Source organism: Papaver somniferum, chromosome 4 (assembly GCF_003573695.1).
Source record: "Papaver somniferum cultivar HN1 chromosome 4, ASM357369v1, whole genome shotgun sequence".
Lineage (NCBI taxonomy): Eukaryota > Viridiplantae > Streptophyta > Magnoliopsida > Ranunculales > Papaveraceae > Papaver > Papaver somniferum.
This window is the reverse complement of record NC_039361.1, coordinates 39,601,567-39,673,655: the sequence shown is the minus strand read 5'-3', so window position 1 is coordinate 39,673,655 and position 72,089 is coordinate 39,601,567. Positions and strand designations below refer to the sequence as shown.

The window sequence follows — 72,089 nt, the reverse complement described above, 5'->3', positions numbered from 1 at the left end:
TACTAGATTTGATATGAGTTCGGTTGAGCGTCGATGAGTGTGATGTTGGACTTGTTCAGCTAATGGTGGTGGTAAAGTTATAGACAGTTGATCTGTTATAAGTTCAAGTTGGGTCTGGAGAGGAAATGAATGGAATTGTCAGTGGCAGGGAAGAGTTGAGCTGTAGTGAAGTCATAATGGTTATGATTGATCCAGTTGAATGAGATGTTTTGTGTCTGGATGTTGAAGTGATAATGGTGTTGCTGTTGGGATTCAAGTTGAATGCGCAGAGGGTAGAGAATGAATGTGTTGGTTGAGTTGGCAGTATTAGTTGTATTAGCCGGTACAAATGGAATTGGTTGGCAGATCAGTTAAGGTTTAGATGAATGGAATGAACTGGATTTGAGATTGATGTTCCTTAGAGCTGGTAATGCTGAAATCAGGTTATGTGAAGTTGAGTTGGTAGTTGTAAAAAGAGAGAAAGCTTGGAACTGCAATTTGCAGGTAATCTGTACTAGTGTTTGTAATTAATTTTGAAGTTGTTTGAATAAATGAAATGTCTAGTGATTGTTAGACTTCTGTTCTTTAGCATTAAACCTATTAGTTATCCCACTCAGTTTGTCTGACTCACTTTGTTAGCTGACTTAGTCAATCTGACTGAGTCGACCAGTTATTTTATTGAATAGGTTTGACCCAGTACTGACTCAGTAAACCTTGTTTGAGTTGGTTCTTTCGACCATTTGACCAGGACCTTGACTTGACTATGGACGTTGACTGTTAGTTGAACCATTTGACCATCATTGACCGTTACTTGGGTCAGCACTTGTGTAATGGGCCTAGTCTAGTGGACTTGGGCTTAGTATTATGTATTCTTAGGTTGATGTTATGGACTCTTATAGTCTAAATTAGCCTATGATTCAATTAGATTAGATCTAATAGACTATAGATCTAATCTAATTGAATTAGTAAGCCATTAGATATGCAAGAGATGGGTAATGAAGATGTGTAGAACCTTAAATGGGCTTAGAACAATTAAAGTAGTTCACTTAGCCTATAACTAGAGAATTGTCTGAGATTATGTTATGAGTCTTGTGTGAGCCTTTTGGCTAGATTCTTAGACTTCTTGTGTGATTAACAGTTAGTCTATATTAACGACGATCGATTCAAAGGATGAACCAATGGATCGTGGATCTCGAGGTAGGCGTGGCCTGTCATCAAAAGAGGTGGGAATACATTTAACTCTTTTGAAACCATTGTTGTTCTTTTACAAAAGTTTATGTTTAGCAAACTCATGCATTGTCTGTTTGTGCATTTCATATTTTGTTTAGTTTGTATTATGTTTGTTCTGTTGATTCATTGAATCTTTCCACGATTTGGAAATGACTTGTAATGTTTGTTGTCATTATAAATTGTTATGGGAAATGAGAATTTCCACATGTGGTATATAGGATACCCTCCTTCACATTTGTATCTACATGAATTCAGCTTTTATGCATATTAGGTGTGGAACAACCCGGCATCAATATATTATTAGGTGTGGAACAACCCGACATCACTATTACACATTGCTTGACGAAGAAGTTTATCCATATACATGTTTGTGTATTTCCAGTGACTTTGTCACTTTGATGTTTGGGAAAACATGTATTGTTTTCCAAATCTTGCTCATGATTTCTTTAAAGTTAAATGTTATTCCTGCTGGGCACCCCTTCTAGGGATGATGTGCTCACCCTTTCCCACTTTCAGTTTCAGAGACAGATCAGAGTTGCGCAGCGAATGCTTCGAGGAGTTGAGTCTGTTTGTTAGATTACTTCCGCTATGTTTATTATGTTGTATATCTTATTGCAAATCAAATGACTATTGTATATGTATTATTTGAAAGGAGTTCTTGTACATATATTTCTGAGCGGGGTTAGTTTTGGGTTAAATTTTTGTAGCAGATTTCTAAATTGAATGTTTAAGTAAATGTTTTAGATTCTTAGTGCCTCTTTATTTAGCTAATCTCTTGGATTAGTCAGCTTCTAGCTTAGGGGGCGTTACATAAACTTTCTGTTGTTCTCATCCATACTATTCTGATCCCAACCATAACTCTCATATGGTAGAAAAAGTGGATATTGGAAAGGATCATAATAACATGTTTGTTTGATTAATAACAGTTGTCCCGTCTTTGTTCGGACTACAATGTCTCACTCTCCAGGACTGCCAGACCCATCTCCTTCAACTACAACTGTGGCGACTTGTGAAGTAGTTGGAAGCGTGTACTGCTTCTCGGTCACATGTTGTTTCTTTAATCACCAAACTACATATTTAGATGTCTTCTCGTTGTGCAAGTGGCCTGATTATATGCCGAACCTATTATGTGTGTCCATAATTATCCTCAACTTCTCCATCACCTCTCTGTTTAGATCGTCACCACCTTCTTCCATTCTCCAACTAATATCATTATCTATATCATAAATATACAGTTGTATATATCTTGGACGAACTGTTCTTGGAGGATCTGTTTCACTTTCAACCACATGAGGTAGAAGACTGCATATTCTATGGTAGACACATGAGGTATTTTATGAACCGATATGACAAGCCCCTTTCTTTATCTTTGTGCAATTTTTGGTTTGTTGGTAAGAAGTTGTTTTTCACCTTCCACAAGGTCCGCAACAGGTTTCAATTGTTGTGCAAGTCTATCTAGTCCTCATATTTTTTTAGGGTTTATTTTGTCCGCAGTTATTTGTAAGTCTGTCTTGTCTTTATAATATTCTTTTCTTAGTGAGGTGGGGGTGGTCTTTTTGGTTATCTTTTTTTTTTGGATCGACTGAGCCATGACTCATACTCATACTTTATTTTTTATACTTCATGTACTATGATTCTCAATTATCTATATAAAGTGTTTTTATTATTGATCAAAGAAAAATAGAAAAAATATAAGGTCTACAATATAATAAAAAAACTCGTCGGATTGGAGTATTACCAAACTAATTGGAGATTATAATATTTAAACTCAACCAAGATACTGTGTTAAGGGGTGTCCAAAATATGTAAAGTTACTTTACTAGCCTTCTCCTATTACTAACTAAAACTTGTCCCCTTTAGTTTTAGATCTAAACCTTTTCATTTCCTTCTCCCTCTTCGTCAACTCTAACGAGAAATTTTCCCCTTAATTTCCCTCTCTTTCAAATGAAAAAATCGTCAATTATTTGGTCGTCATGATATTTTTTCAATTACCATGACGACTTTACATGTATATCTTTGGTCGTCATGGTCGTAGGATGAGTATCATGACGACTTTTTATTTCTGTAAATAACGTTCATAGTGTTGTCACGGTTACAATATTACATCCACGACTATGATATAAAACTATTACCGTGACGACTAAGGTGTTTAAATTTAACAGATTCCGAGGTGAAAATATCCTTCTATTCGTAATGGTCGTAATATTTAGATGATGACGATTGCTGGATAGTATCATTTTGTAAAACTGTAGCTGTTACGACCGAGGGTGCTCAAATTTCACACCTTACTAGATGAAACCATCATACTAGCCGTTATAGAATAATTTTCCTTAATACGACGACTGTTTAAAATTGTTTGTTTGCATGGTTGCAATAAATAAAGCATCACGATATTTTATGCCAACATAAAAAGTCGTCATTTTGTTCTAATATTGACCCGTCGACTATTCGTCGCCGACATGCTATTTTTTTTTTAATATCGACATGTCGCCTAGCCGTTGCCGGCATGCTATTTCTGAGTCGCTTTTCATTCCTGAAAAAAATCTGAAAATGTTAATTCTTTCTGTTAATTTAAAGAATTAAACCAACAAACCCTGTGTAAGTCCATCTTGAAAGTATTTGATAGCGTAATTTATTTTCGTTACAAATTCTCAAAAACCAGTTTTTTCTCAAAAAAAGAAAAAAAAAGATCTTCCAATCAAATTCATAAGCTAATCCAATAAAAAACTAGATTTCATAACTTATAACTCAAGTGATTAATCTAACTATATTAACTAATGTAAGTGGATTAGTTGGTGCTAATTAAACAATTTTTTTTAACCATTACTAAAAATATATGGTTAAGGGGTTTAAATTTTACTGATCCTATTTATTTTTATGTGGTAATTGAATTTCCATCCCTACTTTTGATGGTCTATACAAATATCCTTATCACACAATAAATATATCTCCCTTCATCCCTAAGTCCATCAGGGGTCCAATAAGGTTTTTATTTCTTCCAAATTTGTCATCATATCTATCATCCTACTTACTTCATCTTCTTCTTTTTTAATTAGCAGCGTCATCCATTTCCATCGCTCCACCACCACCAGCAGCATCTCCATCGCTCCACCACCACCAGCAGCATCTCCATCGTAACCATCTTAGTTTCATTCTTCTTCGTTTCTAGTCCGTCGCTTCACCACCTTCACCATCTTCTCCGCGGCTAAATCGTAACCTAAAATCAGATCGCTCCACCACCACCTCTGCAACTACGACCACCTTCTCCGCCGCTAATGGATTCAGGATTTAATCGAACTATCATCAATAGATGACACCTTCTTCTTCTTCTTTTTCTTCTAAAAACTGAATTTGAAATCGGATTCAAATATATCGAGATCTGATATTAGGTTGCAATTATAGATTGAGATCTGGTTTAGGTTACGATTTATGGTGGTGGTGTAGCAGCGTCGGTGGATGAGGTATGTATTTGAATCTAATTTTCTTTCGGTACTGGTGGTATTGTAAGTGATTGTGACGTAGATGAGAATAGTTTAGAACTAAGAAATTAATGATTGGTTGGAATGATGAAGTTGGTGTTGGATTTTGGTTCTGGTTGTTTTGGTGGTGGTGGTGGTGGTGGTGCTGGAGATGTGTGATTTGTTGGTGGCGGTAATGGTGGAGAGGTACGAATGAGAAATTAGTCATGGAAATAGTACTAGAATGGTGGTTCTGGTTGTTGTAGTTGTCGAGATTGTTTTGAAGCTGGTCTTGAAGCTGTTGGTGTTTATGAAGCTACAGGTAATGATCAATTTGTTATTGTTTATATGTTTTTATGGGATCAATTATTGTTGTTGATCCATTTTGTGGGATCAACTCCTGTTGTTGACCCAATTTTTTATTGGATCAACTATGGTTGTTGATCCATCTATGGGATCAACTCCTATTGTTGACCCAATTTTTTATTGGATCAACTATGGTTGTTGATCCATCTATATGGATCAACTCCTGTTGTTGACCCAATTTTTTATGGGATCAACTACTGTTGTTGATCCTTTGAACTCCTATTGTTGACGAAATTTCCTTGGATAAGTATAATCATGCTTGTAGTTTAAATCATGCTTTGTAGTTTAAATCATGTAAATTTCTTCCAATGTTGAACTTGTGGTGCAATGGTAGCATGACTGACTCCATGTCAGATGACGCGTATTCCACTCACGCCAAGTTCACTCCATTTTACATGGATCAACTTCCATTGTTGACCCAATTTTACATGGATCAACTTTCATTGTTGATCCAATTTTAGTGGATCAACAATGGAAGTTAATCCACTAAATTGGATCAACTTCTACTGTTGATCATTTTTTTTGGATCAACTACCGTTGTTGATCCCCTAAACTAGATCAACTTCTACTGTTGGTTCTATTTTTATTTGGATCAACTACTGTTGTTGATACAAAAATATCTGAACCAGTGGTGGCGGTGGTGGCGGCGGGGGTGGTGACGGTGGTAGTGGTGGCGGCGACAACGAACTAGTGGTGGTGGCGGCAACAGACTAGTGGTGGTGGAGGACTGGTAGTGGTGCTTAAGGAGTGGTGGTGAAATATTAGTGGTGGTGGCGGTTGGTAGGTGGTGGTTGTTGAACGGTGGTGGTGGAATGGTAGTTGAATGTTGGCGGTGGCGGTGCTAGTGGTGGTGGTGAAGTGGTAGAGGAAGAAATTTGTTCCATTTTGAAATAAAGAAAAATATTATATGGATGAGGGCATTAAGGTAATCTAATTTTATATGGATAAGGTTATAACAAAGTAGGGACTATTGGAGTAATACGAGAGAGAGAGAAAAAATGGAAGAGAAAATAATTTTTCATTAACCAGAAAAGGAAAGGAACCCCATTACATAGTTAAGTATTCTATTTATACAAGAGTAAAGGATTAAAACCTAGTATACTAATGGAGGTCACATCCATGGCCCATGGGCCCTATAACACTCCCCCTTGTGCGGTTCAAAAGCGGAACTTCAGATGCGTTGCTTCATTAAAACCTTAACAAAGAAAATCCAGTGGGACAAAACTTTGACGAAGGGAAAAGAGTACAACGTGTTGATAAATCTGGCCACCTCTTTTCAGGTACTTTGTTGACTTGAATGTTTAAGAGACACTGTTGTTGCTGATTGTAAAAGAACTTTGGTGAGATATGTTTCGTATTATCACCCTTGATATATCCTTGCTTCATCTGTTCGATACAAGCTGCATTATCTTCATAAATTCATGTTGGCTCTTCAGTGGTGGAATTCAAACCATTCGTCCCTCGAATATGTGTAATGATAGACCTTAACCATATACACTCACGAACCGCTTCATGTAGGGCAATGATTTCCGAGTGGTTCGTGGAGGTAGCTACAAGAGTTTGCTTGGTCGATCTCCAGGATATTGATGTGTTCTCTATGGTGAATACATAACCAGTTTGGGATCGAGCTTTATGTGGGTCAGAGAGGTACCCAGCATCAGCAAAACCAACCAAAACATTATTTGGGGTTTCAGTGTAGGGGGTTGCTTTAGAAATCCTCCTTTCGTCCTCATAGGGATAAAATATACCCATGTCAATGGTTCCTTTAAGGTATCTGAATACATTCTTTATACCATTCCAATGATGTTGCGTTGGCGCTGAGCTATATTATGCTGACAAGTTCACTGAGAATGATATATCAGGTCGAGTACATTGCGCTAAGTATAATAATGCGCCTATTGCACTTAGATAGAGAATTTCAGCTCTGAATACCTCTTCGCCATCTTCCTTTGGACTAAATGGATCTTTTTGTACATCTAAACTTCGACCAATCATAGGAGTGCTAGCAGGATGCACCTTGTCCATATTGAATTGCCTGAGTATCTTGTGGACATATGCAGACTGGTGGATTAGTATTCCACAGGCTCGGTGTTCTAGCTCAAGTCCTAGACAAAACCTAGTTTTCCCAAGATCTTTCATCTCAAATTCAGATTTCAAGTAGCTTGCGGTTTCTCCTATTTCATCAAGAGTACCTATTATGTTCATATCATCAACACAAACAGCTATAATTGCAAATCCAGAACTCGTTTTCTTTATAAATACGCAGGGCATAACTCATTATTTGTATATCCCTTCCCAATCAAATAGTCACTTATACGGGTATACCACATCCGCCCGGATTGCTTTAATCCGTAAAGTGAGCGTTTTAATTTAATTGAAAACGCACTCCGTGGTTTAGAGTTACTTGATTCGGGCAATGGAAGGCTATCAGGCACTTTCATGTATATCTTTGAATCTAGATCCCCATAGAGATATGCTATAACCACATCCATAAGCTGCATTTCAAGTCCTTCTGAAACTACCAAGCTAACTAAGTAGCGGAACATTATGACGTCCATTATGGGAGAGTATGTTTCCTCATAATCAATTCCATGGCGTTGTGAGAAACCTTGCGCCACAAGGCGAGCCTTATACCTCAAGACTTCATTCTTCTCGTTACGCTTTCTGACAAATCCCCATTTATGTCATGCGGGCTTTACGCCTAGTGGGGTTAGCACTACCACACCAAATACCCGTCTCTTTGCCAGTGAATTTAATTCTTCCTGGATTGCAACTTCCCATTTAGGCCAGTATGCTCTTTTTTGACATTCTGTAATAGAGCGTGGTTCGATGTCATCGTGCTCAATGACCTCTTGAGCAACGGTGTATGAAAATGCATCATCAATCTGCGTGGAGGATATTTCCATCAACACGTATGCAATCTCATAATCCATAGAGATTTCTTTGTTCTCTGGAATCATTTCAAACATCGGAGCGTCCTCCAGTATTGATTCATGGACATAACTATAATCAGAGACAATTTCATGAGAAGGATTATCTGTATTGATGATGAATGGATCGGATTGTGCCTTACTCACTCTTTTCTTCCTTGGGTGATTATCCATCGAACCAGGTGGTCTTCCCCTCTTCATTTGGGGGGCCACGGCCTCAGCTACACTTCCACCAAGTGTAGGTTTGACACCTCTATATAAGGTGCCTTTTCCCGTATTAGGGATTTCTAACCTTGCAGGCACGTTTGTAGCTGGTATGTGTGATCTCGTCACTTTAGCAATATCAGTGAATGCATCAGGCATTGAGTTTGCCACATTCTGAAGATCAATAATTCTTTGCACTTCACTTTCACATTGTGAGGTGCGAGGATCAAGATGAGACAAGGTGGGGACACACCATGACAATTCCCGTCGTTCCCTTAGGAAATCCTTTTCCATACCTCCCCCTAACGATGGGAAGGTTGTCTCATCAAAGTGACAATCCGCAAATCTAGCGGTAAAGAGATCGCCTGTCAAAGGTTCCAAATAGCGGATAATTGTTTGGGATTCATATCCAACATAAATACTTAAGCGTCTTTGGGGACCCATCTTAGTACGTTGTGGGGGCGTAATAGGCACATGTACAGCACAACCAAAAATGCGTAAATGTGAAATATCAGGCTCATATTCAGTTACCAACTGGTACGCAGAAAATGGTTGGCTAGCAGTGGGTCTAAAGCGAATAAGTAATGTTGCATGCAATATGGCGTACCCCCAGGCAGTAATAGGCAAGTTGGATCACATAACCAATGCCCTAGCTATCATTTGTAAACTTTTGATGGTAGCTTCTGCGAGACCATTTTGAGTGTGTACGTGGGGTACAGGATGCTCTACGTCAATTCCGATAGACATACAGAAATCATCAAATCCTTTAGATGTAAATTCTCCAGCATTATCAAGTCTGATAGACTTGATTGGATAATCGGGGTGGTGAACCCTCAAACGTATAATTTTTGCTAGGAGCTTTGCAAAGGCAGCATTTCTTGTGGACAGTAATGCAACGTGTGACCAACGGGTCGAAGCATCTACCAGAACCATAAAATATCCGAATGGTCCGCACTCTGGATGTATAGGTCCACAAATATCACCTTGTATTCTTTGTAAGAATGAAATGTTTTGTTTTGTATCTTTAGCATAGGATGGTCTCGCTCCCGTCTTTGCTAAAGAAAAAGCTTTGCAAAATGAGTGGTGTGCTTTTGACAAAGTCCATGAAGTAGAATGAGAGAGAGGTTGCACATCATTTGTTGTAGATATCCGTGGTTGGCAGACATTGTTACTTTGCATTGTAACTGTATTTTGTCTCATTTTACTTTTCACTTGAAAGAAAAGATGTTCGTGCGAGTTCTTTAAAACACTGATCATCATATCACGACCCGGGTGCCCCAAGCGGTCATGCCAAAGCTTGTATAAGTCACTGTTCAACAGTTCATCGTTGGTAACAACATGTGATTCGATAATCCTAATAGTAGTAGTGTACAAACCACTAGAGTGACTCATTAATTCTCTGAAATGCGTTTTCTTCCACATGTATTAGAGATAATATTTATGTATTCAATTCCATTTTCACAGTGAGTTTCCAAGTGATAACCATTTGCACGGGTATCTTTGAACCTCAACAAGGTACGGTTAGCTCTTGGTGCATATAGAGCTTCTGTGACTTTAATCATTGTGCCATTTGGCAACAAAAATTGAGCATTACCTTGCCCAATTATCACTTGTGATGATCCAATCATCGTAGTCACAGAGGATTTATAAGGAATTAAGTCAACAAATAATTGCATATTTCTTAAAATAGTGTGTGTGGTGCCACTATCAGCTAGGCACTCAATATCTTATGAGGATGACATTCCTACAAGTAAATGGTACTTCAGAGAATTCAGTCACATAATTCAATCATGCAATAGATTATCACAGTTAAAAAATAAATACAAAGCATAATAAGTACCCATAAAAATAAAAGAAAAACTATTGATCCATCAATAAAAAAAATAATAATTTAAGACTACCTGACATAGTTTAAGTCATCAAAACAAATATTCAAATCAAAGTCTGCTAAACCACAAAGTAAGAAAATAAACAAGTTTTTAGGTTCAAAGGATAACTAAAACTAAAAAAAAACATAACAATCAATCAAAGTCAGGTGTTTCCATAATGCCATGGTTCTTTTTGCCCTGGAAGTCTGAAATGGTCAAGTTGACATCTGGGGTATGATCATGTTCTTCCACACAGTGAGCTTCTTGATCTATAGATTCCCAACACTTTTTGTAGTTGGCTGCTACTTTGGCACTAGCTTTGCATTGCTGGTACCAATGTTCGGAGATTCCACACCTGTAACAAGGTGCATTGTCATTCTCGACCTTCTTAGGCATGGAGTTCTTATGTGATTTTTCAACAATGTTGCCCCTACCACTAGGTCCAGAAGTAACATCTCTAGACCATGTATTTGAATGGCCTCCACGCCCATGACCTTTTCCACGATGACCCCTTTGTCCTCTTCCACGCGGGTTATTATCCCCTCGTGAGTATGGAGCATGAGAATATGAATCAACATTTTTAACCCTCTTTTCTTTGGGGTGTTTTTCTTTGTTATCCTTACCATAGTTAGCCTCGGGAATTTTCTTCTTCCCGGGGCTCTAGCATTGTTGTTTGCTAGAACTTCATTGTGCCTTTCGGCCACCCGCAATAAGTTGATCAACTTGCTGAAAGTTGTTATTCTTTTATTATCAACCTCTATGCAGTATTGGTTAGCTAGAATAACAGATGACAAAGGGAAAGTAGACAATGTCTTTTGAGTCAAATCTTTATCTGTGAGTTTTATCCCACAGAAATTGAGTTGTGCTTGTAGCTTAAGCATATCTCTTTGGAAATCACCTACCTTCACATAATCAAGAAAACGAATGTCATTCCACTGTTCAATCAACTGTAGGAGAAGACAATCCTCAATGCTCGCAAAACGGCTTGCTAATGCATCCCACAGTTCTTTAGGACACATCATGTGTTAGTATCCCCAAAGGAGATTAGGGTCAATGTGTACCTTCAAATATCGAAGGGCTTCAGCCTTTTCTTGTTCAGTTGCTGGGACAACATCTTTGTCAGTAGAGGGTATGATGGTGTGGGTACATTCTTTTGCCACAAAAGTGATCTTCACATCAGCCATCCAACGGTGATACTCAAGTCCATCTATGCCCAATTGTGCGAATTCTTGTCGGATATATTCCTTCTTGCTCATCTACATAAGGCAAGGTTAAAAGACATTAGTATGACTAATGTATTCCTAAAGACCAAGTTTCTTGATGACCAATGGAGTGAGAATCATATTTCTTTGTGATTCTTAAAGTATCCCGGTTGAGTCAAAAACTAACAGATGACAGTACCCCATTAACGGTTTAGATAAATACAATTTTTAAGGATAAAATATAGGTCATATTATAATAATATAATAACAATAAAAAGAATCAATACAAACACATACATATAACACACACAATACAAGAAACATACATTGACCGTAAATATATATATTAATAATTATTATAATTAAAGAAATACATTACAATCATCCATTAAAGAGTATACGTTATAGGGGCTGCGCACATACATTAAAATAAATAAATAAATTAAACAAAAAACGGTACATATATTTTAATTGAAAGAGATTAATTACAGGCAGGGCGTTGGGGTGAGATCCGTAATAGAGACAGACAACACACATACACAATCACAAATGGACATAATATTATCATCGTAGTATATAAAAAAGAAAAAAAAACTAATATACAATTACAACATTACATTTAGTCATTTGTCTAGGATCAATAATGATAAGATATATATATATAATAGTATCATGATATCCAACAAAGTACATGGTAGACAGACACTGCAAGGGACAGAAGGAGACAAAATGTAGACCAACAGGATGTAGAGAAACAGGCATATGTGCATAGACTTGCATGGAAAAACAAGAAAGTATTGAGCACATATCATTACACCCATAGCAGACAATTTAAAAACAAAGCATAAATTATCTCTTAGACACATAGCAAATGATACACAGACATAAAAAAAAAATGTAGGGATGGTTGATATTTTTATTTCTTAAAAAAAATGAAACAGATCTGACAAAATCATACCTAAACAGAAACAAGCCTACCCGTGCACAGATTAAACAGACAAGGACTAGAAACAAAAAATTATTTTAGTATTATCATATATATATATATATATATATATATATATATATGTATATTGATTCATTCCTATATATTACGAATCATCAAAACTACGAACAGCGGGTAGGACAGGAGACCAATCAATCATCGATAAACGCATAAATCAATTAAAAAAAATATATATCTATATATTTTGATTCATACACAACACCCATAGATTAGATTAAAGATAGGAATCATATTATACCAAAAATATAAATATTAGCAAACAATCAATCAATAGGTTAAATATTTCTTTTTTCTGTTACAGACAAAAAGGAGAATAGAAAAAAAATAGGAAAGATTTAGGTATACCTTGATCGTAGCGCAGTAAAAAAAAAATGATAAGGAAACCAAAAAAAAATTCCACCTTCCCGAGACCTTACTTTTGAACGCAATGTTGAAAACAGAAACAGGGAGAAGTACCAGATCCAGACGGTAGCATTGTTTTCTTCCGTTTTTTTTAAGCGGCTTTGATTTGATTGATTGAGAAGTATGAGTCCAGTCTAAAAAAAAATTCTTAGCAGCAGGGTTAGAGCTCGTTGTTGATGACGTATTGGAGTAATATGAGAGAGAGAGAAAATGGAAGAGAGAATAATTTTTCATTAACCAGAAAAGGGAAGGAACCCCATTACATAGGTAAGTATTCTATTTATACAAGAGTAAAGGATTAAACCCTAGTATACTTATGGACCGCACATCCATGGCCCATGGGCCCTATAACAGGGACATATTTATTGTTGAATAAGGATATATTTATTGGGTGTCAAAAGTAGAGACATATAAATAATGTACCCTAGCCCTAACTAGTTTGGGTATTCCAATCTGGCGAGCATTAAAAAACTGTATTAGTAAGCGTGTATGGATATCAGAAGTAGAAGTCAGAAATAAAGATATTTTGCTTCACAAAAAGTCACTTTTTACTTCTAAAAGTTGTTCTGAAATTTTACACGCAAACTAACTTCTTGCTTAGAAACTTCTACAGGTAAAAAAGTTGCTTCTAAATGAATATTCAAACGCTTGTAAACATGGGAATTTGACCAAGCCCAACGATAGTGATGGAAACCCCGAGTGTGACACGGTGTTACCATTAGCAAAGCCGGGGTCACTATTGCCGAGGTCACTACAGGCGAGGATGCAACACAAGTGGGCTGCCCCTAAAGATGGGTTGCTCTGAGGAAGATAACCAACGGGTGCTTATATAACCCCAGCTGTAATAGTACATGTGTACGGCTAATAATGGAAGACTTGCTAAGAAAGGTATCAAAATACACGTGTACGGTACTTACATGTCAGGCTTTGCCTATAAAAGGAGGAATTCCTCCCAGAAAGAGTCAAAGTTCTCTAGATAATTGTATTGTGTATTGGGATTAGTCTCCTGTTAACCCTATAATAATATTTGGGTATTTACATTTGGCGACTTCACCGGGGACTAATCTTCAATACCAATATTGTCTCATACCCTACCTCGGAAAATGCTATCAATATCTATCTGAAGTCTTCAACCTCAATAGTAGCCTCGGCTTCATCTTCATCCCATTTATACCCGGGGTCATCATCGACTAAATAGTACCACCATCACCCATGTCGACATATATATTCCAACATTTCCTCATGTCTACTCGATAACGTCATACATACAAGGGACTTAATAACGCAGTATCTTCACTTTTCCATCCGAGGTCTCCATTTCTTCAACTTTCCCATCGACAGCTATCCCAAAAGACTTTCACGGCCCTGCCACTCATACATCTAACAAATGATAACTCCCAACACCAAAACTCGCGCCCGCCATCAAAACCATCACTCTACCATCACCCAAGGACACCATGACCTTAAATCATCAACTGCCAGCGTTAATACGAGGTGTCGCCAAAATTAAATACGAAGATTTAAATATCAACGGAAATAAGAAAGTTCATGTCTTGTTTTAGTAGAGAATATATATGGAGCAATGAAGAATAGCTGACTACACCTCAACTAGAATTTCCGCAACAGCGACGAGTTGGTTTTAGATATCAGCTATCTACAAATTTACACGGGACTTGATGACAACAAGCAGTATCTTCACTTTTTCACCTGAAGTCTCCATTTTCTCCAACCCTTCATCGGCAACCATCTCCAGTAATATTCACAGCTCTATCCGAAGTCTCTACTATCCTTAACTTCTCACCAACTTCATGTTAGTTATTGAAGACTAATTAATTATTTCCTAAAGTTAGCTGTGGTTATTTAGGGAAGGGGTTTCCTAAACCGGTTAGAATTCTTGGTGGCCAAGTTTGTAACCTATATAAATAAGTAGTTAGGCCTTGTAGAATTTGTGTATTGTGTAGAAAACGATTAAGAGATCGGTGAGAGATTTCTTGTATAGCTTTTAGGTCTAAAGCTAGGGTTTCGTTGTGAGAGCATATTGGTGAGGAACAAGAGATAAGGTTATCGTCTCGGGTAATTGTTGCGGTGTAACCAAGGGTTTGTTGGGATTCACACGACGATGTAATCGTTTTTCTTCATAGTGGATTTGAGTTGGTGCGGCTCAAAGTGAACGTAGACAATATATACAAGTTGTATGTATTGGTCGAACCACTATAAATCTTGTGTCTTGTGAGTTGATTTATCTTTATCGTATTATTATGGTTGCTTGTGCTTGGTTTACTTATTATTCATCATAATATCTCAAGATCCGTTATTCCGCGGTTGTCAGTGATTATTCCCTAAGTAAATCCTGACAACTGGTATCAGAGCTCGGGTTAGAGCTTTAGGGTTTATCGTAGTACGATTGGAATGAGAGTTATGGGTGATAATAACGAAAGTACGGTATCTAGGGTTAAAGTTTTTAATGGGAAGAACTTTGCGTTTTGGAAGTCTCAGATGGAAGACTACCTATATGAGAAAGACATTGCTGATCCATTGGGCGGAGTTGCGAAAAAGGGAACACGCAAAGACGATGAATGGACAACTCTTGATCGCAAGTGTGTAGCCGTGATCCGTAGATGTCTAAGGGAGGAAGTCTGCAATAACGTACAAGAGGAAACTAGTACGAAGGATCTTATGGATAAACTTGAAAAGTTATATCAAAAGTCATCAGCCTCGGGGAAGATTATGTTGTGTGAACAATTATTTAATCTGAAGATGCAAGAAGGCGAAGCGATTTCAGCACATCTTGGGAAGTTTAAATCGATTATTTCTCAGCTTTCAAAAGTTAGTATTAATTTTGATGATGAAGTTCAAGCTTTACGGTTGTTGTCGTCATTACCAAAGAGTTGGGAGACTGCAAGGACAACCATTAGTAATTCTGCAGGGAGCGAGAAGTTGAAGCTTGATGATGTGCAACAAAGGTTGATCGCTGAAGAGGAGATAACAATAGAACAAGGTTATGTTTCTAGTTCTTCAAGCTCGGCCTTAAGTATTCAAGAAGAAGATAGAGGCAGGAGTTCAAATAGGAACAACAACAACAAATCCAGATGGAAGTCTAGAGGGAAGTCTAGGGGAAGATATCAATCTCGACCTAGAGGTGTTGTTGAGTGTTGGGCGTGTAAGAAAGTAGGACACTTCAAGCGTGATTGTCCGGAAAACAAAGGTGCTAATAATGGTGGAAACAAAGGTAATCAAGAAGAGGTTAACGTAGTTGCAGCTGCGGAACCGGTGAAGGTCCTTGTTGATAACAAGAAGGTGATTACGAAGGTTTTCTACTACTCTATGAGGACAAACAAGATGAGTCTTGGATTATAGACTCGGGAGCTTCTTTCCATGCAACGGGTGATAAGAGTATTATGATCTCTTATAAAGAAGGATACTATGGCCAAGTATTCTTGGGTGACGGTGAAGCATGCGACATCATCGGTTTGGGTAATGTGGTCTTGAAAGTCAATGGTTCGACATGGAAATTGAAGGATGTACGACACGTTCCAAGTTTGTGATGATAACTGTGAAGTTGTGTTAACGAAACACAATTGGAAAGTGAAGAAAGGAGCTATGGTATTAGCTCGTGGAGTTAGAGTCGGTACTCTATACCGCACTTCAGATGGAACTACTTTAGCAGTGGCTAGTAGTGGTGAAGACAGTAACTTATGGCATAGAAGATTAGGGCACATGAGTGAGAAGAACATGAATATTCTATGTTCGGGAGGATATCTACCTAAGGTGAAATCTGTTGATATGAGTTTTTGTGAAGACTGTATTCTTGGAAAACAAAGACGGGTTAGTTTCAGCAGAGGAGGAAGAGACTTGAGAAGTGCAAAACTTGATTTGGTTCACAAGGATGTATGGGGACCAATTGGTGTTGCATATCACAGCGGGTTCCAGTATTATGTCACCTTTATTGATGATCACTCAAGGAAGGTGTGGCTTTACTTCATGAAGAATAAGTTCGAGGTGTATGAAGTGTTTAAGAAGTGGAAAGATTTGGTTGAAACAGAAACTGGTCTGAAGTTGAAGTGTCTAAAGTCAGACAACGGTGGTGAGTATGACAAAACAGAATTTTACAGTTATGTGCTACAAATGGAATTCGTTTGGAGAGGACAGTTCCAAGGACACCACAGGAGAACGGAGTAGCAGAACGTATGAATTGGACGTTGAATGCACGTGCAAGGTGCATGAGGTTGCAGTCTGGTTTGCCCGAGACCTTCTGGGAACATGCAACAGAGACGGCTGCTTATCTAATTAACTGGACACCTAGTAGTCCATTAGATATGAAGATACCATAGGAGGTTTGGACTGGAAAAAAGGTAAATCTTTCCTATTTGAAAGTTTTTGGTTGTGTTGGTTATGTTCATCTTAGTCCTGGTGAGATGTCTAAGATAGGTGCTCAAGCAAAGAAGTGTATATTCCTTGGTTATGGAATTGATGCTTTTGGGTATAAACTTTGGGACTATGAGGGTCACAAAGTTATTAGAAGTAGAGATGTCACTTTTAATGAGAATGAGCTGTACAAGAACCGGAATACAGCACAACTTGAAAATGTCAGGTCAAGCAACGTCAATAAGGAGTTGTATATCGATATTGATGATGTTTCTGGAAGAAGTGTGGAACAAGAAGAGCATGATGTTGTTGATGGCATAGAAGTACAAGTTGAAGAGACTTCTACTGCAGTGGGAGTTATTCCTACAGTTTCACAAGAAGTACGAAGATCGTCAAGAACTCCTAAACCAAACCCAAGGTATGCTTTGAATTATCTATTACTTACGGATGGAGGCGAACCTGAAGATATTAAGGAAGAACTAGCGACTGATGATTCAGGCAAGTGGAAACTTGTTATGGAGGATGAGATAAATTCACTTGATGAGAATGGCACTTGGGTGTTAGTAAAATTACCAAGAGGTAAGAAGGCATTCATAACAAGTGGATTTATCGGATGAAATCTGAAGCAAATGGAGAAATTCGCTACAAGGCGGGGTTGGTTGTGAAAGATTTCCAGCAAAAACCTGGTGTTGATTACAACGAGATATTTTCTCCAGTTGTGAAGATGACTACTATTCGAGTAGTGTTAAGTCTAGTGGCTTTTGAAGATTTCTACCTTGAACAGTTGGATGTAAAGACAGCTTTTCTTCATGGTGACCTAGATGAAGAAATTTACATGAAGCAGCCAGAAGGATTCATAGTAAAAGGCAAGTAAGAGATGGTGTGCAAGCTAAAGAAGAGTTTGTATGGTTTAAAACAAGCCCCGAGACAGTGGTACAAGAAGTTTGATAACTTCATGCATAGAAGTGGTTACTCACGGTGTAATGCAGATCATTGTTGTTACTTCAAAATGAATGGTTCTGACTACATCATATTACTACTGTATGTGGATGATATGTTGGTTGCCGGAACATCTCTACAAGAAGTTGAGAATTTGAAGAAACAATTAGCAAGTGAGTTTGCTATGAAAGATCTTGGTGAAGCAAAGCAGATTCTTGGTATGAGGATCATAAGAGACAGAGCTAAGGGTGTACTTATGCTTAGTCAGGTTGAATATATTGAACGAGTGTTGAAAAGGTTCAATATGGAGAATGTTAAACCAGTTAGTTCTCCACTTGGAAGTCAAATTCGTCTTTCAAGTATGCAGAGTGCAAAGACAGATGAAGAAAAGGAGTACATGTCTTACGTACAATATTCTTCAGCTATTGGAAGTCTAATGTATGCTATGGTGTGCACGAGACCGGATATTGCACATGCAGTGGGAGTAGTGAGTAGATATGCAAGCAACCCAGGAGAACAACATTGGGAAGCTGTGAAGTGGATTCTCAGGTATTTGAGAGGTAACACAAACGTACCATTGTGTTATGGAAAATGTGGTTCTATCTTGAGGGGTTATGTGGATGCAGACTTCGCAGGTGATGTAGATAAAAGGCGAAGTACGACTGGTTATGTTTATACTATGGGGTCAGCTGCAGTGAGTTGGAACTCACGTTTACAGAAGTTGGTGACATTGTCTACTACGGAAGCGGAGTACGTAGCGGTGACGGAAGCGAGCAGGGAGATGATTTGGTTACAAGGATTATTAGCTGAGTTGGGCAAGGAACAAGGAGATAATGTTCTGTTTAGCGACAGTCAAAGTGCTATACATTTATCCAAGAACTCAGCCTATCATCTTAGGACGAAGCATATAGATATCCATTATCATTTCATTCGGGATCTCTTAGAAGAAGGAGAGTTGAAGTTCGAGAAGATTCTTGGTTCGAAGTATCCGGCGGATATGTTTACCAAGGGAGTTACATCAGACAAGCTAAAGCTCTGCAAGGCTTTAGTTGGTCTCTCAGAATGAGGATCTGGGAAGGGAGCCACACTAACAAGAAAGTGGTTTTAGCACCGTCAATCCAAAGTTGAAGAAAAGAAGAATTGAAGACAATCAGTGAGTCTTCCAAGTGGGAGATTGTTAGTTATTGAAGACTAATTAATTATTTCCTAAAGTTAGCAGTGGTTATTCAGGGAAGGGATTTCCTAAACCGGTTAGAATTCTTGGTGGCCAAGTTTGTAACCTATATAAATAGGTAGTTAGGCCTTGTAGAATTTGTGTATTGTGTAGAATTTGTGTATTGTGTAGAAAACGATTAAGAGATCGGTGAGAGATTTCTTGTATGGCTTTTAGGTCTAAAGTTAGTGTTTCGTTGTGAGAGCATATTGGTGAGGAACAAGAGACAAGGTTATCGTCTCGGGTAAATGTTGCGGTGTAACTAAGGGTTTGCTGGGATTCACACGACGTTGTAATCGTTTTTCTTCATAGTGGATTTGAGTTGGTGCGGCTCAAAGTGGACGTAGACAATATATACAAGTTGTATGTATTGGTCGAACCACTATAAATCTTGTGTCTTGTGAGTTGATTTATCTTTCTCATATTATTATGGTTGCTTGTGCTTGATTTACTTATTATTCATCATAATATCTCAAGATCCGTTATTCCGCGGTTGTCAGTGATTATTCCCTAAGTAAATCCTGACACTTCACACCCGGATCACAGAAACATCACAAAGTTCTTTAAAGCTCAACTGCCAACCCCCATTCAACAGAATCATCACTTTCAGAATCATCAACCACTACCTGCGTATGACGACTTCTCAAAGATAAATCCGTGGCATCCATTCTTGGTCCAGCACTAAAAGCCGAAGTAATGAAGAGTTGATAATGTTTAAACTGAAGTAACCAAGAACCAAATAATGCCCCCTGAAGTATCACAAAACTGCCTCCAACTATATAGTACCATCGTCATCCGAAGTCGCCACTACTACTGATACAGCGTGACAGATGGAATACAACCCCGGAAGGATTGGAGTCTCCCTAGTTGCTTGTATTGGATTTGTTTTCTCTGTGAGACTTGAAGTTGCAAATGGAGAACCGAAGAAGGGGAAAGAAAAACCAAAGAAGTGAAGTTGTGACTTGTACGTCAACTACATGCAAAATCCGCACCCACTGTGATGTTCGTCGATCAGCTCCTTTTGAATATCTCATGCACCTCCGTTTCAAAATGCAACATCGAAAGCAGTAACTCTTATCGAATACCGAAAGGAACAAAGAATTTTAACGACAGCAGCTACCCCGGGTCTCCATCTTTTCTTACATCTCCAACCCGTTATCACTGCCAACACCAGCGACACCACGACAAGCCAATACTTGAACCTTTCACTATCACTCAATTACCGATGATGATAAACCACCACATACTCACATCACCTTCTCGAAAATAACCTATACTCCTACTCTTCTCGACTGCGCCATCGAAACAACCATGATCATCTCCATCACGAGAAACAACAGCAACCTATTCAAACAAACTCCAACTCCACTAAAATCTATCCCCGCCACCAAATCATCCCATTGACATCCAAAGACACTACTACTTCGACCATCAATTTCCGGGGTCATCAATCGGATGTCAACAGCGGCACCAGCTTTGTCAAAGCACGCATCAACAAGACCGCAATTCAGTCCATAACAGTACCTCAATAAAGCGGCATCGAAGTATATGGAGAGCAACTAGCGTGAAACACATGCATGATTTCGTCGCGAAGAGACACCGAGGTGTAAGCTGCAACTCAAGATGACTGCTTAGCTCAGCATATACATTTCAACAAGCCAGCTGAAGGCAAGAATGCAGACAAAGAGCATCCCAGCAAAACAAGCTCGGCTTACAGAGAAAGATCTTCAATCTAACTAAGCTAAGTATTTGTCTGCTTACCTCACAAATTCTTTCTCAGACATTTTCAAATTTGAATTATAGCTCTAACAAACTTTAGCAAATCGCATATGCCTTGCCCCATATGAACATTTATCTTGAAGCACTCAAGCTCTCGAAGCTGTGCTTACTGTTCACAATTTTGAAGCTGACGGTAACGGGTTGGCAAGTCGCACAGAAACGACCAAATGTTGAGAACAACGTCAACTCCAAAGACCGCGAATAAAGCTAACTGTTGAGGATTTGAATCCTACAACATCCACCGAAACCAAGCTCACACAAAAGATGTGAGCAGCTATTGAGGATTTGAATCCGATAACATCCACCGAAACTAAGCTCACACAAGCATGAGCATCTATTGAGGATTTAAATCCGATAACATCCACCAAACCAAGCTCATACAAAAATATGAGCAGCTATTGAGGATTTAAATCCGATAACATACACCGTGATTAAGCCTGTACGAAAGATGTGAACTACAAAGGTGTTGGAAAAAATACAGTTTTATGTGAATAAAAATTACTAATAAAAAGGTTTTTCCAAAAAAATAAAAATACCTTCCAAATTTATCTCTTAGTTTTTTACGGGATAAGTTTACTATATATTTTTTGGATTTGGGTTAGGGTTTTATATATGAATAACCTCTTTTTATTGCTGTTATATATAGAAAAACCTCTCATATATCCCCATGTGTTTTTGAGTACTTCTTCTTCGTTTTTCGATGTTTGATACGAGGGTTTTAAGTGCTAACGATTCGTGAGTTTTTCCGCTGCCAAGTTCTAGAAGGACAAGTTTGAATGTGCTATTCAAGCTTGTTAAGATTGTTGTATCTTGGAGGCAGATGTACCCGTAGGGCTATAGCATCATCTTTTTCAGAGTGTAGCCGGGCATTCTTGTCTTAAGGACAGTATGTTGAACATGCGCCTCAATCTACCATTACCGTTTCCTTGTTTCCATGGTGTTTAACAGGCTTTTCAAGACATTAACAGTTGACTAAGGAGAACACACAAAAAAACAGATAAGTGCCTCTTATATTATTAGTTGATTGATTAATTTTTAATTGTTATTAACCAACAATCTTAAGACAAGAATTTTTTTTAATAACAATTTTTCTCTGTCAGTTTCAATATCTAAAGATCATCATGGCCCCTAACGAAGCAAAAAGTCCGAGAGTTTCAAAGTCGGAGATTTCTTCATCGCAGTTATTTTATGAGACTGTGCAAGGTTCTCATGAGTTTAAGATAAACGGATATTCTCATGCAAAGGAATGGGAGTTGGTAAATACAAGTCTAGTGGCAAATTCGCAGTTGGTGGTTATGATTGGAAGATACGTTTTTTTTTTCCAGACGGCTGTGATCATGCTAGCGAGGAGTACGTATCCTTTTTCATTGAGCTAGCTATCCCTGGAGAAGTTAAGGGCATCAGTTGAAATCAAACTACTGGACCAACGCCAAGAAGACAATTTCATTCGGGTGCACTTAGACCGAGGCTTCAGAGCTATTACTCCCACCATTGTGATCCAATCTCTTACGCAATACGTGGGCAATGTCGTCAAACTTTTTATTTCTGAAGATGATACAGCTGAGAACTTTAAGGATGCAACAAGCTTGGATCTACTTGGTCCATCGGTTTTCCGTATTTGGAATCCGATTACAAACGAGCAAGTACTTCTTGCTCCTAGAAGATATACTCCTGTCCGTGTCTGTGGATTTTACTTCCATCCGCTTAAGAAGGAATACGAAGTGGTTTGTGTACGTACATCGCGTACTAAACCAAGATGGGACACTTTCAGATATATCAGTCGGTGCTTGAGAAAGAAAGGAGGGGAGATTATCTCGGAAAGACTGTTCAGAAAACAAAGCCTACACAACATAGTGTACGAGAATTGCGAGCACTGGGATTGAAACTTTTTGAACTTTAAAGTGAAGCGTTGGTCTTGATTTTTCATGAGTTGAATTTTTTGAACCCTAATAAGAAAGGATCCTTACGGATGAATGTCAGCAATGGAGTCTTGGAAATATCTCGAGTAAGAAAACAGAGAAGATGAAGAGTCGTTAGTTTGTGATGACACGGCAGGGTGGTGCTGCCAATACTGATGGCATATAATGGAACTCGAGAGAAAAGAGTCATGGTTTCTGTTTGATACTGGTTAGATTAAAGATGGAGATTGACCGGTGACTAATGAAGTAGAACATGGAGAAATAGGAGCTCGTGATGAAGAGTTATGCCAGTAATTGAGATGTTGGTTCATCAGGGATGCTGTTCATGATGGCAGTAATGTTGGTATACTTCCGGTGATTGCTGGAGTTGATCGTGGTGATGACGAGATCGAGATGAAGTCAGGGAGGCCGAGTCACGATGGAAAGATGAGAATCCCTTGCTTTGTTCCCAGTTGGTGTTCGGTTCATTGATTATCAGAAAGCTACGACATGTCTGGTACCTTCAGAGGTGTATCAACATTTGAACTTGATATTTGGGATACACCAATTGAGAAACTAAGAGTAGTTGCTGATGCTATGACTGCTGAGATGCACGCTGGTCTTGCTTCTGAAGGGAAATTTGGTTGAGCAGGCGGCTGCTTATACAGGAGAGGATTTTGTGCAGGGGAATTTGGCTGAGCAGGCGGCTGGTTGTACAGGAGAGGATTTAGATCGACACGATAATTTGCATTACTTAAGGCAGTCGATGTGGTTTGAGCTTACTTCTGGAGAGAGTTATTACCGCCTACAAAAATTCGAGACTTCTAGTAGAAGGTTCTTTGCTGTGGAGAAGCTCTACGCAATGACTGAAGACCTATTCGACGTCCGTTCCTATCCTTCTTAAAAATTGACTCTCCAGGCCTATATTGAATTGTTGAGGGTTCCGGACCTGCTGGTTGTACAAAAATATTATTGTAAAGCGATTGTCGGAGCCATCAGGTGCTATATAGCATTGGCAGGTAGGGTGAGAGAGGCCCAAGTCAGTAAAGCTGTTGGAGCATGTGTTTATTGTCTGTGTTGAAGCATCCTCGGCTTACAGAATCATTTGATGGTTATGGACTGTCCTAGATGCAACCTTAAACACCGACTTGTATGAGAGTGATATACTGCCTTTTAGTGGAAATGCAATACGAGTTGAGGACGAAAAATTTTGTGAGGTTGAATGTACTTAAGGGGTACAATTCTGTTTCAGTTTCTCATAATTGAATACCTTGCGAATTTACTTCAAAGGAAAATTATAGTATTGCTGATTCTAGTCTCTCACGCAAATAAGTGAAATGTTGATCCAATACATCGGAAATAGTATTCTCAATTTGGAAGGGGTAGGAGGGTGGAGAATGTATCTTCACCCATCACAGCAAACATATTCTCCAGACGGTGCAGCACCAGCTGTTTTTGATAATGAGTACACGCAGCAACCACCTCATGTTTACGCTCAGCAAGACGCCCTGTCTGGTTATAGTCAACCTACTACTCATGAAGCACCTCGATATGCTCAAGGTGGTCAGGTTGGTGGTCATGTGCCATATGGGACTACTCAAGCAGGTTACGGTGAGCATCCAGTTCCCAGTAGTAGTGCGGGCTACCGGTATCCTGGGACTGTTGAAGCTGGAAACAACAATTATCCTTATGAATTGTTTGATGATTTTTCAGCTTAATTAACAATTAATCTCTGTGTTGAATCCCTGACTTGTGCTTGTATAAGCTATGCTAGGTGCCACACAGGAAACCACATAAGATCTTGTTAGTCAGGTAAATAAATTGCGTGCAAAGATGAGGCGATGGATGCGGGAACTGGAACACTAGATTGTGTCAATGAAAGTGAGTCCTCCATCATGCAAAAACATACCTGGCAGAACGAGTAAGTTAATTTACAATGCATCTCCTCATGCAAAGGTGCTATGGAAATCACGTTAGGCTTAACAATCATGTGACTATATTTAAGAAGTTACTTAAGTTTGTACACCTTTAAAGTGATGTTTTGTGCAGAGAATTTCTACGAAAAGAGATGAGGATCATTTTGTGATGATTAGTTGTTGTACCCATTGCTGCTATGCACTAGCTCAAAGCAAGAGGTAAGCCTTAACTAATTTTAAATCATCTAAATGTGGGGGGCTGTCTGTCATAGGAATGCTTAACGTGTTCAAGGCCTTTTGGCCAGTTTGTTTGCAAACGCACATATAAAATTTGCTGGATATTAATGCATATATTTCGGTATTCCATTGTTATATATTTTACAACCACTAACAAATCTTAGATGTTGAAGATTTGGCAGGAAACTAATGTGTTTTAACGTGGTCTAAAGGATCAGTAAGTAATCAAAAGAAATTTTGAGGACATAGTTTCTGTCTAACGTGTTTATGTGTTGTAAAACAGATGTGCATATCCGCGTTTACCCTGGGAAATCACCAGGATGCTCTGATTAGAGGTCGAGAGATTGGAATGCATGAGGTACATGTTTAATTACAAATATGTGATATATATTGCACTAACCTTAATTTTGAGGTAGCTATAAAGAATGTACTAGTGAATAGTACATGTGATATTTACGATTTGACTGAAAGACCAAGTTGATTGATATGATCTAAAGGATCTAAGTGAACCAGAAGATATTCTGAAGGAAATTAGTCTTTGTCAAACTCGATGCGGTTAATGTGTGTTGTAAATGTGCAGTATAGCAGGTGTATACAAACACACTAGTATCTCAAAAGAATTACTGGGATAATCTGATCAGAGACTTGTGATATGACTTGTCATACTTGAGGTACATCTTAAATTGTGTATGTAATACATATTGTATTGACCTTAAGAGATGTTGTTGTTTCAGGCGATGAAAAATCTTAGCCTATGTGTGTATCCTCTTAAGGAGTGTTTGTCTAAGGAAGTCCTTAAAACAGACAAGATGAACTTGTATATTGAAGAAATCAAAGTTCGTGTGCTTTAATTCAAGCATAAGAGGAAGACGAATGATTAATAAGATGCTTCTTAGAAGATATTCCTCTGTGACCGAAGCCTGTGGCCATCATTGCAGAGACTCAATTGACTATGTGAGTCTAAAGTAAATGAGCAATGACAAAGTCTAGACATACTCGAAGAAGGCTAATTCGGTAAGACAACTATACTCTTTAATGAAGTAATTTTAGTTGATTCGTGAAGTCAAAAAGAGGTCTCAGTAGACATGTAAAGTCAAAAGAGAACCTCACAGACTTAGGGAAGTCAACAGAAAAATTAGTGGTCCTTTGACGAAAGGATTTTCTAAAGAGATAGTTCGTAATTATACATCGAGGGGGAATGGGACTTAAGCTCATATAAAATAAACTTGCCATGAAGGATACTCAACCTTGCTGACTGGAGATCCCAAGATCAAGGTTTCGAATGAGACAACTAATTTATGGTAGGTAAAGGTAAACACTATCAGAGAATTATATTCTCTCTGTCCCTTCCCTATGGTGTAGATGTGATATTGTGACTGCATGTGAAGGGTGACTTTTAATAAGTCTTAATGAGTTCCATAGTTTCAATTTAAGATTGAAGTGGAGTGTAGCAGTGAACACTCTTAATGGAACTCACCTATCTGAATGAGGAAGTGGGTCGCTTTCTATGAGAATATGAGCTGATTCTCTAGAGCATTCTGAGAAACAAGACGTCCAGGGCCAAAATGGACACAACGGCGGAGCTTGGCAGCAACCTTGGAGATATCATGTGTGGTTGTTATCGCGAGTTACACCAAATGTTAGACAGTTCAAGACCTAATGGACACTGGCTAATAAGTAGTTCAGGTAACCTCTCACTAAGCAAAGGTTCAAGACCTTATGGACACCTATACCTATTCGTGATACTTCTTGTTTTCCGTGTTTTATCGTATTTTTATTCATGTGGGGGATTGTTGGAAAAAATACAGTTTTATGTGAATAAAAATTACTAATAAAAAGGTTTTTCCAAAAAAATAAAAACACCTTCCAAATTCATCTCTTAGTTTTTTACGGGATAAGTTTACTATATATTTTTTGGATTTGGGTTAGGGTTTTATATATGAATACCCTCTTTTTATTGCTGTTATACTTATATATAGAAAAACCTCTCATATATCCCCATGTGTTTTTGAGTACTTCTTCTTCGTTTTTCGATGTTTGATACGAGGGTTTTAAGTGCTAACGATTCGTGAGTTTTTCCGCTGCCAAGTTCTAGAAGGACAAGTTTGAATGTGCTATTCAAGCTTGTTAAGATTGTTGTATCTTGGAGGCAGATGTACCCGTAGGGCTATAGCATCATCTTTTTCAGAGTGTAGCCGGACATTCTTGTCTTAAGGACAGTATGTTGAACATGCGCCTCAATCTACCATTACCGTTTCCTTGTTTCCATGGTGTTTAACAGGATGTTCAAGACATTAACAGTTGACTAAGGAGAACACACAAAAAAACAGATAAGTGCCTCTTATATTATTAGTTGATTGATTAATTTTTAATTGTTATTAACCAACAAAAGGTTCATACCACACAACGCCTTCAACTAAGTAGCGCAGTCGTCACCATTTCCTCCACTCTACTCTGGACTTCGATAACGACAAGTACCATGTGCAGTTCTACAGTTGGAGCCTTCATTCTTCTCAAACTTCTCAACAACCTCTCATCCGAAGCCTCAGTCCTACAAAATTGCACCAGTACCGAAACTTCGTCAACCAAAGCAGCAACAAGCCTTTACAACTTCCGCATGCAGCTCACGAATCCTCAGATGGATATCTAATTTTGAGTCAATGAAAAGTTCATAGAAATCACTACCACAATCTTCTCAGCAGAAAACCCCAACATGAATATGAACCCTAACTTCTCCAAAATCCAAAAAGTCCGTCATCACCTTCCTTTCAATCTCTAGATTACCTCGACAACATCACCAGAAATAAACCTCTATGAATCACACCCTTTTCTTCTTCGTCTGTTGATACACCCCAGATCAGCAATAGTAAATAGAGTCGCCATCTCTAGCTTCAGATAGAACAGAACATCGAGGCTGCCACAAATAAAGGAGGTAATGATACTTGTCGAATAGCACCATCGGCAACTTTGGATATGTATATTCTGCTCATCGGACGCGGAACTTTGATGACAACCTCCATTCTCATCTCGATCCTCAGAGAAGTTCACAGAGAAGAATGACTCGAAGAACAACATGGATCAATCCTCGTATAACAAAGAATATCTAAAAACCAGAACACCCTTGTTACCCCGACCACTTCTTAGCCGAGTCTTCCAACCAAATAGTAACTTCGACTCTCATTCATCCGAAGTCTTGAACTAATTAGTACCCATATAACAAAACCACACACACCCGCAAGATGACTTTGTCAATATCATGAATATCGATAAGAGCAACATGAACTCCACAAGCCAGAGGACGACAGGGGACTCGGCCACAACACTAAGACTCAGCAGGGACACAGTCATGATTACATAAATGATTCAAGAAGATAAGTGGACTATAAGTGCATGCAAGCGCGTACAAAACATGATTAACACAAGTTTTCGAATCCGAAAAGAAAAGAGGGGGGAGGAGATAAAGGAGGAAACGAGGAAGTAAATGATAAAGAATAAGCCAAGTGAAAGACCACCACCCTTGTTGTTTTCCTTACAACTCTCACATACGAGACTGGATCAGATTATAAGAAGAGACAAAGCATATGATTGTTTGCCAAGACTGGCAAGCCTTTGACAAACAGCCAGGGGGCTGATGATGTAACTACCCAAATATGATAAGGAAGAAGAAGTATGAGTGGGGGCTTCCGCTAATGTAGGATTGACGATACCGGCACCACAACTACTTGCAAGACTCCGCAGAGAAAATCCCAACAAAACCAAACCAGCTCCATGAGTTATAATGAAGGAAGACAAACTATAATATCTCTACTCGGATCCCCAACAACACTTTTCTATTAATCAAGAACAAAACAATTTGTTGACTAGGTACGCAAAGAAAATGAGTTGTCGAGATCCGGAAAAAGCAGAAGGCAAGAGACCTCGGCACGAGTAAAGCCGGAACCATCATCAAAACGGACTCTCAGCGGGTCCAAGTCCTCTCAAAGATCATACCAAAGCAATGTAGCAATTCCGAAGACGCTTCAATCAGCCGATGCAGATCCAATTCCGGGGCCACGATCAACAGGGGGCTTCGGCGAAGACGAAAGGCAAACCCAGGTTTACAACCAACAGGGGGCTCCAAGTTAAAACGAGAAGATGGATCTGAAGTCATGGTCAACAAGGGGCTTAAAGAAGACAAGAAGGCATATCGAATCTAATCCAGAGACACGTTCTAAATACAATCTATGACTGACTGCCAAGCCTGCGAGTCTTGACAATACAGTCAGGGGGTTAATGTAAACATGGAAATTTGACCAAGCCCAACGATAGTGATGGAAACCCCGAGTGTGACCCTGTGTTACCATTAGCAAAGCCGTTGTCACCAAAGTCGGGGCCACTATAGCCGAGGTCACTATAGGCGAGGATGCAACACAAGTGGGCTGCCCCTAAAGATGGGTTGCGCTGAGGAAGATAACCAACGGGTGCTTATATAACCTCGGCTGTAATAGTACACGTGTACGAATAATAATGGAAGACTTAAGAAAGGTAAAGAAAGGTATCAAAGTACAAATGTACGGTACTTATATGTCAGGCTTTGTTTATAAAAGGAGAAATTCCTCCCGGAAAGCTCTCTAGATAATTGTATTGTGTATTGGGATTAGTCCCCTGATAACCTTATAATAATATTTGGGTATTTACAACGCCCTATTAAAAATCATTCTGACCAGATCTTGCAGATGACATAAGAAATGGGTATCGCCGTAGCGTACACATAAAAGGCAGCATCGTTTCATTTGGCAAGAAATGTTTGGTCGTTGTGTACTCCGATAGAGGACCGGCAAATCATTTATGACGCATAAATAAACCAGGAAAATTTTCTTGTAGCTGAATTGAAACGCGGGAAAATTTTCAGCGAAACCCTCGAGAGAGAAAAAGAAAATGTAAGTAAGCAGTCTTCCTCTTTCACCAACACAACGAGGGAAGCTGATTTCTGCTGGATACACTACTCTACTCTCTCTCTCAGTCTCTCCTCATCAACTTGCTCGTGGTACTACTCTCTCTACTTGAAACCCTAATTTTAATTCTATAATTCAAATTTGGGATTTAATCTTGTAACTGTTATTTTGGAGCAGATTTGAATGTTTCCCATGAAGAAGCTATTGAGATTCTGAAGATTGCACTGAAAAATGGTAAAATGGGCGAATCAAATTCAACCCATTCTGTTGTTACTGGTAATTACTCAATTTCTCCTACTTTTTAATATTTCTACTTTGCGGTTCTAATTGAAGCATGTATATATGTATGTTAAAAACCGAACCCTATTATGAAATTGTCATAGCAAGATGAATAAATATCATAGAGCTAAATCATAAAGGCAATGAAGGTGGATTGTATGGCATTGCATCATGCTGGTTGCATTAGATTAATATATTCGACCCTAGAACATGCAGCAGTATGTGATATATGTCTCATTGCCCCCTAGGTTGCAAGTTCAAGGTACTAAGTGGTTCTTTAGAAGTTAAGAATTGGAGATCTCGGCTGTATTTCTGCTCTATGTGATAGAAAAGTTTCTTTGCAGTCAAATTAATGAGTGTGTTCACTTGAAAAAACTCAGTTGATTTCCTCTTTAGTAGGATAAATAACAAATATGCGATTTGTGTAATTGAGTATATTGGTTTGCATGTTATGCAGGTGCCCAGAGTGCATGGGATATGCTGCATGAAGAGGATATGATGAGACGGATTACAACCTCTTGTGGAGGGGAATTAGTTGTAAAGAAGTGACTGAGATTGGTTAGTTACTTCAATGTAGTCAATATTAAGGATCTTATGTTTCAGTTTCACCTCTCCATTTGCGTGTTTCAGATATCATACACTATGTAAACTTGTCTTTTGGTACTTGACATAATGGTTTTCAGGTGGAGTGCCGGGCATTGGCAAAATACAACTAGGGTATGGATTTCTCGCGACTATTGTTTTAGTCCATGTCGTACATTGGGGGTTTCTGTAGCATGTTAACTGTGCCTGACTATATCATGCAGGATTCAGCTTGCTGTTAATGTTCAAATCCCAGTTGAATATGGTGGCCTCGGAGGAAAGGCAGTTTATATAGGTAATTCAATTTTTGGTATTGATAGCTTTTTTGCTTCTCTCCTTTTTCATATTTTAACTTCAAATATTTGTATTTGTGTGATACACAGATACAGAAGGCAGTTTCATGGTGGAACGTGTTTATCAAATTGCTGAAGCATGTGTCGCGAACATTATGGAAAATCATGTACCTCAGCGGAAAGATGCTCGAGTGTGCCAAAAAACCATGCAGTGTAACAGTTTCCTGGAGAACATTTTCTACTTCCGGATATGCAGCTACACAGAGCAAATTGCCGCAATAAAGACTGTCCTCTGTAACCAGTGCATTAGGTTTAGAAAGCGTTCCACTTTTTAGTATACACTCCTACTGGTACTCATCTATTCTGCCTTATCTGTTTTCTTACTTTCTATATTCGAACAAACAAGAAACGCAATTAACCTTCTCATTACATAATCTAGATCATGAGTTTCTACTACATGCATTGTTCATGGTAATGTATAAACATCCAATGCTCGTATAAGCTAACCAGAAAAGAAAAAAAGTAACAGTAGCATTTTTGATAGTGAAGGTCACTCGTTTTCTTGCACCTTAATTTCTTTTTGTGGTATGTTTATATTCATGGAATCACGGGTGGTCACTGACACTCCCTGGTCATTCGCCTCCATCCTCATTTCTATTGGTTGATATGTTAATTCGTGGATTTCCCAGCATGAACTAGGGAAATGCGGTACTAGTGTCTCTTTCTCTCAACTGTTGCTACTTTCTTGGCTATTTTTATTTGATTTATCTGATAGATTTTCCTTCTTCTAGGTGGTACTATTAAACCAAGTGACAAATAAGGTTGTGGAAGGCTCATTCCAGTTATCACTTGCACTAGGTAATTCAAATTTCATTTTTCTTTTCGGCTATTTATTACCTTTACTCTTGTTCTTTTAGTTCCCTCCATTAGAAGTTCCAAATAAAAGTTTTCAGTATTGCATGGATTGATGTAACCTTATAGTCTCATGTAGTTTTCAACCCAACAGACCAAATCGTCTCATTTTTTTTTATTTTAATTTTAAAAAAGCACAAATTATCAGAAGGTTTAACTGCCGATGTGTCCCCAGCACAAGTTCTGGAAGGGTTTCATATGGGGTCTTTTCCCCAAGTAAACACATTAGGCTTTAAAATTAAATTTGTTTTCCAGGTGATAGTTGGTCACATGCTTGCACAGATCGTGTAATTTTGTACTGGAACGGGAACCAGCGGTATGCATATATTGACAAGTCACCCTCGTTGTGGTCAGCGTCAGCTCTGTATTCTGTGACAGGTAAAGGGATACGCGATTCTACTTCGCATTGTAAAAGAACTAGAATGATGTAGTCCAGTGTACAGACTTTCTATGTTGTTTCATTGTTTCCACAAGTAATTATAGTATATCGAGTGGAGGATGGTGAGAAACCAATAGGGACCCCAATTTTTTTAACGATTTTGGTTTATGCAACCTTCGGGTTGCATCTTGGGGCACATAATTTTGAGAAATTAAACACTAGGAGATGAAACAGTAGAATTTGTTGTTATCCATGAATACAATAATTCAACTGTAGTCGGTCGATGATGCTCTTGAAAGCTTGGTGTGTAGATTTGGCGAAGCTGAATTCCATCCTGGTCCATAGAGGTAAGAAATATGCAAAGAATATGCTTTAAGATGTCATGGGCAATTTTGCTTGATAAAGATGTCCTTCCTAGTTGTACGGTTGTGGACATGCCCATATATTTCTGATCAACATAATCAAATGTTTATTGTCACTGATATTAATTTCTATTATCAAAAAGAAAATGTGGAGTGAATAGAGGTCAATCAGATTATCCATCTCTGTCGCTCTCTTGGTAGCTTTTAGAGCTATCTGAGAGATGCTTTATGTGGTATATTATTTCACTTTAGATCCTGCCCTCTTACTTGGAAAGTTTTCTGTTGGAAAATAGAAAAGGGGAATTCTCACTTGGGGTCTCAGTTGGGCTTGCTTGCTTAGAAACTAGAATCATCCTCTGTAGTTTTAGCAGGAGATTATAGCTTTAGCCTTGTGATATTTTGAGTTTGAAAATTTCAGTTCACTTGCCTGCCCCCATTATAAAACTACTCTAGTACTTTTCAATCCAACAACTCCGACTCAAGGAATAGAGGATAATATTAGCAATCTCGACATTGTGGTCTTGGTTTGTATGACCTGTTCAAGATTTTAAAAGTTTAGCATGATGCATGGCCAGATTTAAGATTCTCAAACCACATAAAAAACACTACTATGAAAAGTCTAATTAGAAAATCATATTCTTAAAAAGAAAACTATGTGGAGAAAATCGTATTTGTCTAAATCTTTACTGTGATCTTATGATTCTTTAATTTTCGAGAAAAGAAGTCTAAATGATCAGAATCTTAGTCTAGCCAATTTTGACCTTAACTCCAAAGGTGGTTTGCCTCGTCGAATTCGAATTTAGTACTCTATCCCAAAGCTTGCATTATGGGAGTATCCCTGGCGAAACGACAGTCGGGGGCTAGTGAACCTGGTCGATACCCAGTTGAGTCGGTAGAGCCGCCTTCAAAGCTCGAAAAGGCAGACAGACAAAGTTTTGCCCCTCACACCTACCACACCTCCTTTACTCCTTTCTGCAATTTTTGAAGTGGTGACAGTGTGATCTTCAAAGTTCAACCCACCAACAACACTATAAAATAATGAGCAAAACTATTTTGCTTATTAATTAATTAATTTCTGTATTCGTATTTTAAGATCATGAACATTACCAACACCAGCCAGCCACCTCGTTGTGACCGAACCCAACCCTCAAAAGTCACTTTGTTTTTAGTACCAACCCGATATGGCTCGTTAGCCGATGATGATCACGGCTCACTTCGATATGGCTCGTTACCGGTATACATGTTAAGGAGTCATTAATAGCTCATCTTTATCTTGTTTTTCTAATTTTTTGTCTTGAAATTTGGTTAATTTATTAGAATTGTAGTTATCTTGTAACAAGATTTACATGATTTTTATAAAAGGCTAATTCCATTTACACCCTTATCATTATATAATATTAAATCATACATTCACTTCGGTTGCTTGTAATTTCACATGTACACATGCTTAGTGCTTAGCTTACAATAGCTTACTAATAATCGTTTGAAGCAACAGTTGATTTTAATTTTTATCTAAAAATGGATTTTGGTGTTTATCTAAAAAAATTGCGAGAAAAAATGTTTATCTTTAAAATACCCAGTTAATTATTTGTATCCTTAATCGGCAATTAATATATCTCCGGTTGAAGTACAAACATCCAAAAAAAAAAAAATTATCTCCAAGATCTATCAGAAAAGTATCGGTGCCGCCCCCACACCGGCGATTCTAGAATTAATGGCATTCTAAAAGAATTTTCACTGTAGATTTTTTTTTATTGGTTGATTTGATGTTGACGAGTTTTGAACTCACTCGTATTATCACCTAATAATTTTATCACTACTTCAATAACACCTGCCGCAGTGGAAACACCTCTCAATGAACTCTGGATAGTATCATTGCTGCACCCATTTGCAACCCGCAAGTACCAGCTCTAAAAAGTAAAAACCACAAACACTTACCCTACAGATCACCAACTACCTTATACCTAAAGCGTAATGGACCCCACAAACCGTTAAATTGTCAAAACACTCGGCTAACAAACTGTAGGCTGCTAATATGAGCCAATCTCATCTCATTCAGCTAACTTCGAGTCAGAAAAAAAATCAGAAACAAAAGAACAAGAAAAACGAAAGGCAATCAAATTCCTACCCTCACTGAACGACTCAGATCTCCCTCATCAAAAACCAACGGTCAGATATCATCTCTAATCCTCTCTCCTCGTTTATAACGGCAAAGATAAAATGAGATTTTTGTTGGTTGGTTGAGAGCTCTGCTTCAGTCAGTCCCTCTTCTTCTTCATCATCACCAAAAAACCAACAAGAAGAGGAACAGAGGATAAAGGAAAAAATAAAAATAATTCCTTTATTCCGATAATAGCCTCAACCATGGCAGCATCTTCATCACTTACAGTATCACAAGCCCTAGTTGGCAGAAAAATCTCTGGTATTAACACTTCCTCGCGTTCTCAATCATTACCTGGATTCAGTCTAAGTACTTTATCAGGAAGAACATTGAAATCTTCATTGATATCATCGATTGCATCATCAAGATCTAATCGGGTTAATACACCATCGTTAGCGAGATCTTTGGTGGTTCGTGCTGCAGCTGTTGAGACTTTGGAAAAGACAGATACAGCATTAGTTGATAAATCAGTGAATACTATTAGATTTCTAGCAATTGATGCTGTTGAGAAAGCTAATTCAGGTCATCCTGGTTTACCTATGGGTTGTGCACCCATGGGTCATATTTTGTACGATGAAACCATGAGATATAACCCTAAGAACCCTTACTGGTTTAACAGAGATAGATTTGTTCTTTCTGCTGGTCACGGTTGTATGTTGCAGTATGCTTTGCTTCATCTTGCTGGTTATGACAGTGTTACGGTGAGCCATTTCTCTTCAATTTTGACTTTGATTATATCAATTTTGTGATTGCTGTTTGGAAGCCTTTGCTAGATCTAAGGTTAATTGATTAAACAATATGGTTTTATGTAAATTTGGATCTGAGTTTTGTAAAAGATGTAATTTTTTGATGACCCAGATAAGTAGTATTTAGATAATATATGTTGAATTTCAAATTCAAGCATAGTTTTTAATCTGTTAACATTCTAAGTTATTTGGTGGTTGTAATTGTTCTTGTAGACAGAAGATTTGAAGACTTTCCGTCAGTGGGGAAGCAAAATCCCTGGTCACCCTGAGAACTTTGAGACTCCCGGTGTTGAAGTTACTACAGGTTTATTTCTATTCATTGAACTCTTTGGTTTGATTATGTTAAATGTTAATACTTTAACAAGTTGAGCAATTGGAAGTGATTCATTTTGTTTTCTTGTTCAGGTCCCCTTGGACAAGGTATTGCTAATGCTGTTGGATTGGCACTTGCGGAGAAGCACTTGGCTGCCCGTTTCAACAAGCCTGACAGCGAGATTGTTGATCATTACACGTAAGAAACTCTTTGAGTTTTTTGATACTTTATTCTTTTTACTTAGATAAGAATTTAGATACCGTGATTACTAAAATGAAGATAATCATCAGGTACTGTATTCTTGGAGATGGATGTCAAATGGAGGGAATTGCAAATGAAGCTTGTTCGCTAGCTGGACATTGGGGACTTGGAAAGCTGATTGCTTTCTACGATGACAACCACATCTCTATTGATGGTGACACAGAGATTGCTTTCACAGAGAGTGTAGATACCCGTTTTGAAGGTCTAGGATGGCACGTAATTTGGGTGAAGAATGGCAACAATGGTTACGATGAAATTCGTGCTGCCATCAAGGAAGCAAAGGCTGTCACAGACAAGCCCACTTTGATCAAGGTTTACTTTCTTTGTTATTTAAACTCTTTCTTACTTCAATTTTCTTAGTGATTGCTTTCGTTTAACATTATTTTTGGTATATTTTCAGGTGACTACCACCATTGGTTTTGGTTCTCCAAACAAGGCCAACTCATACGCCGTACACGGTGCTGCATTGGGTTCCAAAGAGGTTGATGCCACAAGGAAGAACCTTGACTGGCCATTTGAGCCTTTCCACGTGCCAGAGGATGTTAAGAGGTAAGAAAGATAGTAACTCTCTCTCTCTTTGACAAATATAAGAAAAAACATCAAGCAGATTGGTGAAGGCTTTATTCTTAGACATGTCGATGGTATCAAAGTTAGTTGTATAACTCTGGGCTGCTCATGTTTTAAAGCCACTGGAGCCGCCATACTGCTGAAGGCGCTGCCCTGGAAGCTGAATGGACAGCTAAATTTGCAGAGTACGAAAAGAAGTACTCAGAGGATGCTGCAGAATTTAAGTCCATCATGACTGGTGAATTCCCTGCTGGTTGGGAGAAGGCTCTTCCTGTAAGTAGTGATTAAACTCTTGCACATATTCATAACCATGCATATATTCTAAGTTTATCATGTGTATAGAAATTGTAAGACAAACTGATTAAGTCTTGATAATTTCCCGTGTGTCAATAGACTTACACTCCAGAGATCCCAGCTGATGCCACCAGAAACCTATCCCAGACGTGCCTTAATGCACTTGCTCCAGTCCTCCCCGGTCTTATTGGTGGTAGTGCAGATCTTGCTTCCTCCAACATGACCTTGATGAAAATGTTCGGAGACTTCCAAAAGGCCACTCCAGAAGAGAGAAATGTTCGATTTGGTGTCAGAGAGCATGCTATGGGGGCCATCTGTAACGGAATTGCTCTTCACAGTCCTGGTTTTGTCCCCTACTGTGCAACCTTCTTCGTTTTCACCGATTACATGAGAGGTGCCATGAGAATTTCAGCTTTATCTGAAGCTGGAGTCATTTACGTCATGACCCACGACTCTATTGGTCTTGGAGAGGATGGTCCAACTCATCAGCCCATCGAGCATTTGGCAAGCTTTAGAGCCATGCCTAACATTCTTATGCTCCGTCCCGCTGACGGAAACGAGACTGCAGGATCATACAAGGTTGCAGTTGAAAACAGAAAGAGACCCTCAATTCTTGCCCTCTCACGTCAAAAGCTTGCAAACCTTCCAGGAACCTCCATTGAAGGAGTCGCCAAGGGAGGTTACACAATATCAGACAACTCTACAGGTAACAAACCAGATGTCATCTTGTGTGCTACTGGTTCAGAATTAGAAATTGCTGAAAAGGCCGCTGGTGAGCTCAGGAAGGAAGGAAAGGCAGTTAGGGTTGTTTCTTTTGTTTCCTGGGAATTATATGACGAGCAGACCGACGAATACAAGGAGTCTGTTCTTCCAGCTGCCGTCACTGCTAGGGTTAGTATTGAGGCAGGTTCAACATTCGGATGGCACAAGATTATCGGAAGCAAAGGAAAGGCTATTGGTGTCGACGGTTTCGGAGCAAGTGCGCCTGCACCAATTATATACAAAGAGTTCGGCATCACATCAGAGGCCGTTATCGCAGCAGCTAAATCAGTTATGTAGATTGTTTTCTTTGTCCTTTTTTCAGCTGAAGCTTATTTGTCATTTTGGTTTTTGGATTTCTGCTCTTCCAAATTTAGAAGTGACACCGGAGGAGAGAGGCCTGTCTTTAAGAGTAATTCGAGTTCAGAAAAACAGCCTCGTGAACGAATTATAATAATAATTATAAAAAGAATCAAAAAAGCTTCCCTGTTTCGTCCACAGTAGTTTGTATCTTCACATTAACTGATGAATCAGAGTTGTCTTATTGAAATTCATGAGAAACAAAATAATGTACCTTCTTTTCACAGTTTCTCTTATAGGATCCATTTGTTTTATATCAATTTTATGCACAATTTCTACAGGGTCTTTTCTTTCATCTTCTATGTTTCCATTTTCTTCATTTAGCAAATAAAAGGTTGTCGCCTCTGAACCAGGTCATGGTTGGTGTCTGTGCATATCCAGTCCAATTGTCTAGTATTACAGCAAGGTTTCCTTTATTCGTTTTTGTATATAGTTTGGCTGTTGCTGTTGTGCACTGCAAATACCTCAGGTTAATCAATGTTTGAAGTTTCCTGTTTATCTTTTACAAGATTTATCCTTAAAGCTGTGAGCAGTTTGAGTTTTTAAGGGATGAGGATTGGATTAGGTATTGAATTGAAGCCATTCAGTTAGGGTAAGGTTAACAGTTTATCTATCAATCTTTCTCATATCTGAAGGTGGTTTTTCTTGCTTTGCTCAAGCCATTGAATTCAAGGGATTACTAGGACCCATGACTCTGGTGGATGAGTTTTATGTCCTTTTGCCTATCCATATTGAATTGCAGATTTTTAAGCTGTTGCTTTCTTCTATTTTGTAGGCTTGTGTGTAGAAAGTTATGGGGGTGTTGAACCAATCAATTCATAAATCAGTATCTAGAATATCTTCTGGCATCTCTGCTTTTCATTCGTATCTGATATCTGTTATACAGCTTATAAAATCTTCCTGTTTACAAGTATTATTACTAGTAGATCAAACCTAGCCCATGCGCAGACGACAATGAACACATAAAAAAGGATTTTATTTCATAGAGAATTAGCATATCCCCTCTTATTCCCTCCAAAGTTGTGTCGCTCACTGACTCACAACTCAGCCTCACTAATGAGCCGACATTTTAAATCTACTAAGCTATTTCACATGCCGTCACTAAAGAAAAAAGAAACACATTTTATATTATTACAAGTTCACCAACAGAGCTTTCAGCTTACGTGCATCATATGTCATCTCAATCAAGCTGTATGTGTGTGTATTTACTAATGATGCAGTTTAACAAAATTTGAAGAGGTTGCATCATTCTTGTCTGTGATGCATCCCTGTGGTTGCGAGGGGAAAACTGCAGGATAATGCACGAGGAGTAAATGGCGCATAACGACTCAGCCTTGGGTTGGCCCCTATGATGCTTTGCGGCTAAGCGGTGTTGGAGGTTGTAAAACCATCTACTTCGTTTTTGTATCTTATCCCTTCGTGCGGAAATAAACTTGTCTTATATGCCACAGAGTTGTTTTTGCTGATGCATGAAGGAAAGCCTGGTCGTTGTTTAGGTAGGAGATGCACTATTAAGATGGTTTCCCATTCGAAAAGTTGGTGATGCATTTGCAATCTCCTTCAATGGAGTATCCTATAGTCAGTAACATCTGATAGAGAAAATGAATTTATACAATAGTTTGGTTTTTTGGTCTTGGTGGGATTGGAACTTAGGATCTACTGGTCACTAAGGACACTAGCTCATTTTCACTATTTGTGAATGAACCTTTAGTCCCACATAGGGAAAACTAAAGATGATACCTCTCCATAAGTATTGAATTTTTTGATATTAGAGTGGTCCTTGGGTCATTAACACTTTTGTGCGAGGGAGAGGACTTAGGCAATGGGCTAGTTGGTGCAATCGCACATTTTTACACACGCGCGGTGTTTCGCACGCCGCCGCCGTCCGTCCGTGTGGGTGTGGACTTATATTTTTTTGGCAAAATTATCGAATTAATATTTGAAACAAAATAATTCTTTGGGCAACATTATGTTTATGCATGAACGTTTTTATATCAAACTTAAATTTGCATGAACGTTTAATATCAAACATAATGACGCATGAACGTTTCAAATCGATATTGTTTTAATGCGCGTTTATGAGACCTCTCTCTATTCTCCCCTATATAAAGTGATCACTTTCTCTCATTTCGTTTTGTGTCCAGAAGAGCTATTATCCTCTTCTTTTCGTCTTCTCCCCCTGTGTGGTCCTTTATTTTTCATTCCGTGCGCAATCGCTGTTGAGGTCGTAAGAGTGGGAAAGTACTGTAGTGCTAATAGTGCTTGCAACGGGCAGTTTTATCCTGGATACGAACTTGACCACAGGGTATAGGCATCACCCATTCTTGAGGCATAACAGTGTAATGAATAATAATGATTCTTCTGCTTATGTTTGTGAGTCTTTGAACGTTTGGCATGGTAGACTTGGACATGTAAATTATAAGTCAATGCTTAAACTAGCCAATGTGGGTTGCATACCCAAATTTAGTTTGGAAAAGGAACACAAATGTGAAATATGCGTAGAATCAAAGTACGCTAGAAAACCTTTTAGCAAAAATGTTCATAGAAATTCTAAACCCTTAGAATTAATCCACTCAGACCTGGTTGACATGAAATCAGTTCAAACTAGAGGTGGCAAGAAATGGTTTGTTACTTTTATAGACGATTGTACTAGGTACTGTCATATATATTTGCTTAGAGGTAAGGATGATGCCTTAGAATCTTTTAAGAGGTATAAACTAGAAGTTGAAAACCAATTGAATACTACCATTAAAACCATTAGGTCTGACCGTGGTGGCGAGTACATAACTCCTATAGGAGATTTCTGTGTAGAACATGGTATAATACACGAGGTTACCCCTCCTTATTCACATCAGTCGAATGGAGTAGCTGAACGTAAGAACCGCACCCTTAAGGAGATGATGAATGCCATGTTAATTAGTTCAGGATTACCTTCGAACTTGTAGGGGGAAGCTGTCCTCTCAGCCTGCTACATCCTGAACAGAGTACCTTTTAAAGGATCAGATAAAACTCCATACGAATTGTGGAAAGGTAGACAACCTTCTTTAGCATACTTTAAATTGTGTGGGTGTTTGGCTAAGGTTCATATCCCTAAACCTAAAGCAACCAAGATAGGATCCAAAACTGTTGACTGTGTCTTCATAGGGTATCCTGAGCATACACCTACATATAGATTTATGGTTGTGAATTCTGATGTTTCTGAAATTGGTGTAAATACTATTATGGAGTCCAGGGATGCTTTGTTTTTTGAAAATGTTTTTCCTTTAAAATCTGACTCTCGTAAGAGAGGTGTTGATCCCCTAGATGTTCCTTCAACCAGTCAGACTTTACCTTTAGAGGAAAATGAAGTAGAATTTGATCTTAGGAGGAGTAAAAGGGATAGAACCAAAACCTATTTTGGACCTGACTTCATAACTCTAGCAGAGTCTGATCCTCAAACTTATAGAGAAGCCATGACTTCTTCTGAAGCTCCGTGGTGGAAAGAGTCTTCTATTAGTGAAATGGAATCCATCAAAGAAAATGATACATGGGAGATAGTAGATTTACCTCCAAAGTGTAAGGCCATAGGATGTAAATGGATCTTCAGGAGGAAACGTAACATAGATGGAACTATTCAAAAATACAAGGCTAGGTTAGTAGTCAAAGGCTACAAACAAAAGGAAGGTGTAGATTTCTTTGATACTTACCCACCCGTTACGAGAATTACTTCCATTAGGATGTTAATTGCTATAGCCGCGGTTCATAACCTAGAAATACATCAAATGGATGTAAAGACAGCTTTTTTACATGGTGAATTAGATGAAGAAATTTACATGGAACAACCTGAAGGCTTTGTAGTGAAAGGTTGTGAAAACAAAGTTTGTAAACTGAAAAAATATTTGTATGGATTGAAACAAGCACCTAAACAATGGCATGAAAAATTTGATCATGTAATGTTTTCTAGTGGTTTTAGAATCAATGAATCTGACAAGTGTGTATATACTAAGCTTGTAAATGATGCATGTGTGATTGTATGCTTGTATGTTGATGATATGCTTATACTTGGTACAAACATGGATGTAATTAATTCCACTAAGAACATGATGAATGAGAACTTTGACATGAAAGACTTAGGCCCTGTAGATGTAATCTTAGGGATGAAAATTAGGAGAAATTCTAACGGTTATAGTCTTAGTCAATCTCACTATGTTGAGTCTGTGCTTAGAAAATTCAATCATTTTGATTGTAAACCTGCTTATACTCCGTATGATCCTTGTTGTAAACTCAAAAAGAACAGAGGTAATGGAGTATCACAACTTGAATACTCACGAGTTATAGGAAGTCTGATGTATTTGATGAACTGTACTAGGCCATACATTGCTTATGCTGTGAGTAGGTTAAGTAGGTATACTTGTAATCCAGGGCAGGAACACTGGGATGCACTTTTTAGAGTGTTGAGGTATTTGAAATACACGTTGACCTTTTGTTTGAATTATGAAAGGTATCCTGCCGTCCTTGAGGGATTTTGTGATGCAAACTGGATATCAGACTCAGAGGAGTCTAAGTCTACGAGTGGATATGTTTTCACTCTAGCATGTGGGGCTGTTTCTTGGAAGAGTTCCAAACAGACCTGCATAGCTCGATCCACTATGGAATCTGAGTTTATTGCGCTAGATAAAGCAGGAGAGGAAGCCGCTTGGCTAAGATGCTTTCTAGAAGACATTCCTCTCTGGCATAGGCCTGTGCCGGCTATATCTATACATTGTGATAATCAAGCTGCCATAGCTAAAGCTAAAAACAGCTACTATAATGGGAAGTCTATACATATAAAGAGAAGAAGCGATACCCTAAAACAACTAATCTCAAAAGGAATTATTTCCATTGATTAGGTTAAGTCCAAGGAGAATATCGCGGACCCTTTGACGAAAGGTTTGTCCAAGGAGATAGTTAGTAATGCATCTAAGGGGATGGGGCTTAGGCTCATTAAATAAACTTGCCATGAAGAATACTCAACCTTGCTGACTGGAGACCTCAAGATCAAGGTTTCGAATGAGAAACTAATTTGTGGCGGGTCAAGATAAACACTATCAGAGAATTCATTCTCCGCCCCTTCCCTATGGTGTAGACGTGATAGTGTGACTGCATGTGAGGATGACTTTCTATTAAGTCTTAATGAGTTCTATAGTTTCAATTTTAGATTGAAGTGGGGTGTAGCAGTAAACACTCTTGATAGAACTCACCTATCTGAATGTGGAAGTGGGTCGCTTCCTATGAGAAAAGAGCTGATTCTCTAGAGCATTCTGAGAAACGGGATTTGTCCAGGGCCAAAAAGGACACAACGGCACGAACTCGACAGCACCTATAGAGATATCACGCGTGGTTATTATCGCGGATTATACCAAACGATGGTAGTTCAAGACATCACGTTCACTGTCCATCAAGTAGTTCCGGCAATTTCTCACTAAGCAAAGGTTCAAGACCTCATGGACACCTCTTGCCTAAGTGGTATTTCTCGCTTTCCGTTTTCTGATTTTCATCGGTATTTCATTCATGTGGAGGATTGTTAGAGAAAATGAATTTATACAATAGTTTGGTTTTTTGGTCTTGGTGGGATTGGAACTTAGGATCTATTGGTCACTAAGGACACTAGCTCATTTTCACTATTTGTGAATGAACCTTTAGTCCCACATAGGAAAAATTAAAGATGATACCTCTCCATAAGTATTGAATTTTTTGATATTAGAGTGGCCCTTGGGTCATTAGCACTTTTGTGCGAGGGAGAGGACTTAGGCAATGGGCTAGTTGGTGCAATCGCACATTTTCACACACGCGCGGTGCTTCGCACCGAAGCACGCACGCCGCCGCCGTCCGTCCGTGCGTGCGGGCGGGCGGGAGGACGGGCGGGCCGGGCTCGGGTGTGGGTGTGGGTGTGGGTGTGGGTGTGGGTCAAGACTTATATTGTTTTGGCAAAATTTCGTTTGAATTATCGAATTAATATTTGAAACAAAATAATTCTTTGGGCAACATTATGTTTATGCATGAACATTAATTTGCATGAACGTTTTATATCAAACTTAAATTTGCATGAACGTTTTTATATCAAACTTAAATTTGCATGAACGTTTTATATCAAACATAATGACGCATGAACGTTTCAAATCGATATTAAGTGATGCATGAACGTTTAAAACCGTTGGAAAAAAATCTGAATTAATTGAAATTGTTTTAATGCGCGTTTAAATTCAACATCCTCTTCGACGGTATACCTAGCCATTCTTCGTGTGTTGTAGTTGCAGGATAAAATGGACGAGAAGTAACAATATTCCGGGAGAAGATGTAACTAGATGGATTAGAATATCTTATGTTTTGCACTATAATTTTTCCTGACGAAGAAGTGATTTTATATAGGACCTTCTGTAACAGTCCTTTCATGTAGCGATGATGTGTAAGGCTTATCTTATATTGCAAGTGGGTTGAGAAACACGATAAAAACCACCCACATGTCAGACACTTTAAATCTTTGCCCTTAATTTATCTTCCACAATTAACCTTGTCTGAATAAGTAATTCAGGATAAAATAATAGGAAGATTTTAAATGATGACTGTTTTGTTTATCCCAAAACATATTTTTTTGGATACAACGTCTAGTAAGAATTAAATCGCTTTGAAACACAATATAATTTACTTCATTAATCTGTCTTTAGTACACGTACGGCGAAACGATCGAAAAGTTCAACGATAATAAATGCCCAAGAAGTCTTTAAACCGGTAGGTGTCCCTAGCGGCCGAGTGGTCTCTCGGGAGGGTCTACAAGAGGTATACCCACAAAACCAATAAGAACGGTGATGTTACATTACCCCATGCGCCTTGCTAGCGACAACGGGTTGAAGTCATCCACGGCGTCCAAAACTCAAATTTAATATCATTTTCTTTTCGGAACCGTATTTTCGTCATCCATCCCTACATGCAGAGAACGATAAAACCATTAATTACGTCCTCAAAAATAATGTTTACAAATACGGAACGAAAGCAAAATATACTTACGATATTATTTGGAATATAACTAGATGTGAGCTTTCTGAGCAGATTGGCTTGGATGATAGCATACATCCTAACGTGCCTTAGTATTTTTTTAACCTGATGTCTTACATCATGTCTTGTTCTTTTCTTAGGATTCATAAAGTTTGTAACAAAATGGTTATGTACCGATGGCCAAAAGTTATCTTCATCTGTTTCAACTCCTTCTACAACTAGATTTGACCTTACTGCGATCCATGACGCTATAAATGCTTTTTGCTCCTCCGGGGTTGATGTATGATCCATATTGCAGAATACAAATAAAAGATTAAAAGTAGAGATTAAATAAGATGTTAAGACTTGTGGTGTGTAATTATCTTTACAAAGGACTCCTTTTATAGGATATTAAGGGATGAGTCCTCCCTTCGACACAGTCTAAAATAATGCGTGTTAACCAAACAATATATTTTGTTATAGGCACAGGTTTCTAAATTTCTGACAGGATGTGATAATACAAGATGGTAGGGGGTGTCGGTGATAGGTCTATCCCCATCATTCAAGGGGTGTTTAAAACAGTAAAGGGTGTTTATGAACAGTAAGGGGTGGGTTTAAAAAGGTGTTCCAACCAATTCGTAAGTTGGAACCTATAAATGGCAGGGTTACCCCAAGGTATTTCACACTTCAAATTTAGTCCTTTCCTCTAGCCCCTTAGATCATAAGATAGAATGTCTGAATTTGATTCCTACGAAAGTGAGTTAGGTTTTTGAATTATTAGCTACGATGTACTAAGATGTTTATAATAAAACTGGTCATTATAATAGTTGTTTGTTACATCATTGCAAGAACGAGAAAAAAACAATACGTAAGACCACAGTTAATCTCATAAATATCTTTTAACCAAACTAAAACGGACAATAAAACATAAAAACCCAATGGGTCATCCCACTTCAGCTTTATTAATGTGTAGCATATCGAGATCTATTATGGTGCGCCCATATACAACCTCCTCGGATTGTACTCGTCGAAGGCGTCATTCATAAGGAGGTAGCATTCGTAAAATTTGAAGGGGCGACTGTTTTTTCAAGGAAATATGCTTTGGTCATTATTTCCTGCATGAAGTTAACAAATAATGAAACGATATAGTTTGTTTGTTAAAAACCATTATTTTATAAGTATAATTACTTACAACATCCATTTCCGCTGTAATGAGTGCTGGTGGAATGTATATAATTAGTCTCCCTTGGAGGCTCACATACAATTTTACGTCTCTTTGTATACTCCTAACCCTGATTCTAATGGCTTGCTTCGATCTACGATTTGGATTCGAAAATCTTTCTTCAAACTTTCTATGGACCTGATGCCATATGTTTCGGGCGGGTCTATCAACTCCTTCCACATACGGAGCTGTCAATACACCAGCCCATGCAGCGACAATTGCAACATCCTCCTCAACGGTGAATTCAACATCCATTTGGAAAACTTATTGTAAAATAAAATAAGAAACTAATAAATAAGATGTTTAAGATTTTGTGTTCCATTTTGGTTCATGGCAGTTTATTTATAGGCAAAAAAAGAGATGTGTTGTCCTACGAGTCACTCATCACAGGCGTCCAATCTCATTCAACGTTAGTGTCATCGACCTGTCTTTCGCAATAGGAACTCTTTGTCCATATGAAATTAAATTATTATTTATAATAGGTGGACCACACTTTATCACTAGCATGAATCCAAGTGACCACTGATTCGAATACATGCTAGAGGACCAACAAAAACCAGAAATACAGAAATATTATAAAAAGATGTCATTGTCGCCTGACACGCGATTACACCTAGCCCGTGTAACAAACCTTTAAACCTTTAGGTGACCCTACTAGACGAGTTTAGTCTCGTGAGGGTTTACAGAGAGGTTTACCCACAAAACCTGTAGAGTTTGTGTTGTTGTCTTAAGCTTCGGCTCCATCTTCTGGATTTCCCTGAAACGGAGGAGGAAAGAACTCAGGATCATAGTCCCTACCAATTGCGTCTTAAGAATTTCGAAAACCGCTCCATATAAAGACAATTTAATCATTCATCAACAATCATGAATTAATGAATCAAGCAATCAATTTTTGTTTCACCTAAAAGAACCCAAATAGTCAAAACCTTAAGTTAACATTCCATTTTTTTTCAAATCAATTCAAAAATTACCCTACTGCTCCATAACAACATAATCAAGTTTTTACATAGGAGAGGATCCTTTATAACTAAATTTAAAAACCCAAAATCAACAAAATTAATGAAAATTAAAATTTCATACCTTGTGTTGATTTGTTGATGAAATCTCCCAAAAATACCACCAATAGATTCCCCACCACTTCTAGAACAAACCCTTGAAAGATTTTAGGCTAGAAAACACTAAATCATCTTGAATCAACTCATGGGAAGTGAGGTTCTACGGGTTTAGATTGAAGAATAAGAGAGAAAGAAAGAAAAGAGAAGAAGGAGTGTGGCATCTGTAAGATTTAGGATTCACCTGGCCACGCACTTTGAAACCGCGGATTGACCGGTCAACAAGGTCAATACGCTGTTAGGAACAGCGCATTTGAGTTTTCCAATGATACGCAGTTAGAAAATGTGTGATGCACGGGTTCAAAACGCGTATCTACTAGGAATCTCGAATCTCCATTGCGCTCGGGTGTTGTATTTTGGTGACGTGGATCTAAGAATAAGTTTGAATCTTGGACCACGATTAGACCCAGCCTTAGGCGAAAAGTTGGTTGTGAAATTGAAACGAATGAGAGGTGTCGTTGTTCCACTTCCAACAACTTTGTTGCTATCATAGGCCCCCCAGTCCATATAAGGGCTGCTTATCTTATGGGTCCACCCTAAAACCTTATTCATTCCACTAACCCTTGCTTAATACGTGGGCAAGGAAGTGAACCCTTTCGGGTTTTGCTTCTAATTCCCGGTTAAGGATTTGGTTAAATCATTGTGTCCAGTCTTCTTATTCATTATTAGGCGCGCTCAAACACTAGGCTCATATTGTGTAGAATGATAAAAATTCTATACATATTTTGGCATGACTTTTACATTTTACTCCCTTTGAATACTAACATTCTAGAGGGCGTTTGGGTATATTTCGAGAAAAGAAAAATCAACTTCCAGAAGCAAAAATGTCAGGAATAAGTTGGAAACAGAATTTCAAATGATTTCCAAAAGAAAAAAGTCTATTTCCAGTGAAACTAGCGAGTTTAGATACCAGAAGCAGAAGTCAGAAGCAAAACTGTTTTGCTTCACAGAAAGCAGACTTTTTTGTTTCTAGAAGTCGTTCTAGAACATTATCGCCAAACTGATTTCTGACTTTTCGAACTTGAAAAGCAACTTCTGAGTGTACATCCAAACATTGAACTTCTGAATTGTGGTATTGAATTTTTGCTTCTGATATCCAAACTTCCTCCGGTACAGTACTTGGTAAATTTTGGTTCCGGTTATGGATTCAAGGTAAATGGGTACCTGTTACCAAGATTTTGGGGGTAGGTGAGATACTAGACAGCCAGACAAAAATGACTGCTATTGAGTTTAACGTGCGCCCTCTCCTCCTCTTTTAAAATCGAGTTATTGGTATTTGGTAGGTAAACTAAAGCTACTTCTTTATTCCGTAGAAGAAAAAGATAACCAAAACTAATACCATCTTCTTCTCCATCATCATCAAATTTAGGAAATGGCGCAGGCGCAAGTTAGCAACATCGGTAAGGGTTTACAAGGGTCTTGTAGTAAAGATCTTTCTAAAACCCAGAAACCTAGTACCATATGTTCAGTTTGGTTAGGATCAGAATTAAATAAATTGGGTAGTTTTGGTAAGTTGAAGTATTAAAGAAATGTGTTTGATTCGATGAATTGAGTGAAGGTTTCATCACCATTTAGGGTATTTGTTGTTGCTGCTGCTACTAAAGAGAAATTATCTTCTTTATCAGAGATTCTATTACAACCAATTAATGAAATCTATGGCGTTGTTAAACTCCCTGGTTCTAAATCTTTGTCTAATCGGATCCTTCTATTAGCACCTCTATCTGGGGTAAATAGATTTACTACGTTACTGTTATTTAATTCTGTGTGCAATTTTGATTTGTTTGGACTTGAATTCATAATTGTATTGATGAATTTGTTGTGTCTTGGATCTGACAGATGATATAGGTGTGAATTTGGTACTTGATCTGGGTTTAGGATTGTGAATTTTGTTTAGTTTGGTAAGAGTAGATCAATGTTTTGGTTATGAAAGTGCTCGTTTTAATCTAATAGTGTAAGTTAATCTTGTGGATTACCAGTTTTGGTTTGAGCAATTCAAATTATGTAGAGACTGTTTTGTTTGATATCTTTGGTACGTCTAGAAAAGAATTTGATGGGAAATGAAGCAATGTTGCGTGTGCTTCTTTATGCTATTTTTCGAGTAATGGGAATTCTAAGGACAGGTTATGTAACTAGTAATTGCTTCCACTGTGGGTGAAGGTGTAAGTTTTGACCTAATTTTAACCGACACGCAGTGAAGTGGAGTTATGTTTGAAATTGTTACTTCTTGCTAAGGGACACTTTTTTGTGACTGACATGAATCACTTTTAGTCAGCAGAAGAGGGCCTCCTACGTCAGCCAATGAATAAGAAAAAGTAGTCGACTTAGATTGTGGCCCTATGGACAGACCAAAGTTTTTCCAATAAGAACTCACAACCCTGTGTTTAGATTTCTATCAAAAAAAAAAAAAACTATTATGTAGACAACACCAGAACCCTTTTTGCCGAAACTGATAAAATGCAATAAACAAAATGTCTCAACAGGTCTCCAAGAAAGGCTTATGTAGAAGGGGATGCATCGAGTGCCAGTTACTTCCTTGCAGGTGCGGAAATCACTGGTGGGACCGTCACCGTTGAAGGCTGTGGAACAAGCAGTTTGCAGGTTTCATTTCTACTTCATATGTGATTTTTGTATCTGGTTTAGAAACCCTGATTCTTCTATCCAATTTTTTTTAAATCACCTCTTCTCACTATACCCTTTCTTCATCTCTTTCCTTCTCAGGGTGATGTAAGATTTGCCGAGGTTCTTGAGAAAATGGGAGCTAAAGTTACTTGGACAGAAAACAGTGTTACTGACACAGGACCACCCAGAGATCCTTTTGGAAAGAAACACTTGTGCCCAGTTGATGTCAATATGAACAAAATGCCGGATGTTGCCATGACTCTTGTTGTGGTTGCACTTTTTGTTGATGACCCAACAACCGTAAGAGATGGTAAGACTTACGTTATGTTAATTCAGATGGCCTAGGGAAATTTCTTGAAAAGTAGAAACTAACCTTACTTGGATGTTTTTGAATTAAGTAACACTCAATTGAAGGAGATTAAAAAAAATTTCACAATCTTATGATTGTCGTCCCTTCTCTGTCAGTGGCCAGCTGGAGAGTAAAGGAGACCGAAAGAATGATTGTTATCTGCACTGAATTAAGGAAGGTTGGTTTTCTTTCACTGACCCTACTATATTAATGTTTTCTTCCGATTAGTTGATCACATTTATGAAATATATTCTACATTCCTGTTGTGATTTCCAGCTTGGCGCAACAGTGGAGGAAGGACCTGATTACTGTGTGATCATACCATCAGAGAAATTGAATGTTACAGCAATTGACACTTATGATGATCACAGAATGTCCATGGCATTCTCTCTAGCTGCCTGTTCTGATGTTCCTGACACCATTAAAGATCCAGGTTGTATCCGGAAAACTTTCCCCGACTACTTTGAAGTTCTTAAAAAGTTTACAAAGCATTAATCAGGGAAGGTCCTGAGTGAGAGAGAGAAGAAGAGTATAAAATGTTTGTCATTTAGGTAAAACACACGAGTGCTAAGAGCCATCTGCTGCTGGCGTTCGTTTACGTGCAATATAAACAACAATTGTTACACAACCTTGTTGTATTCTGATAATGGCTTTTAAGTTTTTTTTTTTTTTTTTGGTTTTGAAACAATCCGCGGGATTAAGGAGACCCCAACCAAACCAAAAGGAAAAGAAAAAAAAAACAAAACCTAACCTAACCTAACTACGGAAATACACCTTCAAACTCTTGTCCTCAGCAATAATATTATGCAGCTTCTCACTAAAATTTTCCATCTCCAACTCTATAAAGCCCTCCTTTGGGTGCATATCCGCTAGATCAGCGGCAGCCCTATTGGTCTCCCTGTAAATGTGACTCACCCTGATTCTTCTAAATTGTCTTCTCAGACGCTCAATGCGTCTCCACAAATGCATTACACTCCAAATTGGTTTGGGATATTTACTATTAAACAAATTAAAAACTGCCATTGAATCAGTACCAATATGAACAAATGGCATTTGATGCTTGATTGCCAGCTTCAGTCCCAATTCAGCTCCCAATAACTAAATAGTAAACACTGTTTCAGGACCAGAACCACCAATTGCCGCAACAACATGATCACCATTGGCATTACGAATAATAGCACCATAGCCTCCAGAATCATCTCTTTTAGACCCATCTATGTTAATCATAACTTCATCTGCTAGGGGAAACACTACAAAAATGATGATTTGTAGCTACGACCCTATTGCCATGGATTCATATATCTGTGGCTATTGACCACATATTGCCACGCTAAATCCGCAGTCGTGGCAAATAGACCCCTCATTTGCTACGGCATAATATAAATTTTCCACGATTGTAGGTTTATAAGTTATCAGTCCGTCGGATGATCTCTACTGACGACAGAGTGGGCCGTGGGTACTGTAGGGTTTTTGCTTCGAGAATAAAAAAAATAGTGGCGTAGCTAATATTTCCTAAATTATAACCTGCGAAGCTATCCAAAAAATCAAGTCGTGCTAGTAAACCAAAAGGAACCCACGATCCCATCTTAAGAGATAACTCCCACTCCCCAGTTCCCCTCAACTCTCCCCTTTCTTCGATTATGCATACTAAAATAGAAAATCAATACTCTGAAACCCTTTACGCAGAGAAGACGATCTTTCAAGTAAGTTGGGGTTTGTGTAAAATTAGGTATTCTTATTTTGATGTTCATAAACTAGGGTTTTAAAGTAGTATTTGTTCTTTTTTTTAGATCCCTAATTGTATATCGGTCTTCAATTTTTTTACGATTATTAATAGTTTTATCTTCTTTGATTTGAACTATTTTCCGATATGGTATCAGATTTGGAATAAAGAAATGCATCAACTTCTTCCTTCTCTGCAAGTCTTCATCGATTTTGAGATCAAATTGTATCTTATCAAGCTGGTAAGAAAGTTGATTACTTGTTCCTTTCATCTCCTGGTACGAATGTCATACGTTTTGAGTTTCTGTTAGATCCGTAGTATGATTTTTGTTTTATCCTAGTAAAGGTTCTTGCATTAACATCAACTCTATTATGTCTTTTTTTATCCACACGGTGGGTGATTCCAATTTCTAGTGCAATCTGTCTATCCAAAACCCATTATGTAAGTTTTTCTAGGTTGGTTATTCCATAAGAATATATATGCTTTCAGTAAGAGATGTGCATCATGAATGTGTATTGAGACTCCATTCTTGTGAAACCAGCTATTTAAGGGTAGGTTATTGGATTAATTATCAAGAGTTTATTTAAATGCTTTTATGTCTGGTATTCTCTCTCTAGAAAGGAAGGAGAAACAATGCCTCTTGGTTTTGTGTTTCGTTTGGTGATCAATATCACAAGTTGTCATTGACCTTGATATATTTGGTATAATCTTGTTTTATCAAACTATTATCTGGCAAGTGTTGTGTTTAGTGGAAATGTAGTCTCTTTCGCATCTTTTATAAGTCAACTGTATCAATTCTTTATATTTAACCACTTTCCACGGATTAGGAGGAGGCTTAGCCATGAGTGTTCAGTTCGATGTGTATGGTAACCATCTTTCAATTGAACCTTTATTTATTTTTTTGAACAAGGGGATCCATTTTTTCGGCAGATGGTGATTCTTGCTTACTGTTGGGATGTGGTATGTATTTCTGAAGGTGGTCATATTACTTATATTCATTCAAGGAGCAAGGTTTCATCAATATCACATATTAGAAAGCTCGTGATCATTCTATTCTCACTTGATTTTTATTCCTTTTCTAGAAAAGGGGTAACATATAAATGGTTTTCAGAGGCCACACAGGCTACTTGCATCGCGTAGTTGCACGTAATTCAAGCAAACAAGTAATCCTTTAAACTACCAGCCTTGCTTTGTGATTTTCGTAGGCACTTGGCAGTCTGTATTTTAATCATATTATTATCACTCATCCGCTCCGACCTTTGGGTTTTATATCATAATCGGTTCGTGGGATGGGAGTATGTGAATCTTTTTGTTAGATGTTTTCCAAGAAAATATATTACAATTCAGAAATGATCCTTCTGTCATGCTTTTGTTTCTCTGAAATGTTCTGCAGTAATAATAGTCTACTCACCTATTATAATTGTAAACAACACAATATACCTAGACCAAAATTGATAAAGTAACTTTACTATTTCCCATTAACTAATATATTTTGAGCCATGCTTGAGTTTGATTGCACTTCTGTCATTTGATGTGTTCTAATATAAATTGCAGAAATGGAAAACGTAGAAACTTCGTAGAGCCAGAGAAGCAAAAGAAGTCAAAGGGATTTCCTTTGGGTTAGGTACATTGTTCTGGATTCAAGTGAAAGCTGGCTGGTAAGGATTTCTGTGTTTATATAGCAATTGCCATTTTATGTAGTGGTGCAAGATAGCCGATGTTTATCTTCTAGGTGTGTTTGTATTCCATTTTATGTGGCCCCAAAAGTCTGGTATCTACTATATTCTGCGTTCTAATAGTCATGGAAGTCTAAGATGTGATCATGAGAGACCAGATTTCTTTTTTTGAGAGAGACCAGAATTTGGCGATCTGAAAAGCGTCAACTATGTAAGATGAAATTATGTTCATCTACTTGACAACATTCTCTATGTAGCTTATGTACTCTCAAGTAATTTAATATTTTCAATACTGGAGAATGAACCCATGGAGCGCTCCCTATAATGTGGACCATTCCCTAGTTGGAGATGAGTCGATGGTTATTCTGTCAATAAATTGCTTCATATGTTAGAGGCATCTTTGTTTTTCCATGGCAATGGAACGAGACTATTGGATGTTTCACTTTCCTATCAGAAAAACTTATTTGTTTCTTCAAATTCTTTAACTAAATAGCCCTATTTTTATTTTCTCCAGGCCAGCGGTTTCAAATATTTTAACTAAATAGCCCTACTTTATGTTCTCCAAGCTTGTGGCAGGGGTAGGAGTTTGTCAATCTTGATCTTTCCTGCCTCTAAGTGCATTTCGAGAATTAGAACTTGCTCTCCGACGCAAAACTTGGTATTTGATGACTATCAAGTAATTTCTCATTCCTAGAAATCCTTGAGGAAATTAATTTTGTTCCCCATATGACATGATCTTTGTGTATCTCTAGCTACCAGTTTCACTACTCTTTAATAATTAAAGGCGTAATCATCTTTTCTGTTTGGTATTTGATCTCCAGTAGTAAAGATCACATTCTCTCCCTTTGAAATAATTTTAGTATTATCATCACATTTAATAGAGCCTCTAGGTCTCTTCTTATAATGACTTGGTAATGTGAACTCCAAGAATCCTTTACATTTAATTGTTTTTCGGACTGTTCTGATTTCCTTGCTTATGTTTCTGCCATGGCCTGAATTTATGCGTAACTAGGTGTTTTTTCTCGAGCCTCGAATATATAAGTGGATATTTGTATTTATTTGAATTCATAGGCGTACATGGGAGAACATAGTTTGTTATTTTGATGTGCCTATGATTCTATATCTTCTTAAATGGATATGGTTTAGATACAGCTTATATTAGGCATCCATGGATGTTGGTAGTATATAATAGATTTTTTTTTTTTTTAAAATGTTATTTGTCATTGATATCAAATTTGATGTTTATATTTTGCAGATTTCATTGAAAGATATTTGTGTTCAAAGTTATATGTTGATTAACTTTGGAAGTAAGAAATCCATATGTGATAATTGATGTATTTTATTTTCCCATATCCGATTAAAATTTTCTTTTGAAACTTGTACCAGACTCGAAATGCTTTATTGTTAAATATTTTTATTTGTTTTTGTTGAATGTAATCAATCAGATAACCCTGTAGTATTTGTGTGTGTTTTTGAATGAAAGAATTGTTTTCTTGGAAATTTTGTAGTGTTAATATTGGTCATTTTAGTGGATAGCAACCAAAAATATCATCTTTTAAACAGTTACAGTAAAATCCCTGGCAAATGATCTTGGAGCAACAACCACGAACATAACAAATAGCTGAAATCGTGGGTAATAACCAGATACGTGTGACCTCCAACTGATAATTAACCACGACGGGAGGCGTGGTAAATGCTCTTCCACTAATAGCCACTCCTGTAAAAACCGTGGCAAGCACCGTGGCAAATAGTATTAGCCATCGGACTATTTGTTACGGCATGCCATCTGTGGCAAGTTGTCTTTTGCCACGAATTTTTGATCAATAGCCACGCTCACTTGGCGTGACTAAAACTTAGTATTTTCGTAGTAAATTTTCAGGTACAGGCAATGACTTTTTTCTTAAGCAGCTGACAAGAAACATTCCATCTATCTAAAAAACTTTTGACAGTAGCAGTATCAACATCAGATAGCCCAAGAGCTTCCACTTTCAGTCTAACATCAGCTACAATATCGAAACTAACAACATCCATAGAGTTAGAGTGGGTAGAGAACAACCTTTTATTCCTTTCCTTCCATATATGGTAGATGAAGCTATTAAAAGCAAGTTTCTTGATGGTATTTACTGCTCCCCCACTACCAAAATTATCACAACACCACTTCACTTCATTTTCCCAAGAGAGGGAACAATTTCTATAGTAACCAAGTATAAGAAGGATACCTTGCCAAATAGTGGAAGAGAAACTGCAACTGCAAAATAGATGATCTTCATCCTCAATGGTCTCCATACACAGAAAACATTGAGCATCTTCAATACAACCCCATTGGAGAAGTTTTTTCCTTGTCTTAAGACTTCTATGCAAAGCCAACCATCCAATAAAAGAATGCCTAGGTATGTGCCCCTTGAACCAGACCATTCTATGCCAACTTATTTCAGGACCCTTAGGAGCCAAAGCTTAATAAGTTTCCTTCATGGAGAATTCACCATAATTGCTAGCAGTCCAAATTTTCTTATCAGTTTCATTAGAATCAACTTTCACCTTCTGCACAGAATTCCTCAAATCTCCAGCATCTGTAACATCACAAGGAAATATCCATTGATCTCCTCTAATAAAATATGAAACTGAATGATGACCTTGGTTAACAAAATTATTAATATCTTCCACATTAAGCCAATCACAAAGTCTACCCTGAGGATGCTAGAAATCTAGCAAAAGACTAGTATCTCTTCCATCACCTAAAATGGTGCTTATACATATTTTTACTATTTCTCTACACTCTAAAATTCTTCTCCAGCTCCATGAACAATCTTGGGGCACTGCCATACTCCAAAAATCCTTAGATTTGATAAGATTTACCTTCACCCAATTGGTCCATATAGTATCCTTACCAGATACTAAATCCCAGATGTGTCTAAGGTTTGAAGAAATATTGGTGAATTCCAAATTCTTTACTCCTAGCCCCCCTTCCTGATAATAAGTGCAAATCTGCAACCAACTAATAGGGTTGTACTTCTTTCCCATCTTTATACCATCCCATAGAAACCTCTTAAAGATAGTATTTAACTCCTTGAACACTCTCTTAGGCAGTAAAAAGCAAGAAAACCAAAAGTACACCATGCCATAGAGAACAACTTTGATAAGAAGTAATCTTCCAGGATAAGCCAAAAATCTGGCTTTGCAGGATTTGATTCTCTTGATGATCTTTGCAATCAATGGGAGGCAATCAGTATAAGATAACCTTGTAGAAATAAGAGGAACTCTTAGATATCTCACTGGAAGAACCCCCTCAGCACAACCAATACACAGTATGATCAATCTCACCTCCTCCTCTTGGATTCCAGAATGGTACAAGGAGGTTTTCTGCACACTCACAGTAAGCCCAGAGCAAATGTTAAAATCATAAAGGATGTTCCTAATAACATGAGTAGCTTTCAAAGTGCCTTTGAAAAAAATAAGGACATCATCAGCAAAACACAAATGTGTTATCCTAGTAGACTTGCATTTAGGATGAAATTCAAAGGTACCCTTCCTCACTTGTTGCTGCATTAAAGCACTGAATATCTCCATCATCATAACAAATAAGTAGGGGGATAAAGGACAACCCTTCTTTAAACCCCTTTTAGCACCAAAAAAACCATAAGGAGAACCATTTATCAAGATGGAGAATTTGGCTGAAGAAATACAAAGCTTAACCCAATGAATAAATCCAGCTGGAAAACCAAACTTAGACATAGCTTCTAGAACAGCTTCCCATTTAACAGAATCATAAGCCTTCTTCAAGTCCACTTTTAAAGCACATCTAGGAGCACCCTGAGGTCTATGATAGTTCCTTACTAATTCATGAGCTAACATAATATTGTCTTGTATAGATCTACCAGAAATAAAAGCAGACTGGTTTGAACTAATCAAGTCTCTCATCACCACTTTAAGCCTATTAGATAGAATCTTAGTTATGCATTTATAAATAACATTTCAACAAGCAATGGGTCTAAAATCACAGATAGTAGCAGGGTTATCACATTTAGAAACCAAAGTAAGGAAAGTACTATTAACCTCCTTCAACAACTTCCCTTTCTGAAAAAAATTGAGGATAGCAACAACAAATTATCTCCAACAATAGACCAAGCTTTCTTGAAGAAGTAGCTAGAAAACCCATCAGGGCCAGGAGACTTATTAGAATGAATATAAGAAAGAGCCCACACAACTTCATCCCTAGTAATATGCATCATAAGTTGTTCACAATCCTTCTGTTGAAGAAGATTCTCAAATTGTAAAGACCCAAAAATACCAGAGGAATCTCCTTCCCTCTCCCCAGAGTTAAAAATATCTTCATAAAATTCAACACACTCCTTGGCTATTAACTTATCATCCTCCAGCTTTTCTCCGGATCTAGCATGAAGAACCAAAATATTATTTCTAGACCTTCTTTCTCTGACGGAATTATAAAAGAATTTCACATTTGAATCTCCAGCTGCCATCCACTTAACTTTAGCTTTTTGTTGATCCAAAGACTCATCACATCTTGACAGTTTAACATAAGTATGCACAACTTGTTTTTCCTGTCTAGCAGTTTCAACACACAAAGGTCTTTCCTGAAGAGAAGTTTGTAAATTCAACATAACCTTTTTAGCCTCCACAGTCTGCTCGGTCAACTTAGAGAATTTTGCTTTCCTCCATTCACTTAATCTCTTTTTAGTTCTCTTAATCTTAGTAACAAGAACAACCATTGGATTACCCTGAACTGGTTCTTTCCAAACAGACTCAACAATCTTCAAGAATTCCTCATCATCAACAAGATAAATACAAAACCTAAAAGGAGGGGGACCATGAGCTCGTCCTACAAAACAAGTAACTACACTGGGACTATGATCAGACACCCCAGGATTAAGAAAATCATCCACAAAGTCCTGGAATTGATGGATCCATTCTAAGTTAACAAAAACTCTTTCAATCTTCCCCATAACCCTAGCTTCACCTTCTTGTAAATTGCTTCAAGTATAAAAACAACCAGTATAGGCCAAATAAAAAATCTGAGCATCTTGGGTACAATTGAAGAAATCAGAAAATTGAGAAGCAGTTATTTCAGTCTTACTAAGTCTATCCTTATATTCAAAAATAGAATTAAAATCACCAAGAATCATCCAAGGCTTCTTATTAGAGCAAGAAAAGGAAACCAAATCATTCCATAAAGATCTACAAACAATCCCATCATTGTCTCCATACACAAACGTAAACACACAAGAAATATTATGAGGCAAAGTAACATCTAGAAAAATGGCCTGAGAAGAGTTTTGAATAAGGGAGGCTTGTAAAACTTCAGGATCCCAGCCCACCCAAATTTTCCCAGCAGGACTATGAAAATAGTTATCAAAAAATTTCCAAGAAATACAAATACTTCTCATAATTCTACTACTATTATTAGAAACCTACTAAAGATAAATTATTATTTCTAATAAAACTACTAACCTCCTTCTGTTTTAGGGGATCATTCAATCCCCTAAGGTTCCAGCAACCTGTTTTAAATATTAAGAATGTTGGGGGGGGGGGGGGGGGACCTTCCTACCACCCTTCCCAGACTTTTTATTGTCTACCACTTTCAGACCTTTGCAGTACCCACAGATTTCTGAGCAAAATGTGATCTTACTCCCCCACCTAAATCGTCATCCACACCTCCTACTTGATCATATATTTCCATAACATTATAAGTAGAAGCATGGCCAACTGTAATCTCTTGTAGAATATTGTTCTCTCCCTCAGTCCCCTCAGAATTTAAAGAAACAAATTTATTAGCAACTTGAATAGGGACCTCCACCAATTTTCTTTGACTGTTTGTAGTGTTAACATTTTCCTTGGAAAATTGTATCACTTTCTCCTTAACCAAACCTACTGGAGGAGGGTCTGGTTCCATAACCATTTCCTCAATTACTTCCATCTCAGAGATCTCCTCCAAAGAATCATCTATGTTTCTCTTAGAGGTTTTCTTCTTCCACACTTGCCTACTCCCCTCTACCAGTTGTGTCCCTACTTTCTCAGTCTGAGCAACAACCACTTTAGCCTTAACAATACATTTCTCAAGGGAATGTCCAAAAATACCACAATGAGAACACCTAGGAGGCTTCCATGGATACTCTACAGGAATAGTAATACGCTTTCCACCCATAATAAGAGGAACTTCAGACGGATAAGCATAATTAACATCAATTTCAACACATACTCTAGCATAATTCATTCTCTGTCTAGAAAGAGTATTCTTATCAGACATAATAGGATTGCCAATGTAACTAGCAATTAGACGTAATCCCTTAGCATTCCATATATGAATAGGCACATCATAAAAATTCAACCAAATAGGAACAGTCTTCAATTCTGCTATCTCCCTTTCCAAAAGAGGAGTCCAAGCTCTCACCATAAACAATTGATCAGCAATAAAAAACACCCCATGTTCAAGTGTTGTGAGTCTCTCCTCAGCACAATCAAATTCAAAAACAAAAACTGAATTACCACGAATAGTCATACGAAAATCACCTTTAAGTTTCCAAAGTCGCTTCACAGTACGATGAACCAACATATAAGGTAATTTCTTTCCTACAAAGCAACCAATCACCATATCCTCACAGCTTTTAACAGCTGAACCATGCTCCCCAGGATCATCCATCATGACTCTTTCTACATTTACCATACAAGAATCCCTACGAACCATCGGCTCAGATGCAGAAGAATCAACTTGTTGTTTAGTAAGGATTGAATCCCAACTTCCTGTATTAGAAGGACTACTACCACTTGTACCTTCCGCCATAGTAGAATCAGAAGTTTTCGAACCCAATTGATTAGCAAACCCTAAACCACCACCAGAGCTTGAATCCATACAATATCAGGAAAAAAAACAGTAAAAAGGAGAAAAAAGATCCGAAATCAACTAACACCAATCATTAATACTAATCCAGAAGAGATCAATCAGGAACAGCGGGTAAAATCGGGAAAAAAATCTGAAAAAAAATTCTTGATTGAAGTCAGCGTCGTCAAAAAAATCGCCCTTTCCACACTTTCTCTCTCCTTGACTTTAAGGATGTCATGTATATTAATGGCTTTTAAGTTTAGCCACTTTTAGAGGTGATTATTTTTTCAGAATGTACGTGATTTTTTGTACCATCATCCCCAATGCCCTCTATTATGGTTTCATGTAAAAAGATCCAAATGCCATGAAATGAAAAATAACCTCTTGCCCTTCTATCATCATCCCCCGCATCGTGGCATTCGTGCCAACAAATTATCATCCACCCGTAACGCCGGTTTACATGTAATATGCATCTAGCTACACACGACGAATGATTTTTTTTTTTTTTTGTTAAATTTTTGTCCTGTAAACATGTGTTACACGATTTTATTCCCCGAGCACCTCTTGTGACATTTTGGTGCACTTTTTTCTTCATACGAAGAAAATGTAGAAGCAGACGAATACAAGTATCTTGAAATAGCATAATGCCATGATGATGATAAAGTGAGGATCTTGCTGGTGGGCTATACCCCACATGTGAAAGAAAGATCTGAATTTTCCCTTGTTTTTGAAGTTGCCATGATGCCATCTCACATGGCTCACCCACTCATGAGTCATAATGTTGATGGTACCAAATACATTTGTGCTCCTCATTAAATACATTTTTCTTTCTCTTTTCTTCCCTTTCTCGCTGTTTTGTAGTAGACAATGCGGCCGTGACCGGGCCTTTTTTTTCTCTTTATCGCTTAGTCTTGGGTGAAATATGTAGTCTCGGCCCTTTTTTTTCCTGGCTAAATTGAGGCCTATGCCACGTAATTGGGGCCTATAGCTACATGACAAAATAGGATCATTAAGAAGTAATTCATATAAACCCCTTAACCAACTATTTTCTTAATGGCTAATTTATCCCAGATTAATTAGTGTTAATTCAGGTGATTAGTGATAAAATATAGTGTTAGATGTGAAATTAACTTGTGTTAATTAATCATCTGAACATGAAAAAATTTGAAATTTTGAAATTTTTTGAAGAACACCAACTCAGAATCGGTATATGTTGTCAAAAACATATACCGATTGTAACCTCAAAAACATACAGAGATTTTTTGAAATTAGCTTCTACCCAGAATCGGTTTATATGGACATGAAAATCAACCGATTATCCATAATCGGTTTATATTGGCATGAACGTAAACCGATTGTGGGTAAATTTTCTCTTTTTTATCTGTGAATTATGTGTTGTTAGACATCAAATAAAATTAAAATTCATTTTATACCCGAGTTAATGAAATGAAATCGAGTATGATTTCATACTCATTTTATGATCGAGTATTAATTGAAAAAAATGGGTTAACCAAAATCGATTTACACGATACATATGTAAAAACCGATTCCTGACATTGCACAATAGGAATCGGTTTATAAGAATGCTCATGTAATCCGATTCTAACAAAAAAAAGATACTGAAAAATTGAGAAGAACAATCCGTTTACTCGACACACATATAAAATTCGATTCTAACATTATACATCAACAATCGGTTTTTGTAAGTGCTAATGTAATCAGATTCTGGTTCAAATTTCTCGAACCAGAAAACATATCAAGGACAATCGGTCTTTATGGGCATGAACATAAACCATTTCTATTTGCAACCGAATCACATATACATTAACGTTAACCGATTCTGATAAAGCAGGAAAAATTTGATTTCAAAATTTTCAATTTTTGAGCAATTTTATGTTATTAAGACCTAGTTTATAGGATTGGGTTGAGAAGAAAAGAAGAAGAATCAGTTGAAGTGGAGATGGAAATGATTTTGATTTTGATTTTAGTTTTTAATTTTATGATTTTATGATTTTAGTTTTATGATTTTGATTTTAGTTTCTAATTTTATGATTAGGATTTGATGGGGACAAATTAGTAGTATTAATATTTGATAGAGGGTAAAATGGTAATTTCATGAAATTTAGACACCCCTTATCATTCTTTATGGGGTGGATGAAAAAATCCATAGCCCAAATTAAGTGGCATAGGCCCAACTTAGCCGGGTTTATTTTCTTTCTGAGCAGACAAAACATTGAGCCCATGTCTATAATTTGCTCGGTTCAAGCGTTGAAAAATAAATGAACTAACGTGCTCCAAGTGGTGAGACTCAATGCCCATGACGTTCTGAATGGTCTGACAATTGTTTGTAACCGGCCATGGCCTGTTGTTGATATAAATGTTCCATTTGTGGTTGGTCAAGATTCAAAGTATCGGATTGCCACACGGTTTACTAGTGATAAAATTAACTTTTGTTCTTTTGTCATGGCGCCGCTTACAGTATCTAAAATTGTCATGAACTGTCACTGTTTTGCAAGACTTGCTGATATCTGCTGTGCACATTCCTGTTAAGGGGTCACATAAGTGTGAGAAGAATGGTTGGATTAATTGTGCAGCCCTTAACGGTAAGCCTTGAAGTGATATATAGACACTACTGACCTATTTTTGTTCTTCAAGCATTTAAAAAGTTCACATGTAATGCTGCTGACTTATAGAGTTCCCCCAAACAGAGTAACCCCATAACTTTTTATACCCCTCAGGCCTCAACACTGTATCTTTCTTTTAGGTCTTGGCTAAATACTATTTCTACTTGGGGTACTCATATTTACTTGGTCGGTTTTTCTTTTTGTTCTTTTTCCTTTTTTGACTGGTAGATTATTATTAAAGTAAGCTGTTTTCAGTGTTTGGTTAGTTAAAAATGAAGTGTGTAATTGTCTTCAGTTTGAAGCAAGCAAGTGAAGAAAGTTGCTTATAAAAATGGCTTCTGTTCATAGCAATTTGGTAGGCTTTACTGCTTTAGCATATATTGAAAACTGTGCTTGCTCTCCTACGTTCAGGATGAGCGTGTGTTTTAAATAAGAGAGTGAGAAAAAGGCAGAAGCTTACTTTTAGGGTTAAATTACTCTTTATTTTACTGCCTATGTCATGTGTTACTAGACACAATTTCGCTAAAAGCAATGCAACAAATTTCTCGGGTTGTTACTAAACATATGTGGATCATGGAGTTGATTTGTGGTTCTGTAAAGTTTTCTTTAAATTTGTAGACAGTGTGATTTCATGAAAGGAGCGTCCATTAAAACCACAAACAAGCGTCATGAGAGACCTTGGAGAATTCCATGAAAGGAAGACACAAAAAAAAAGTGGGCAAAACACTAGCAAAAAACACCATGAAAATGTCTTAAAAGCAATAGAAATTGAAACAAATACTTAAACTGACCTAAAATAAACTACTAGCTAACTGAACAAGGAAAATGAAAAAAATATGTTCAGATCCGGCCCTAAAAGAACCAAATTTGAGCAGCAAGGATTAACGATGATAAATGGACCATATCTCTTCCTCCAAAGTTTTCTAACTCCCATTGAATCCCTGTCATATTAGAAACTTTTTTGTTCACCATACTTGCATAGTTCATGATAAAAATGAAATTTTCAGTTGTTAGGAGATGACGATTAACGAAATCGGTCACTGTACACCACCCCCGAAAGAAATTTAGCCTCTCATTTGGAATTCTCTTAGGCCTATTCCTATGCACATGTCATACATCTATTTTTGCCATATATGCACCCACTGTGGGTATGCCAAAGTGCCAAACATATATGCTTATATGTCCAATATAACATATAGGCATACACGACAGACTTTCCAGCGAGCGATAGAGTGTCCATCGCCAGATGGTCAAATTATCGCTCGCTGGTCAGTCCAGCGTCAGTGATGGTCAAGACGTCGCTCGCTGGTCCGATCGTCATTCATCAGTTCCTCATCCAATGACTACAATTCCCCCCTCTATAAATACCCAATTCCAAACTCATTTCAACTCAAACCAGAATTTCTAAATTTCTCTAGAATTTCTTAAATTCTCAATCTTCTTCAAATCAAAAATAATCATGCCTTCTCTACAATTCTTAATTTCTTGTAATATGGATTCACAATCTCAAAGTCAGGGAAAAAGCAAAAAAAAACTAAAGTCTGTGTTGCAAAATACAACCTCACAGAAGATGAATGCATTTGTCGTAATTATATTTTTTTTATCCAAGATTATATCGATGGTGCACAACAACATGGTAAAACCATGTGGGAAAATATATTTCATAAATATGAAGCACAAACCATGAACATCAATTGTCATGATGCAAAAGAGATGGTAGAATGCTTCATTACAATCAACAAGGAAGTAGCCGCTTATGATGAATTGATAATGCAAGCCAAGAGAGGAGGCCAGGAGTGTGGTCTTGTGGATGTTGATGTTGAAAGACATGTTCGTACAGATTGGCAGCGAAAACATGGCAAACAGTTCTCTTTCAAAAGTTGTTATCATATTTTGAAGGTGTTGAACAAATATAATCCAGAATTGTTAGCAACTAATCTACAAGTACCTGTAAGGTCACCGTATAGTTCTTCTCCCTCAACACCAAATTCTTCACCATTTTCACCAAGTTCATCAAATTCTTCACCAGATACCCCAAGAAACATAAATGTGAACTTAGTTCTCAATGATGATGGTGGTAAGAGAAAACTTCCAGGGATGAACAATGCAGGACTGGATAGAAAATTAGCTCAAGAAGGAGGAAGTTCCAATGGATTTCACATAGAGGAGTTTATGGACCATCAAAAGACCGTCGAGAAGCAAAAAACAGTTGATAGGAAATTTCAAAACAGGGAGAGTAAAAAAAATCGTCTTTCTCAAGAAAAATTTGGGTTTGACTATGACAAGCATAATATTCTTCAAGCTAACACTTCAATTATGAACCCTCAGCAAAAACATGTGTGGCAAATCGAATTTGACAGGATTGAAGCACAGATTGAACAACAAGCTAGATTTACTAACAACCAACCTAGTGGTGATGATACTGAGGATGAGTTCGATGTAGTAGTTCCTCTAGATGATTGATGTATTAATTTAAGTTTTAATTTGAAATGTTGCATTTTAATTTGATATGTTGTTGTTGCATTTTACTTAATATTAGTTTGAAATGAAAAGTTGATTGATTTGGAATGTTGTTGTAGTGTACTTAAATAAGTTTCGCTCATTAATTTAAAATTAAATAAATAACTTAATAATTTAACTAAAATACATAACTTAATAATTAAACTAAAATGAGTTACGCCCAAAGATTTAATTTCTTCCATGCTCTACCCAAACATTCACTCTCAGATCATCTCTTAAACTGTCATACAAATTCTGGTTCTGAACGTAATTAGTCATTTGAGCATAATTTCTTGCAGGCACGCCTCTCCGCGGTTGAATCTCAGGCCTCAGATCTTCATCTTCATAGTTAGTCCACTCCTTATTGCGACAGGTTTCCTGAATAACCATGTCATGAAGAATTATGCAAGTGAGCATACTCTTGTGCATTTCACGAGTATTCAACCCATGATATGACCCACAAATGATATCGATCTTCCTCTTCAGAATTACAAAAATGCTTTCCACATCCTTCCTCACCGCCTTTTGGCGGGTGTTAAAATGCCGGTATGAACGGCCTAATGCACCGCGAGGAGGCTGACGGTAGCATTGAACCAAGGTGGACCATTTTGGGTAGATACCATCCGCAAAACAATACCCATGAATGTAATGATGCCTGATGGTCGTTGATCATGAAACAAACTTGAGGAAAATTTCTGTACTTCGGATCTTCAAATAGAGGCGACTTGTGCAAAATATTAATATCATTTTGTGACCCCGAAAGAGCAAAAAAAAAGCGTGCCATATCCAACAATCATAAGAAGCAGCAGCTTCAAGGATAACAATTGGTTTTGGATAATGACCCTTATATTGAATGGCCCAATAAACAAGGCATCCTTGCCATACCCAATACATACAATCAAGACTACCTAGCATTCTTGGGAATCCCCTTTTCTCATTGTCCCTCAATATTTTTCTAACATCTTCCTCAGTTGGTTACCATAAATATATTGGACCAATTTGATTAATCATTACTTCACAAAACAATGAAAAGTAAGTGAATGAAGTCGTTTTACCCATACGAAGGTACTCATAGTTCGCATGCGCTGGTCTGCCATAACCTAAAGCCGAAGTAACTTTTTGTTCAGTGTATCAAACTGATAATTAAATTGAGGTTCTACTCGACAAAGCTCTTCAATAATCTTTTTCACCAGATGCCGAGGCATGCAGAATCTACCTTGAAAATTTTGATCAGAGTACACACAATTGGGAAGAAAATAATCGTGCATCAGCTTCTGGTGGTAAAATTCCCTCCCTCGATAGTATATCTTCTTGAGAATACTTCTTCTGGCTCTGGAACTCTAAGTATTTGGCCCATATGTACAAGCTTCAAAATGTCGATTAGTTTATTATCTTCAGCTTCCTCATCGTCAAGTTCTTGCAACCTCCTTCGATGCATTTCATGCTGTAATCTAAACCGATTCATAATAACATTCCTCTCTTCATTGGATCTAGCCATTGGTGATTATGAAATTTAAAATTGAGAATAGAAATAGAGAAATTGGTGAAGTTTACGTAGAAGTAGGTGTGGGTAACTTGAAGATGTACAATGGCGTATATATAGAAACCAACAAGGGGAAATAGCCTTTGCAAAATAATTACTTATCGATAATCATAATATCGAGTGATGGGTTTGATGGCGCCAACGATATTCATAATATCGCTAGCACTGTCAATAATAACGATCAATAAAAACTCTGTCGCTCAATGATTTTCTCATAGTGACGCTGCTCGTTTGTCATTCCACCTAGCATGTCAAACATGTTTTTGTTTTTTTTGCATGTGCATAGGAATAGGCCTTCCAAGCACAAAGTTAAGTCAATCGTATAAGTCATGTATTTTGAATATTTTTTTAGAAACACGAAGTTAAGTTGACGGGGTAAGTCATGTATTTAGAAAAATCGCCTTTTACATCCAAACAATCAAACTTTAATCAACAAGAACTTTTTGAGACTCTCTATCAGGGGTTTAATCAATTTCGTTCTGAAAATAATTCGTCCCACGAAGACTTTTGAAGATAACGCGTATGGTCAGGTTCTTTCATATGTGCGTGGTAGAAACGTGGTAGAATTGCGTGGTAGAAACACTGGACGCTAGTGGCAAACCCCAAACTAGCCCCTGGTTTCTTCTTTTGGATTCAAAGATCCATGGAATTTTCAAGGATCCATGATGACCGCTCCGTAAGTCAGCCAAGTAGAAGCTAGCTAGCTAGCTATAAAAGGTTGCATTATTCCTTGTAATTGGCAAGCAACTGGAAGAAAGATAGCACATGAACTTAATTGGTTGGTGCGCAAAAGTTTTTAAATTGATTTGCACACTTGCGTGGAAGAAGGGGCTTGTAGGGAAGCATGGCCATAGACAGACATTTAGGGCACTTGTTTAGTTGGCTATATCCTATCCTATGACCGACTAACTTGCATTTACTCCTCCCAGCCTACCAACAGTATCCTAGCCTCCTCCAGCCGCAGCAGTTTTGGACGCCGAAAATTATTTTGTTCTATATGAATTAATTCCTATACAATTTAGTAATAGCAACCTTATTGGTTATTAGTATTTTGTTAGGCATGGGAATAATATTTCAAATATCCTGTTGGCCGGTCATACAAGCATGAGGATAGTGCAATACATTTTATATTCGAGCAATCAAAATTTCTACCCTTGACCGTTGAAATGTTTTCGTATTATAACGAGTTTGCTTCAACATCATGATCTTTTTTTCAAATGAATTTAGAGCATCTAAAATAGTGAATGTGTTGGCACTCCATAATTAGTTTGGTAGCCGTATACACATAATTTAAGCAAAAATGGTGCCGTTTTTTAAAATTCATTTCAATAGTTAATTTACACGTAACTTTCATAAGTAGACACATCACAAAGGGCCATTTACTAATTATATATGTTTCTTTAGTCTCAAAAAAAAACTTATAATAAGGTTGGGTAAAATGTTAGATATGTGGTACTAAATATCAACAATCATCTTTACATGACTTTTAAGCCATAAAATTAGATTACAAGATATCCAAGTATGTTTTTGTACTCTATTTGAGAAGTTTCTTGGGACTCTAATTGAAGACTAAAATTAGTGACCGTTTGGAGACAGTCCCCACCATGATAGCACCACCAAATGTGTCATTCTCATCCTCTCAACCTTTCTTACTTACTATCATGTGATGCCTCTTTTGTCTCTTTTATACTTTTTTTTTTCAATCTATTCTTCTTGAATAAACATCTACTATAACTTATTGAAAACAACCAACTAAAAATTCAAAACATAGTTCATACAAGAACAAGACCCAAAAAAAATTGTTATTTGGAAATAAGATAACATGGTTTATGATATGAAGACATTTCTTTTAGGCTGTGATTTTTGATTATTATCTGTGTTTGGGAAGAGCTATGGGTGTATAAGATCATATTTTGCTCTATCCAACAAGATGATCCAATCCGATCCACCAACCACATTTGATACTCTATTAATGATTTCTGTGCTGGTGAAAGATAACAGTCAAAAACTTAAGCAAATTTCCCTAATGACCTAAATATGCCTAGTATTTTTAACGGAAAATGGGGGTCATTTGTCCAAATATTTTTAAAACATGGTTCTAATAGACGAGTAAAAATTAGTATGGGTGAAATGGACACCAAAATCAAAAATATCAAGAATTAAATTTAAAAAAGAGCGAGGAAGAAACTTGATGCATCCTGATATAAATAAAAAATAAGAAAAAGTATTTGAAAATGGGCAAGTTGAAACTGTTTACATCCTGGTTATTCTTATATTCTCGTCCATTTGAACAATATCAAATTTTACATGTCTTTTTCATCCAGGAATTGTCGTGATTGGGCTAACTGACCAATTTTATGTATTTTTAACTTGAGATTTAACTCATTATCACTTTCATTCAAAATTCATAATTTGAATGAGGCAGGATTTGATGACATCGTAATAACACGACGACACTTTTATTTTTACAAAATCTGAAAGATGAATTCCAAGCTAATTTTCTGCTGCTGCATCATAAATAACATGACGACACCATTACTTTTACAAAATCGGAACGATGAAATTCCAAGCTAATTTTCTGATGTCACGTTTCTCTTATAAAATTTTACTCAATGGTGGCAATGAATTTCAATCACCAGCATGGCGCGTAATGCTTTCGCCGGCATCCGCTAGCTCAAAGTAACCCAGTGGGTGTGACTCCACTAAAAAATCCACCAAACCGGAACCCCAAAAATCTCTCACACACAAACCAATTATGAGATCTACTAATAAATTCACATCACAAGATTCACAACATCATCATCTTGAGTAAATGCAGTTCGTAATTAACCATCCAATGAATCAAAATGATTTTGAAAACCCAAAAAAAAAACTCAGAAATTCATGGTAATCCATCCAATCAATAAACACGCTAACTTTGATTGAAATAAATATAACCAGCTAGCTAGATTTAGATTAGTTTTAGATAAACTCAATCTCGGTTATTTAATACCAATCCTAGTAACAAAAATTAGGTAAAATTTTCATTTCCAATTTACCCCCTGATGATTAGTTTTAATTACACAGACCCTTCTTCTTTCTTCTCTGACTCCCTATTTCCTCGTCTTTTCCTTCCTTCATTTTCTGTGAGAGGATAAAAAAAAAAGAAAACGAACCCCAAACAACAACTCATCAATCAATCAACCCTCTCCCTCCAAGAAACCAGAAGATTCTCTACAAAAATAAACCCTAAAAAATAAAAATCCCCAAAATTCGAAACCCTAACTTTTTCTTCGATTTTGGTTTGATGTAATATAACTGAAGAAGATTGAGATCGAGAAGAGATTCAGAAGAAGAAGAGTTAGGGTTTGAAAAGTAGGAAATGACACAGCTGAAAACACATCAAGACGGAATACCATCAACACCAGGGAAAATCAAAATGGATAGATCACCATACATTCATCGATTGAGATGGCAATTTTCATTAGCAAAATTAACATTTTGGTCTTGTTTGTTTCTAGGTTTAATCCTACTTTTCTTTTTGAGATCGACACCTTCATCTTCATCTTCATCATACTCATTATTATCAGGAACGGATTCAACTCGTAGATCTCTTGTGTCGACATGGGGAGGACCAGATTGGGAGAAGCGAGTGCGAGATTCATCTAAAATACGATCTCACAATGGTATATCTGTACTTGTTACAGGTGCTGCTGGTTTTGTTGGTACTCATGTATCTGCTGCTTTGAAAAGAAGAGGTGATGGTGTATTAGGTCTTGATAATTTCAATGATTATTATGATCCTAGATTGAAAAGATCTCGTCAAGCTAGACTCGAGAGAAGCGGTGTTTTTATCGTTGAAGGTGATATTAATGATTCTGCTCTACTTAAGAAATTATTTGATGTTGTTGCATTTACTCATGTTATGCATCTTGCTGCACAAGCTGGTGTTAGGTATGCTATGCAAAATCCTGGTTCTTATGTTAATAGTAATATTGCTGGTTTAGTTAGTTTGTTTGAAGTGTGCAAATCAGCTAATCCACAGCCATCTATTGTATGGGCATCCTCTAGTTCTGTGTATGGATTGAATAATAAAGTACCATTTTCTGAAAGAGATAGAACAGATCAACCTGCTAGTTTATATGCTGCTACAAAGAAAGCAGGTGAAGAGATTGCACATACTTATAACCACATATATGGTTTGTCCATCACTGGGTTGAGGTTTTTTACAGTTTATGGTCCTTGGGGTAGACCTGATATGGCTTACTTCTTTTTCACACGGGATATTTTGAAGGGGAAGCCGATTCCGATTTTTGAAGGACCAAATCATGGTACTGTTGCTAGGGATTTTACCTATGTTGATGATATTGTCAAAGGGTGTTTGGGTTCGTTGGATACTGCTGAGAAAAGTACAGGCAGTGGTGGGAAGAAGAAAGGACCTGCTCAATTGAGGATTTTCAATCTGGGGAATACTTCGCCAGTGCCGGTTACAACTCTCGTGAGTATATTGGAGAGACTTTTGAAGAAGAAAGCCAACCGGGTTATGTTGAAAATGCCTAGAAATGGAGATGTGCAGTTTACTCATGCGAATATCACGTTGGCTCAGACGGAACTTGGTTATAAACCTACAACAGATTTGCAGACAGGGTTGAAGAAATTTGTCAGGTGGTATCTTAGTTACTATTCTGATTCTGGCAGCAAGAAGAGAAGCGACGAGTGAATCC

At 37.6% G+C, this 72,089-nt stretch overlaps 4 protein-coding genes, 1 long non-coding RNA gene and 1 pseudogene across 5 annotated transcripts in view; 5 read left to right on the top strand and 1 right to left on the bottom strand.

Annotated features, from left to right (window-relative positions):
- Nucleotides 1–29,909: 29,909 nt before the first annotated feature.
- On the top strand, nucleotides 29,910–31,484 carry LOC113273761 (annotated as a pseudogene).
- Nucleotides 31,485–31,488: 4 nt separating this feature from the next.
- Nucleotides 31,489–32,712, top strand: LOC113273762. The gene is made up of 3 exons (XR_003322590.1): nucleotides 31,489–31,788; nucleotides 31,872–31,938; nucleotides 32,248–32,712. It is a non-coding gene; the product is annotated as an uncharacterized LOC113273762 (long non-coding RNA).
- A 2,253-nt stretch (nucleotides 32,713–34,965) lies between these two features.
- LOC113275213 (transketolase, chloroplastic-like) lies at nucleotides 34,966–38,474 on the top strand. The gene is made up of 7 exons (XM_026524667.1): nucleotides 34,966–35,595; nucleotides 35,854–35,944; nucleotides 36,046–36,151; nucleotides 36,244–36,526; nucleotides 36,615–36,763; nucleotides 36,901–37,054; nucleotides 37,175–38,474. The coding sequence occupies exons 1-7, from the start codon at nucleotides 35,098–35,100 to the stop codon at nucleotides 38,132–38,134; spliced, it is 2,241 nt and encodes a 746-aa protein (XP_026380452.1). The 5' UTR covers nucleotides 34,966–35,097; the 3' UTR covers nucleotides 38,135–38,474.
- A 10,416-nt stretch (nucleotides 38,475–48,890) lies between these two features.
- On the top strand, nucleotides 48,891–50,997 carry LOC113272385 (3-phosphoshikimate 1-carboxyvinyltransferase 2-like). The gene is made up of 6 exons (XM_026522228.1): nucleotides 48,891–48,991; nucleotides 49,094–49,267; nucleotides 49,999–50,116; nucleotides 50,237–50,447; nucleotides 50,603–50,664; nucleotides 50,763–50,997. The coding sequence occupies exons 1-6, from the start codon at nucleotides 48,891–48,893 to the stop codon at nucleotides 50,979–50,981; spliced, it is 885 nt and encodes a 294-aa protein (XP_026378013.1). The 3' UTR covers nucleotides 50,982–50,997.
- Nucleotides 50,998–55,760: 4,763 nt separating this feature from the next.
- On the bottom strand, nucleotides 55,761–56,300 carry LOC113272384. The gene has a single exon (XM_026522227.1). The coding sequence runs from the start codon at nucleotides 56,298–56,300 to the stop codon at nucleotides 55,761–55,763; it is 540 nt and encodes a 179-aa protein (XP_026378012.1).
- A 14,146-nt stretch (nucleotides 56,301–70,446) lies between these two features.
- The window catches only part of LOC113275212 (UDP-glucuronate 4-epimerase 2-like), a 2,338-nt gene continuing 695 nt past the window's right edge, over nucleotides 70,447–72,089 (top strand). Inside the window, exon 1 of the mRNA XM_026524666.1 lies at nucleotides 70,447–72,089. This exon is cut by the window's right edge and continues 695 nt beyond it. Coding sequence (XP_026380451.1) covers nucleotides 70,748–72,085 — 1,338 coding nt within the window. The 5' untranslated portion in view covers nucleotides 70,447–70,747 and the 3' untranslated portion in view covers nucleotides 72,086–72,089.

Excerpts from the sequence above, each read along its gene's own strand:
- LOC113272385 (XM_026522228.1), top strand. The coding sequence starts at position 48,891 with ATGGCGCAGGCGCAAGTTAGCAACATCGGTAAGGGTTTACAAGGGTCT. Across the intron at positions 49,268-49,998 it reads AATAGATTTACTACGTTACT|GTCTCCAAGAAAGGCTTATG; the intron begins GTTATTTAATTC and ends ATGTCTCAACAG. Across the intron at positions 50,448-50,602 it reads CCCAACAACCGTAAGAGATG|TGGCCAGCTGGAGAGTAAAG; the intron begins GTAAGACTTACG and ends CTTCTCTGTCAG.
- LOC113275213 (XM_026524667.1), top strand. The coding sequence starts at position 35,098 with ATGGCAGCATCTTCATCACTTACAGTATCACAAGCCCTAGTTGGCAGA. Across the intron at positions 35,596-35,853 it reads CTGGTTATGACAGTGTTACG|ACAGAAGATTTGAAGACTTT; the intron begins GTGAGCCATTTC and ends TTGTTCTTGTAG. Across the intron at positions 36,152-36,243 it reads GAGATTGTTGATCATTACAC|GTACTGTATTCTTGGAGATG; the intron begins GTAAGAAACTCT and ends GATAATCATCAG.
- LOC113272384 (XM_026522227.1), bottom strand. The coding sequence starts at position 56,300 with ATGGTCTGGTTCAAGGGGCACATACCTAGGCATTCTTTTATTGGATGG.